This window comes from Sapajus apella, unplaced genomic scaffold (assembly GCF_009761245.1).
Source record: "Sapajus apella isolate SASKATOON/1434 unplaced genomic scaffold, GSC_monkey_1.0 scaffold103, whole genome shotgun sequence".
Classification (NCBI taxonomy): domain Eukaryota; kingdom Metazoa; phylum Chordata; class Mammalia; order Primates; family Cebidae; genus Sapajus; species Sapajus apella.
In genome coordinates this window covers 3,479,065-3,551,153 of record NW_022437043.1, presented here as the reverse complement: position 1 = coordinate 3,551,153, position 72,089 = coordinate 3,479,065, and the positions used below count along the sequence as shown (strand labels likewise).

Sequence of the window (72,089 nt, the reverse complement as noted above, 5' to 3'; positions counted from 1 at the left end):
TGAGGTGGCACTTCGTGCTCACTAGAATGGGTATAATTTCTTAAAATGAAAAATAACAAGGGTTGGCAAGGGGATAAACAATTTTAGTTCCTGTACATTGCTTGTGGGAATGTAAAATGGTGCAGTTGCTGTTGAAAATAGTTTTGCAGTTCCTCGAAGTTAAATATGTAGTTACTATATGACCCAGCAGTTCCACTCCTATACTTGTCCAAAATTAAAAACCATGTTCTCATAAAAGTGTGTACACAAATCTTCATGTGAATATCAATATTCATAATAGCGAAAAAGTAAAAACAACCCAAATGCCTGTCAACTGATAAATGGATAAATAAAATGTGGCATATTTATGCAATGGAATATTATTTAGTCATAAAAAGGAATAAAGTTTTATAGATGAACCTTGAAAGCATTTTGTTAAGTGAAAGAAGCCACAAAAGGAAGGCCACATAATGTATCAATGTATCATTCCATTCATATGAAATGTACAGAATAGGCAAATCCACAGAGACAGAAAGTAGGGTAGTTCTTACCAGGAGGTGGAGGATATTGGATATCCCTTAGGGATATTGAAAGGTATCGAATTTCTTTTTAGGATGGAGGAAATGTTCTGGAATTAAATAGTGATGTTAGTTTTACTGTATTATAAATACACTAAATCCCACTGAATTGTACACTTTAAAATGGTTAAAATTGTGAATTTTATGTAATGTAAATTTTATCTCAATGAGAAAATTAAAAATAAAGTATGAGGGCATTTTCTTTTTAGAATTTGTTTTTTAGAAATTTAGTTAACAAATCATTAGAACCTTATGGCACAAGAATTGTGTTAAGCACTGAGAGAAATCAAAAAATGACCAGTGTATACACCTGTTTGCTGGGGTGAGACATCTAGGGTAGTGCTTCTCAAATGTTAATGTGCACCTACATCTGCAATGGAGATCTTGTTAAAATGAAGGCTGTAATTTTTAGGTCCGGGGTCAGGACCGATATTTTGCATTTTTAGGAAGATCACATGTGATACTAATGCACCTGGCCCCTTTACCACTGTTTGTGTAGCAGTGTTCTAGAGGAAAGTGTGACTCAGTAATAACTACTATATTCATGGTAAAATGCCACCTGAGTTATGAGATATTAAAACCTTTGCGGCCAGGTGCAGTGGCTCATACCTGTAATCCCAGCACTTATGGAGGCCGAGGCAGGCAGATCATGAGGTCAGAAGTTCGAGACTGGCCTGGCCAATATGGTGAAACCCCGTCTCTACTAAAAATACAAAAATTAGCCAGGCATGGTGACACGTGCCTGTAGTTCCAGCTACTCAGGAAGCTGAGCCAGAAGAATCACTTGAACCTGGGAGGTGGAGGTTGCAGTGAGCCAAGATCGCACCACTGCACTCCAGCCTGGGTAACAGAGTGAGACACTGTCTCAAAACAAAAAACAAAAAACAAACAAAAAAAACCTTTGCTGGGGTCTACAAGAGGATCGAATAAATAGTCCCTCTTTCTTTCCACACCCTCAAGAGGTTTTGAGTAATTTGAGCAAATATGTAAAAGAATGATTGAGAGGCCAAATTAAGAACTTTATTACTAATAAAGGCTAAATAGGAGGGTATAGCCAACTAATTAGGCAGATTAACTCACTCTCTGTCACAGGCAAAAGTGGGTCAAAACTATGCTACTGAGTTCCAAAGAAGATCTTCTGCTACCCGAAAGTAGGATTGCCCTCAATGAGAAAATTGGCAGAGTGGAGCTGAGGTTGCCCAGTTTATTTTCTCCAAGCTTATCGATTATATTAAACAACTTTTCTCCCATGAAGAGTACATTAGGAAAGATATTCAGGGAGAAGGGAAAAAAGCAATCCTCTCAAAGTGTCCATCGGCCAACTCTTTTGGTAATATAAGGTGAGGAGGGCTTAATTCTGTACGATAAACATCCAAGATACCTTCTTGGAAATGGCATTTTCTCTTTGGCTGAGTTTAAAGGTTTGTGGGAAGAGAAGAGGTTTCCAAGCAGAAAGACATCAGAAACAAAAATTCACAGATTTCTTGTGCATCTGGTCCATTTCTGACCTAGCTAATCGTCAAATGCTAAATTATTGTTCACATCAACTAAGGTTTAGGTGAAAAAATGAGCCAATCCCTAAAGTCAATACTTTCCTCAAAATAGTGCCACAATAATTAGGGGCCAATAACGAGAATGAGTGTGACACCATTAATTAACAAAACAATGAAGTTCATACTGACATTATATAATTCTGCCAAATTCACTCTAAGCCTAAGGTAACAATCCAGAAATAAGAGATAATTTTCAGAAACTAGAGGAAAAACAAAATACAGCACTAACAACTGCTTTGATCTTTGTTTGGTTCTTTGTAAGAATGATGGCCACATACATCGTAAGTAGTACCAAATTCTATTCAAAATGACTGAGAATATTCCTAGTTATCTGGAAATTCACCAGTATAGACTTTGTAACTGAAGAAATTGGATCCCTGGTATTAAACAATGCCTGAAAAAATGTCATGTATTCTTAGCTGGACATAAGCATAAATATGCTTTCCCTATTTGTTCATATTCTGTTGGGTCTTGTGGTACTGCCTCAGCTTAGTTTCTGGCTCCATGATCCCACTGATCTCATGTTAACCCATTCATTTATATATTACTAAATATATGAAAAGGGAAAGAATACAAGAATCAGAAACTTATGCTACATAGGATGCTCAATATATCAATATGCTAATCAGAGATAAAATTGCATTGACCAAGGCACAGGACTTCCAGAATGGTGGAGTGAAGAACTCAGTAAGTCCTCTCCATCAAAGCAGTAATAAAACTGGATAAAATTAACAAAAATAACCATATCAGGACTCTGGAAATTGACTAAAGTCAAACATCAAATTGAGAAGCATTTATTCAAGAAAAACTATTAAATGGTGACAGGAACAGTGTGATTCTGTGGCATTTTAGTCTGGGGCTGCTCCTATTTCTTCTCAGCTCCATGAGGGAGTTATACTCAATTTGTATTAGAGCACAGAAAAAACATGCTGAAGGGCATTTTGGAAAACAACAGTGATCTCAGTGGCAAATAATCAGGAAGGGCTAACACTGCAGCTAGCCTGAGATCATGATACTGGTTGGGACAAGCAATAGAACAGCATAACAGCAAGAAATTTAATGATGAGATCCAGAGAATGAGATAGCCATAGCGGGCCTTGATAAGCTGTCAAATATCCCTGGGGGTCTGGGAGACTGTGTGTGTGTGTACAGTACAGTGCTCATGCTCAGGAGGGACTGGAGAGAGCCTTATTGAGTTACTTATTCCTGGGTAACTGTGATGCTGTGTAAGTACAGAAAGGCAAAAGCTGTAACAGACCTGTAAAATGTCTGAATGTTGAATCCTTTACCCAAGCAGCACACAGATTCATCAGCAAAGGGTAGAAATCTTACTTCCTAATGTGTTTAAGCACACCCTCTCACCAATATTTGGCTGATCCCTAAGCTATGCTGCAGTGCTGACCCAAGAGTGACTCCTAGGAGGTTAGCCTTAAAAATTAAAAACAAAATAAAAATTTTTAAAAACTTCACAGATAAATCAACAGCTACACACTGTGGGAAGAATGTTCTCCACAGAAATCGTCCTTGCAAGAGACTAAACAATTAACAATGATCAACATCTACTCCTGAGTGTAAAGAAACCAGAATTCAGATTTGCTAGAATATACTATTTTTTAAAAAATATGATTTTCAACAAAAAATTATGAGACATGGAAATAAAATCAGAAAAGTGTGACTTTCTTCTCTTAACTAATTTAAAACATAATTCAAAAACAATATTTTAAAACTATTTTTAGGCTTAGAGCAGCTAACAAACTTTGACACATTAAAATTTTAGAGTTTATTTGAGCAAACAGCAATTAATGAATTGGACAGCTTCAAACCAGAAGTGGTTCAAGATTCTGTTGAAAGGGAACAGAGGGAAGGCTTTTATAGGGTGAATGTGGGAGCAGAGCAAAGAAGTTATTTAATTAAATTTTGAATAATTACCTTATTTGGAAAATCTCTATGGGAAAGTTTAAGACAATATAACTAATACCCAATTGGCACCTGTGATTGCTTGAGCTTACGTTTGGTTTTCTTTAAAATCCTTAGTTAGGTTTCAGTTTGCTTATGCAGGAATGGAGGGTATTGAAGCCACCTCCCTCTAATGGCTTCCAATTTAATTATTTTAAAAAAGCATATAAAAGTATAATATATATACCAACAAAAGCACAGGGTAGGAGTAAGTGGATCTTTATTGGAAAAAAAATTTTATATTTTATTTGAATTAACATTAATTGAAGGAAAGAGTGACAAAGTAAGATCTATATGTAACCCTCGGAGCAACCCTTAAGAAAATATCTCAAAAAATATAGTCAAGAATCAACAAAGAAATGAAAATACTATGCTAGAAAATATTGGTTTAACAAAAAAATCAGACATTAAAGGGGGTTAAAGAGGAACCCAAAAACTCATGACACTTGTACAAAACAAATAGCAAAATGGCAGATATAAACAAAATCGTATCAATAATAACATTAAATGTGAGTTGTGTAAGATCTCCAATCAAAAGGCAGAGATTGTCCATTCATAATTTTTTAAAAGTGTAGCTATGTTCTATCTACAAGGGACACACTTTATATTCAAAGATACAAAAAGGCTGGAAGTAAAAAGATGGAAAAAGATATACCATGTGAGGGCAAGATAGCTGACTAGATGCAGACAAGTAGAACAACTCTCATGGAGGGGCTGAGATGACTGGCATACTTTTAACAGATCTTCAGAGAGAAGCCACCAAGAGTGGATGGAGGGAAAACGCAGAAGCTGGGCTGAAGAAGGAGAAAGCTGGGAACCCTGCATGGGCTACCACACACCAGGATTCATTTTTGAACCACAACAGCTCCAGGGGAATGGATGAGTTAAACTGTAAGGAGCAACCCGCTCTCACCATAGGCCTCTGGAACCCCAGCACGAGAGGATCTCTCAACTGCCAGGGACACTTAAGGTAACAGAGAGAGCTGCCTAGAGAAATGGTGGGGCAGGAAGACAGCTGATGTGGAGCACAGAGGGGTTGGTGCAGGAGCATCTGTAGTGGAGCACAGCCAGGGATAGCCATCCCCTTGGGCTCAGCTTGCTCCCATAAGAGACTTTCGCCCTAGAGGAACTGTTAAACCTGATCTCTTGCACATCAGATGGGGTTGGTTCAAACTGAGCACCCCTTGGTCTGCTGGTCTCTCCCAGGGCCCCAGCTTGGCCACACCTGCTTACAGAGCAGTCTTGGGTACCCTGAGAGCCCACAATGTAGCTTCAACATTAATGGACCATACCTGAACAGAGGAGAACTCCAGCAAGGCAGCCCCTACAGCCATGCACCAGCCTGCATGCTCCCTCCCCATATGGCAGCTTCCCCTTAGCCCATGGCAACTCCCCATATCACTTTGCTAGAACGTGTCTACACAAGCAGGTTTTGCTTTACTTGCCCTGCCAGGATGTGGGAGTGCAGCCCACTTTCGACACCTGCCAACTGCCATTGTAGACAGAGCCTTGGCGGTCACAGAGCCAGCGAGCCCTGCCCCCACTGGCACCTTGCCCTTGTGTTAACACTGTGAAGAGAACAAGGGATCCTCCCACATCCTGAGCCATCACTCCTGCTTGTGGGGCACAGAGAAGGCACCCAGACCTGCACTGGGCAGCACCCTTCCCTGAGCCAACACCACCTCCAGTGCAACTGTGCACACAGTTTCCAGCAGGGGTCCCCATTCTCCTCCCAGCTGCCTTGCCTCCACCACTGTGATGAACATTGGCAAGGAGGCAAGCATTCCTGAATCTGCTGGCACTCTGCTGCAGCTGGCGCACCTTAGCCCCCTGCATCGCAATGGACTCCAAACCTTGAGGGGCCAGAGAACAAAGTTGGGACCCAATACAAGTCCCCCAGAGTTAGAGCACACAGTCCAGAAGTTAGGAGCTGAACATTGGCCCCCTAATATCTCCCAGAAACAAAGCCAGTTGGCTGAATCCACCTTATACCATAATCAAACCCTGAGTCATCAAATAAATTGAAAGAAAAAAAATCCATCCAAAGGTCAGTAACCTTAAAAATTGAAGGTGGATTAAGCCCACAAAGATGAGAAAGAATCAGCACAAGAACACTGAAAACTCAAAAAGCCAGAGTGCTTTCTTCCAAATTACTGTGTCACCTCTCCAGCAAGGGTTTGGAACTGGGCTAAGGCTGAGATGGCTAAAATGACAAAAGTAGAATTTAGAATATGGATAGGTATCAAGTTCATTGAGCTACAGGAAGACATTGTAACCCAAGGGAAGGAAGGTAAAAGTCATGTTAAAACATTGCATAAACTGACAGTTAAAACTAATGTCAAAAACTGCACTTACATTTGCATCAAATTAATAGGAATGATTGGTGTCCCTGAAAGAGATGAGAAGAATGGAACCAACTTGGAAAACATTAGAATATCACCCATGAGAACTTCCCCAACTTAGCAAGACAGGCCAACATTCAAATTCAGGAAATTCAGAAAACACCAGTGACATACTTCACAAAAAGATAATCTCCAATACATACAATCATCACATTCTCCAAGGTCGAAATGAAAGAAAAAATGTTAAAGGCAGCCAGAAAGCTCAGGTCACCTACAATGGGAAGCCCATCAGACTAACAGAGGACCTCTCAGCAGAAACTCTACATACCTGAAGAGATTTGGGGCCATTATTCAACATTTTTAAAGAAAAGAAATTCCAACACACAATTTCATATCTGGCCAAACTAAGCTTCATAAGCAAAGGAGAAATAAGATCTTTTTGAGACAAGCAAATGGTGAGGGAATGACGGAATTCGTCACCACCAGACCTGCTTTATAAGAGCTCCTTAAGGAAGCACTAAATGTGGAAAGGAAAGATCATTACCAGCCACTACAAAAACACATTGAAGTACGCAGACCAGTGACACTATAAAGCAATAACATAAACAAGTCTTCGAAATAACCAGCTAGCATCATGATAACAGAATCAAATCTACACATATCAATACTAACCTTAAATGTAAATGGGCTGAATGCCCCAATTAAAAGACAGAGTGGCAAGCAGGAAAAAGAGCTGAGACTCATTGGTATGCTGTCATTTAGAGACTCATCTCATGTGCAAAGACACATATAGGCTAAAAATAAAGGGATGGAAGAAAATTTACCAAGAAAATGGAAAACAGAAAAAAGCAGGGGTTGCAATCCTAGTTTCTGATGAAACAGACTTTAAATCAAAAAAGATTTTAAAAAAAGACAAAGGGCTGGGCACAGTGATTCACTCCTGTAATCCCAGCACTTTGGGAGGCTTAGGCGGGTGGATCACCTGAGGCTGGGAGTTTGAGACCAGACTGACCAACATGGAGAAACCCCGTCTATAGTAAAAATACAAAATTAGCCAGATGTGGTGGTGGGCGCCTGTAATCTCAGTTACTTGGGAGGCTGAGGCAGGAGAATCACTTGATTCGGGAGGCAGAGGTTGTAGTGAGCTGAGATCGTATCATTGCACTCCAGCCTGGGCAACAAGAGTGAAACTCCATCTTAAAAAAAAAAAAAAAAGAAGAAGAAGACAGAGAAAAGCATTACATAATGGTAAAGGATTCAATTCAACAAGAAGAGCTAACTATCCTGTATCCTTATATATATGCACCTAACACAGAGGCACCCAGATTCATAAAGCAAGTTAGTTCTTAGAGGCCTTCAAACAGACTTCGACTCCCACACAATAATATTGGGAGACTTTAACACCCCATTGACAACATTAAAAAGAAAATCGAGATGGAAAATTAACAAAGATATTCAGGACCTGAACTGAGCACTGGATCAAATGGACCTGATGGAAATCTACAGAACTCTCCACCCCAAAACAACAAATATACATTCTTCTCAACACCACATGGCACATACTCTAAAATTAATCACATAAGTGGAAGTAAAACACTTCTTAGCAACTGGAAAAGAACTGAAATAATAAAAAAACAGTCTCTTGGACCAAAGCACAATCAAATTAGAAATCAAGACTAAGAAATTCACTCCAACCCATACGATTACATGGAAATTGAACAACATAGTCCTGAATGAGTTTTGGGTAAATAATGAAATTAAGACAGACATTAAGAAGTTCTTTGTAAGTAATGAAAACCAAGATACAACATTCCAGAATCTCTGGGACACAGCCAAGGCAGTGTTAAGAGGGAAATTGATAGTACTAAATGCTCACATCAAAAAGTTAAGATATCAAGATAACAGCCTAACATCACAACTGAAAGAAATACAGAACCAAGAGCAAGCAAAATCCAAAGTTAGCAGAAGACAAGAAAGAACCAAAATCAGAGCTGAATTGAAGGAAATTGAGACACAAAAAACATTCAAAAGATCAAGGAATCCAGGAGCTGAATTTTTGAAAAGATTGATAAAATAGATAGACAGCTAGCAAGACTAATAAAGAAACAAAGAAAAGATTTTAAAAAACACAATCAGGAATGACAAGGGAGATATTACCACTGACCCCACAGAAATAGAAACAACCATCAGAGAATGTTATTAACACCTCTATGCACATAAACTAGAAAATCTAGAAGCAACAGATAAATTCCTGGACCCATACACCCTCCCAAGACTGAACCAGGAAGAAATTTTTCCTTTCCATATTTAGTGCTTCCTTCAGGAGCTCTTGCAAGGCAGGCCTGGTGATGTCAAATTCTCTCAGCATTTGCCTGTCTGAAAAGGAGTTTATTTCTCCTTCACTTATGAAGCTTAGTTTGGCTGGATGTGAAATTCTGAGTTGGAAATTTTTTCTTAAGAATGTTGAATATTAACCCCCAATCTCTTCTGGCTTGTAGGGTTTCTGCTGTGAGACCTGCTGTTAGTCTGATGGGCTTTCCATTGTAGGTTACCTGGACCTTCTCTGTGGCTGCCCTTATCATTTTTTCCTTCATTTCAACATTGGAGAATCTGATGATCATGTGTCTTGGGGTTTATCTTCTCATGGAGTATCTTAGTGGAGTTCTCTGGATTTTCTGAATTTCAATTTTGAACTGTCCACAAGAAGACATACATGCAGTCAAAAACCATATAAAGAAAAGGTCAACATCACTGGTCATTAGAGAAATGCAAATCAAAACCACAATGAGATACCATCTAACACCAGTCAGAATGGGGATTATTAAAAAGTCAAAAAATAACAGATGCTGGTGAGGTTGCAGAGAAAAAGGAATGCTTGTACACACTGGGGCAGTGTAAATTAATTTAACCATTGTGAAAAACAGTGTGGTGATTCCTCTAAGACCTAAAGACAGAAATACCATTCAACCCAGCAATCCCATTACTGGGTATATACCAAAAGGAATATAAGTCATTCTATGACAAAGAAACATGCACATGTATGTTCATTGCAGCACCATTCACAATAGCAAAGACATGGAATCAACCTAAATGCCCATCTATCATAAACCAGATAACGAAAATGTGGCAGATATGCACCATGGAATACTATGCAGCCATAAAAAAAGAATTAGATCATGTACTTTTCAGAGACACGGATAGAGCTGGAAGCCATTATCCTTAGCAAACTAATGCAGGAACAGAAAACCAAATGCTGCATGTCCCCACTTATAAGTGGGAGATAAATGATGAGAACACATGGACACATAGAGGGGAACAACACTCACAGGGGCTGATTGGAGGGTAGAGGGTGGGAGGAGGGAGAAGATCAGGAAAAATACCTAATAAGTACTAGGCTTAATACCTACGTGACAAAATAATCTGCACATCAAACCTCCATGACACAAGTTTAACTATGTAACAAAACTGCACATGTACCCCAACTTAAAATAAAAGTTAAAAAAAGATATACCATGCAAAGAGCAACCAGAAAAGCATTGAAGTCAGTATATTAATATCAGACAAAATAAGAAAAAATTTATGACTAGAGAAAAATAAGCATATTTTATAATGATAAAAGAATCAATTCATCAGAAAGATATAGCAATGATAAATATATACACCTAAAAAGGTGTGAAAAAATACACAAAACAAAAACAGAATTGAAGAGTGAAATAAACAACTCAACAATAATAGTTAAAGATTTCAATATCTCACTTTCAATGATGGGTAGGACAAGAGGTCAGCAATTCGGGAAGGATACAGACTTGAACAATGCTGCAAATCAACTTGACATAACTGGCATCTTTAGAGCACTTTACCCAGAAAGAGTAGAGAATACATTCCTCTAAAGTATATGTAGAACATTCTCCAGGATAAATCATACACTAGGCCATAAAACAATCCAAATAAATTTAAAAGGATTAAAGTCATGCTAAGAATGTTCTTTGACCACAAAAGAATTAAATTAGAAATCAACAAAAAGTACTTGAGAAGTAAAATATGTTTGAAAATTAGAAAACAGTCTTCTAAAGAATACTTGGATTGAAAAATAAATTACAAGGAAAATTTGAAATATATTCAACTAAATGAAAATTAAAACATTTTGAAATTTATGGAGGATCAGAGAAACATGGCATAAGCACATTTTACCCTAGTCTTCACTCTTACCACTCCTAAATGCCCTTGATAAAATAAATGAAATGGACCGCGGGAGACTCTGAATGGTGGAGAAAAGAAGGCAAACTATCTAGAGACCTCAGGATTCAAGGAATGATTCATTGGTGAATTTTCTGAATTATTACTGTTGTTGTTGTTGTTGTTATTTTACCTCCTGTATGTCCCAGAATGGGCACAGGAAATCTAAATCTGGGAACAACAATGGGCACAGCCAAAGAAAAAAAAGGTAAAAGGACAGGCCTGACCTGGGCAGAGGACAGACTTGCACGACAGCACGTTTCCGATAATAGTAGATAATAGATAATACCCACCTCCACACCCCGTGCCAGCACGAGGATTGTGTGAGCGGAGATTTGACTACCGTCCAGCCTGATAATAGTGAGCTAGCTCTGCATACTGATTGGTAGGCAACTACAGACACTGTGAGAGAACAGAGTTTGTTTGACCACCCTACTCCAACAAGGTGGCTCCATGTCTTGCCTGGCAGGTGACTGCAGATGCTCTCCTTGAGAAGTGAGCCTTTTTATCACCATGCTATGAAAATAAGATGGCTCTGCATCTCAGCTGGTGGGAATCTGTGGAGGCTGTGCCTGAGAGCTGAGCCTGTCTACCATTCCGCCCAGTAATAAGACTACTCTGCCTGCCCACTGGAGGGATCTATGGACACTGCATGTAAGAACTAACCCTTTCTACCAGTGCTGACAATCAGACGGCTCCTGATGCTGGCCTGTGGGTGTCTAAGGAGGCTTAGCATGAGATGGAGACTATCTACCACCCCACTATGCAACAAGGTGGCTCTGTTTCCTGGATGGCAGGCATCAACAGCAGCTGTACATGAGAGTTAAGCCTTTTACTATACTGGCCCTGGTAATGACATTTCTCTGCTTCTTGGCTAGCAGGGATCTAGGATGCTGTGTATGAGAATAGAGCCTGACTAACACACCACACCAACAATGAGGTGTGGATGAGGGGCTCTGCCTCCCCATCACCCATGAGTGTCTGCAGATGTGATTTGTGGGAGCAGGGCCAGTCTACCATCCAGCCATAGCAGTGATGAAGGGTTTCTGCCTCCAAAGGCAGCAGACATCCCCAGAGGCTGTTTGTATGAAGAGGGCTCTCACTACCATTTCAGCCTGGCAAAAGTATATAATAAGATATGAATATGAATCTAAGTCTCATAATACTCAAAATGGTCAGGATATAATTGGAAACCACTCATTACACCAAGAACCAGGAAATCTCCATTTGAATGAGCAAAGATAATGAACAGATGCAAAAACCAAGATGGCACAGCTATTGGAATTATCTAACAAGGATTTTAAAAGTAACTATCATAAATGTGCTTAAATAAGCACTTAGAAACACATTTGAAATAAATAAAATAGAAAACCTCAGAAAATAAAATATATTGTAAAAAATGGACCCCTTACAACAGAAAAATACATTTGCCAAAATAAGAAAAAATTCACTAGGGGGAACTGTACTAGTCAGAGTTCTCTAGAGGGACAAAATTAATAGGATATATATATATATCCTTTTAATTCTGTATTATACACATACACATACATACATATATACAAATATACCTATATATAGGTGTGTATAATGCATATATATGTACATACATATGTATTTGTATAAATACGTATACATGTATATACACATATATGCATAAATAAATATGTGTATATATATACATATATATGTATACACACACATACACACATCTATGAAGGAGATTTTGTTAAGTAGTATTAACTCACACCATCACAAGGTCCCACAATAGGCTGTCTGCAAACTGAGGAGCAAGGAAGTCAGTCGAAGTCCCAAAGCTGAAGAACTTGGAGTCCGATGTTTAAGGGCAGGAAGCACTCAGCATGAGAGAAAGATGTAGGCTGGGAGGCTAAGCCAGTCTAGCCTTTTCACATTTTTCTGCCTGCTTTATATCCTGCTCACACTGGCAGCTGATTAGATGGTGCCCACGAGATGAAGGGTGGGTCTGCCTTCCTCAGCCCACTGACTCAGATGTTAATCTCCTTTGGCAACACCCTCACAGACATGCCCAGGACCAATACTTTGCATCCTTCAATCCAATCAAGTTGATACTCATCACAGGGACTCAATAGCAGATGGAGAAGATACAGGAAATACTCAGTAAACATAAACAAAAATGATCAAATATGAATGACAAAGAGAAAATAGATTAGAAAAAAGATAAAAAGAGACTCAGGAACCTAGGAAACAATAACATCTATGCCATTGGACACCCATGAGGAGAAGGGAAAGAAATTAAGGCTGAAAAATATTTTTTAAAATAATAGCTGAAAATTTCCCAAATCAGAGAAAGACATAAACATATAGATTCAATAAGATGAGTGACAGTTTAACGTATTAAATAGAAATGCTTCAAGGAAAACAGGTCCAGGGAAAATTCAGCATAGAAGATAAAAGACTTTCAGGTTTAATTTTTTTTTTTTTCTAATTTAGAGACGGGGTTTCTCTACGTTGGTCAGGCTGGTCTCGAACTCCCGACCTCAGGTGATCCACCTGCCTCGGCCTCCCAAAGTGCTGGGATTGCAGGTGTAAGCCACCACACCCGGCCAAGACTTTCAGGTTTATAACATGGCAGAGTGAATCCTGGGACACAGTTAACTAGGTGATGCTTGTCAATGACTGCTATCAGGAATTTAAAACAAGAAAAGTCTGAGAAATTCTCAGTCTAGAAATGTTTAAGGAGATATGATGACTAATTATAATATAGTATCCTGAATTGAATCCTGGAACATTAGGTAAAAACTTTCAAAATCTGAAAAAAGATGGACTTTAGTTAATAGTAATGTACTCATTAGTTGTGATGAATGTATCACAGTACAATGTCAGGTGTTAACAGTAGAGGAAGCTAGATGCAAGGTGTACACATCCTCTTTGTACTATCTTTGCAACTCTTCTGTAAATCTAAACCTATTTTAAAATAAAAAGCTTATTTAAAAAATAAAGTGGGTGAATCTCAAACAATATAAAGCCAAAGAAATCCATGCCAAGATCCTCATAATCAAACTTCTGAAAACCAAGAACAAAGAAAGATTTTTTAAAGCAGTCAGAAGGAAACAATTCATCACCTATAATACAGCCACAACAATTTTACTGGATTTCTCTTCAGTAAAGGTCAGAGGAAAGTGACACACAGCATTTTCCAAGTGCTGAAACAGAAGAACAGTCAACCTGGACTTATTTTTTAATTGAGATAAAATTCACCATTCTAAGTCATTTAAAAGTTAGTAATTCAGTGGCTTTTACTACCATCACAACACTGTGCACTCTCCCCACTCTGTAATTCCACAATATTTTCATCACGCCATAATGAATCTCTGTACTCATTAAGAAGTCACATCCCATTCTTCCTCCTCTCCAGCCCTGGAAACCACAAATATGCTTTCTGTCTCTATTAATTTGTGTATTCTGGACATTTCATATAAATGGAATTATACAGTGTGTGGCCTTTTGTGTCTGGCTTCTTTCACTTAGTGTAATGTTTCTGAGGATCGTCCATGTAGCATGTATTGATACTTTACTCCTTTATCGCGTTAAAACTCACTTCTTTTATGGCTGAATAGCATTTCATTGCATGGATATGTCACATTTTGTTTATTCATTCATCAGTTGATACACACTTAAGTTGTTTCCATCTTTTGGCTATTGTGAATAGTGCTTCTATGAATATTCATGTACAGGTTTTTGCCTAGAATCTGTTTTCAATTATCTTGGGTATATACTTAGGAGTGAAATTGCTGGGATTTAGGCAACTCCCAGTAGACAGAAAGTGTTATCTCATTGTGGATCTTACACTTTGGTTTCTTACACTATAGATTATAATATATGGACTAACTTTTTTGTTTTTAAGAAGACAGGGTCTCACTCTGTTGCCCAGGTTTGAATGCAGTGGCAAGATCATAGCTCACTAAAACCTCAAACTCCTGGGCTGAAGCCATCCTCCTGCCTCAGCCTCCCAAGTAGCTATAGGACTACAGGTGCATGCTACCATGCCTGGTTGAGTTTTTAATTTTTTGTAGAGATGAGGTCTCACTATGTTGCCCAGGTTGAATGGTCTAAATTTTTGAGAAACAAAAGTAATGTGCATTGTAGGGTGTGCTTTTTTGTGTATGAGCATACATAAATCTGTCACTGTGTGTTCATGTGTGTGCCTATACATAACTACATGTGTGTGCATGGGTGTGGATGAATGTATGTTCAAGTGAATGTATGTGGATGCGTACATGTACACATGCCTGTGTGTGCCGGTGAGATTCTGTCTGTGCCTGTGTATGTTGTGTCTGTGTTGTGTTTTGTTTCCCTGAGGGTATCACTTTATATTGGCAGTTCTACATTGAGTTGGAAAATTGCTGCAAGACTGACTGAAGGATAGCATTATCTTTTTTTTTAATATATATTTTTTATTGTACTTTAGGTTCTGGGGTACATGTGCAGATCATAGCATGATCTTTTTAAAAAATTCTGTACTAGATTTAAATTCAACAGACTTTAAATGTAATTATATTTTCAGCTACATGTGTATTAGCATAAGCCATAGAATTTTCTTCAAGTGGCTCCCTCATTTACAAGACTGAATAAGGGGACTTACCTGAATACCTTTCAACTGGTATAGCTCCAAATGTCTTATAGATTGTCCTGTTAAAATATTAGAGATATTAGAGTGAAATCTATGAAGTTTTTCCTGACAATTATAATTCATGCTGCCTTAACACATAGGACTACCTGTGAAAAAGAATGCCTCTGCAATTATTCATTTGTTTCAAGATCAAAATAACTGGTTAAAAAAAAAAAAGAATGCAACATCTTTTAACCTTTTTATTTTTAAAGCAAAGACCTAGGTTTCCAAGGCCACTCTAACTTCAGTATCTAAAAATGTTCAATCTATTTCTGTGATGCATGAGGCACTTACAGAAGGGACATCTGTTACCCTTTGTTTATTTTTGTTATTTACATTCAGTAAGATAATCTCTTTTTTAGTGTATAGTTCTTTGAGTTATGACAAATGCATAGAGTTGTGTAAATATCATCTCAATCAAAATACAGAGCAGTCTGCTCAACCCGGAAGATTACCTCATCCTACCTCTTTATAGACACCCTAGGTAACCAGTTATGTGTTTTCTTTCCTTTTGGTTTTATCTTTTCCATAATGTCATAGAATGAAATTGTAACATAGGTAACCTTTCGAATTGACTTCTTTCACTTAGAAAAATGCGTTTGAGATTCACCCAGCTTGTTGCATGCATCTATAGTTAGCTTGTTTTTATGGCCAAGATTTCAGTTTATGGGCATACCACAGTTTGCTTATCCATTCACCTATTTAAGGACATTTGGGCTGTTTCTAGTTTGAGGTTATGATGAATAACTGCTATATACATCCATGTACAGACTTTTTGTGGGAACATGTTCTTTTTGTGGGAACACGTTTTCATTTCTCTAAATACTTAGAAGTGGGATTACTGTGTCATATGGTAAGTGTATTTTTAAAAATTAATAGATTTTATGTTTTAGAGTTTTTTAGGTTTACAGAAATATTGAGCATAAAGTACAGAGTTCCCGTATATCCCAACGCCTCTCTTTCCCCCCTCAAATTTTACCCTATTATTAATATCTTGCAAAGATGTGGTACATTTGTTACAATCGAAGAATCGATATTGATATATTATTAATATATATATTAATATATTAATACTAAAGTCCACAGTTTAAGGTTCACTCCTAGTGTTGTACGGTTTTATGGGTTTTAGCAAATGCATGGTGTCATGTATCCACCATCACAATATCACACATAATAGTTATACTGATCTTAATAGTGCCTGTGCTCCACTTGCTCATCCATTCCCCAACCCTGACCTCTGGCAGCCACTGATATTTTTTACTATCCCTATAGTTTTGCCTTTTCCTTAATGTCATATAGTTAGGCCCATATACTATGTAGCTTTTCCAGACTGACTTTTTTCACTTAGTAATATGCATGTAAGATTCCTTTGTGTCTTTAGTGGCTTGACAGTTCATTTCTTTCTGTCATCGAATCATATTCCACTATACAGATAAGCTACAGTTTGTTTCTGCATTCACTTATTGAAAGGCATATTGGCTGCTTCTAATTTTTTTTAATTACAGTTTAAGTTCTGGGATACCTGTACAGAATGAGCAGGTTTGTTATAGAGGTATACATGTGCCATGGTGGTTTGCTGCACCTATCGACCTGTCATCTACATCAGGTATTTCTCCTAATGTTATCCCTCCCCAGCCCTCCATCCCCCAACAGACTCTGGCGTGTGATGTTCTTCTCCCTGTGTCCATGTGTTCTCATTGTTCAACTCCTACTTATGAGTGAGAACATGCAGTGTCTGGTTTTCTGTTCTTGTGTTAGTTTGCTGAGAATGATGGTTTCCAGCTTCATCTACGTCCCTGCAAAGGACATGAACTCATCCTTTTTTATGGCTGCATAGTATTCCATGGTGTATATGTGCTACGTTTTCTTTATCCAGTCTATCATTGATGGGCATTTGGGTTGGTTCCAAGTCTTTGTTATTATAAACAGTGCTTCAATAAACATATGTGTGCATGTGTTTTTATAGAAGAATGATTTATAATCCTTTGGGTATACACCCAGTGATGGGATCACTGGGTCAAATGCTATTTCTGGCTCTAGATCCTTGAGGAATTGCCACACTGTCTTCCACAATGGTTGAACTAATTTACACTCACACCCACAGTGTAAAAACGTTCCTATTTCTCCACATCTTCTCCAGTGTCTGCTGTTTCCTGACTTTTTAACGATCACCATTTTAATTGGCATGAGATGGTGTCTCATTGTGGTTTTGATTTGCATTTCTCTACTGACCAGTCATGATGAGCTTTTTTTCATCTCTTTGTTGGCTGCATAAATGTCTTCTTTGGAGAAGTGTCTGTTCATATCCTCACCCACTTTTTGATGGGGTTGTTCTTTTCTTGTAAATTTGTTGAAGTTCTTTGTAGATTCTAGATATTAGCCCTTTGTCAGATGGATAGATTGCAAAAATTTTCTTCCATTCTGTAGGTTGTTAGTTCACTCTGATGATAGTTTCTTTTGCTGTGCAGAAGCTCTTTAGTTTTAGAAGGTCCCTCTGCTGCAGGTCTGCTAAAGTTTGCTGGAGGTCCACTCCAGACCCTATTTGCCTGGGTGTCAGGAGCGGAGCTGCAGAACAGCAAAGATTGCTGCCTACTCCTTCCTCTGGAAGCTTCATCCTAGAGGGGCACCCACCAGATGCCAGCTGGAGCTCTCCTGAATGAGATGTCTGTCAACCCCTGCTCAGAGGTGTCTCCCAGTCAGGAGGCATGGGGGTCAGGGACCCACGTGAGGAGCTCTAACATGTGCTAGGAGATCCACTGCTCTTTTCAGAGCTGGCAGGCAGAGATGTTTAAGTCTGCTGAAGCTGCACCCACAACCACAGCTTCCCCTAGGTGCTCTGTCCCAGGGAGATGGGAGTTTTATCTATAAATCCCTGACTCGGGCTGCTGCCTCTTTTTCAGAGATGCCCTGTCCAGAGAGGAGGAATCTAGAGAGGCTATCTGGCTACAGTGGCTTTGCAGAGCTGCAGTGGGCTCCACCCAGTTTGAACTTCCTGGCAGCTTTCTTTACACTGCGAGGGGAAAACTGCCTATTGAAGACTCAGTAATGGCAGACACCCCTCTCCCCACCACACTCAAGCATCCCAGGTCAATTTCAGACTGCTGTGCTGGCAGCAAGAATTTCAAGCTAGTAGATCTTGGCTTGCTGGGCTCTCTGGGGGGTGGGATCTGCTGAGCTAGACTACTTGGCTCCCTGGCTTCAGTCCCCCTTCCAGGGGAGTGAACAATTCTGTCTCACTGGCATTCCAGGTGCCACTGGAGTATGAAAAAAAACTCCTGCAGCTAGCTCCATATCTGCCCAAGTGGCTGCCCAGTTTTGTGCTTGAAACCCAAGGTCCTGGTGGTGTAGACTCTGGAAGGAATCTCCTGGTCTGCCGGTTGCAAAGACCATGAGAAAAGTGTAGTATCTGGGCCCAGTTGCACCATTCCTTACAGCACAGTCCCTCATGGCTTCCCTGGACTAGGGGAGGGAGTCCCCTGACCCCCTGCACTTCCTGGTGAGGCAACGCCCCACCCTGCTTCAGTTCGCCATCCATGGGCTGCACTCACTCTCTAACCAGTCCCAGTGAGATGAGCTGGGTACCTCAGTTGGAAATGCAGAAATCACTCACCTTCTGTGTTGATATCTCTGAGAGCTGCAGACCGGAGCTGTTCCTATTCAGCCTTCTTGCCAGCCACCGGTTGCTTCTAATTTTGATGACTATGAATAAAGATGCTGTAAACATTAATGTACAGGTTTTTATGTGGGCATTTGCTTTCAGCTCATTTGCGTAAATGGCTAGGAGCACAATTGTTGGTGAGACTATTTAGCTTTGTTATAAACTTCCAAACCATATTCCAAAGGGGCTGTTCAATTTTGCACACATAACAGTTTCACTGCTCTAAATATCCCCTGCACTCCACATACTCACCCCTTCCCCATCCCCCAAACCTGTAGCAACCACTCATCTTTTCCGTCTCCAGAGTTTTGCCATTTCCAGATGTTACACAGTTGGAATGACAGAGTATGTAGCCTTTTCAGATTGGCTTCTTTCACTTAGTAATGTGCATTTGAGGTTCCATGTCTTTTCATGCCTTGAGAGCTCATTTACTTTTAGTGCTAAATAAAATTTGCTTATCCACTTACCTACTGAAGAATATCTTGGTTGCTTCCAAGTTCTGGCAATTCTGAATACAGCTGCTATGAACATTCATGAACAGGTTTTTGTGTGGCCCACATTTTTAACTCATTTAGGTAACTACTTAGAAGCATGATTGTTGCATTGTTTGGTAAGGGTATGTTTAGTTTTGTAAGAAACTGTTACACTGTCTTCCAAAGTGGCTGCACCACTTTGCATGCCCACCAGCAACGAATGAGAGTTCCTGTTGCTCCACATCCTCACCAGCACTTGGTGTTGTCAGCGTTTGGGGTTTTCACTATTTCAATAGGCACATAGTGGTATGTCATTGCTGTCTTAATTTGGAATTTTCTAGTGACATATGATGTTGAGCACCTTTTTATGTGATTCCCTTGCCAGATGCATACCTTCTTTGGTGAGGTGTCTGCTATATACTGTATGATTTTAAATACATGACATTCTGGAAAAGGCAAAACTATATAAAGGCAGTAAAAAAATCAGTGGTTGCCAGGGTTTGGGGAAAGGGAGCAATAAATAGGCAAAATACAGAGGATATTTAGGACAATGAAAGTATTCTGTATATACAATGCTATGCTATGCTGTGCTATACCATACTATATGACACCTATACTATACTATATAATAATGGTGGATACATTTCATTATACATTTGTCAAAATATATGGCATATACAAAACCAAGAGTGAACCCTAATGCAAACTATGGGCTTTGGGTGGTAATGATGTATCAATGTAGGTTCATCAATTGTAACTGGCAGGGGATGTTGAGAGTTGGGGAGGCGTGCAAGTATAGAGGAGAGGAAGTGTATGGGAACTCTGTACTTTCTGCTCAATTTTGCTGTGAACTTAAAACTGCTCTAAAAAATAAAATCTATTTGTAAAGAAATTGTTCCTCCCCTTAATCCATTGATTCCTCCCCCTTATCCATTATGTTAACAAATTGAGGAAGGAAAAGTCACATAATGTTATGAATTGATAATCATATAAAGTATTTGACAAATTTAAATCACCGTAAGATACCATTATATGCCAATTAGAATGGCTAAATAAAAATATTTTTAATACAAAATGGTGATGAGCATGTGGGGCAAGTGAATCTTTGATACATTGCTGTTGGCATAGCACTCTGACAGTTTCTTATAAAACTAAACATACACTTATCATTTCACCCAGCAATTTCACTCTTGACCATTTATCAAGAAAAATGAAAACGTATGCTCACAAAAAATCTTGTACACGAATAGCAGATTTATTTGTAATAGACAAACACTGGAAACAACCCAGTTGTCGTTAAAAGAAATTCACGGTTAGACAAACAGTGGTACAGCCATATACGTCCTGGAATACTACTCATCAATAGAAAGGAACAAACTATTGATATATGCAACAAATTGAATGAATCTCCAAGGAACTATACTGAGTCAAAGAAACCAGACCCAAAGGCTACATACTGTGTGATTCTATTTGTATGTTATTCTGAAATAGAGAAACTTATAAAGATGGATAATTCATCAGTGGTTGCCAGGAGTTGGGGGTGTAGGGGGGAGGAGATGTGACTATAAAGGAGTTGCAGGAGGGAGTTGTTATAATTTGATATAACATTTTATTCCTAGTTCCACTCCTCCTCATCCATCACCTTCTCCTCCACCCTTCCTATGTGTTCCTTAAAGAATAGCTATTCATCCAGCCTTCTCTAGACTTTCACCCCACCTCCACCCCTGGTTTGATTCAAAGTATCAGTTCTTCCACGAGCTTATCTCTGGTTTGTGGCAGGTAGCAGCAGTGTGACATGCGTGTGTGATGCAAGTGGTGACCACTCGTTTCCATTCTATGTTGTGTTGACAATTATTTTGCAATTGTATCTTTGTTCCCTACTTTTGCATTAATATTAACTTTTGATTTGGGATCTAGCCTATTTTCTTCATTTGTTTTTAGTACTTGTTTTTATTATAGTGTGAACCGGGCCTACTCTTGGAAAAGGAGTTAATCTCGCTATGCAAATGGATTCCTTTCCTCCTCCACCGAAATAGCTTAATTTGATTCTGAGACCACTGGGTAAACAGACACGTGGAAAGGAGATTATTCGCTTGGATGTAAATCTGAAGTAAACTTGCAGTAATCACGGCTTCAAAGACTACAAGACAAGGAACAAGATTTTTAGTGGTATCATAGTGCTCTCTTTGATTTTGCTGATGCCAGATGACAACACACCTTTCTTAGAAAAATGACACTTATTTCCGTTCATATGATTTTCAAAAGGAATATATCCATAAAGACATGGGGATTGAATTAAATAAATAATTTTATTTATTCCATTATAAATGTGCAGCTATTTAGAAAATTTCTGAAATGTGTGTTTCCTTTTCTTGAAAAATCTGAGTGTTTCTCTCCAACTATATACTTTCAGTACAATTTTTATCACTTGACTAACCACAATAAATGGTTTAATACAGGCTCACTGGGCTTCGTTATATTTTCACTAAACCTTGAATTTAGCACTTAAATCATATAAAAGGAAAGGTGAGTACGACCCATCCTGACTATCCACAGCATGTCAGGTACCGTGGAGAAGGTCACATGTGGGCTAGCAGCTAATTCAAGGACTTTTTCTTTAAGGAGATAGACTAGTAAATAGGTGCATGATTTCTTGGTTGGAAAACACACATTTCTTACTTGTCTCCCAAGCTTGACTCCCAGGCCTGTTTGCCTCTCACTCCACCCTCACTTCTTCTAGTCAAAGTGTTACCAGTTGTATTCAGGGTAAGGAGAACTTAGTCTCGACCTATATACAACTTGAGGTGGTAAAAATATATCTAAGTTAGATGATAAGAAAGAGGGGCAAATATTCAGAGAAAGAGGTACACTGTCAACAAATTCCAGTCAATCAATAAAATCTCACATCTGGTGAATGCACAGAGAATTTATGATAATGTTCTAAGGCACCTCTAAAATGGACTCAAGAAGGTGAAGAGGATCCCCAAAGAATATGCTGAAGGAGTAATCAGGCCTAAGGCAGAAACTATAGACAATTTTTACTGTCGAGTTATCTTCTAACATGAAATGTAAAATGGGATGGATGCAGTGGCTCATGTTTGTAATCCCAACACATTGGGAGGCTGAGGCAGGAGGATGACTTGAGCCCAGGAGTTCAAGACCAGCCTGGGCAACAGAGTGAGACCCCATCTCTACAAAAAATAAAAAATAAAATATAAATGGCCCAATGTGGAGGCATATACCTGAATCTTAGCTATTTGGGAGGCTGAGGTAGGAGGATTGCTTGAGCCCAAGATTTCAAGGCTGCAATGAGCTGAGGTCATACCACTGCACTCCAGCCTGGGTGACAGAGTGAGACCCTGTCTCTTAAAAATATATATATGTTAAAATGATCACAGTGTTCCTATATGGAGTCAGACGTTGCCCTCATTATTAATGAGAATCAGTATGGGAAGCAAACAAATATCATGTTGGAATTTTAACTCCAAAATCTTGCCAGAGAACCTGTAGGCTTTGACATTACAGAGGTAGGTAGAGATCTTGGGGAAGAATAGAGGCCCATATATTCACTCACATTTCGCATATGAAGAAAAGGCACAGAGTCATTGACAAAGGTTCAAGTAAAGACTTGTAATACATTTTCTTTTTTTAAAAGTTATAACGGGAGATTCTCATAGGACCCAAGGGAGTGGTAATCTTTTCCAGTGGGCATAAGGCAAAGGAAATATTTTCTTAGGAGGGGAAAGAGAATCTGTAAACCCCATTCTTTTTTCTTTTCCCCACAATCTATGATACCAATGTCTACAAATTTTGAAACTGGAAAGAGAGCCTCAAGTTCAATATAATTAAATCATTAAATGTCCCTGGCATCTGTGATCGCATGGTAACTGCTAAAAAGTGATGGCGTCCCAAACCTTTTTATAGATTATTTTTTTCTCATTATTTTCAGCTCAAACTCTACAAATATCACAAAAACCTGCAATTACAGTAGTGCCATAAAAATATAAAGTTGACAAAGTCTTCTGTTAGAACAGATGGGCCTCTAGAGTTCCAACCAATGCAGATTAAAAGCTATTATAAAGTATAAAATCAGGCCATTGTGAATTTCAGTCAGGCTTTTAACAAAAAAGCTCTGTTTCATGTGGTCTTGTTGATCTGTAGGGCCTGCAACTCTGCATTGCATGGAGATTAAACTTTATCTGGTCGATGCTTCAGTATTTACATGGTTTAGTACTGAAAGGAGGAAATATATGTAATGCTCAAATAGAGGATATCTCTTCGTAGGTTTCCAGGGTATATGATGTAGTAGATTGTTATCTTGTTTGGCAACCCTAAATCTGAATCCCCTTTCTAAGTCTGGTAGATCAACAAATTGTGAATTTTGGTGGGAGGCAGAGCTAGCTCTCTCTGCAGGAACCGAAAATTCCAGATACTTTTTAGGCTCCCTTGAAGTTTTGATACAGGCATGTGACCTGTTAAATCCAGGGTAAATGATGAAAAGAATTACAATCACACAGACCTCCAATTAACATTCCTTAGTGATTCCTTGCTTTGAAAATCCTTGCTGATCTAAACACATAGCAGTGATGCATAAGATATAAAAAGTAAAGATAAGAAAGATGTAGTTGAGATCAAATACAAGATACATATATTTGTGAACCAGAGATGGACTGAGGCTTGCTGAACTCAAAACCCAAGAATAGGCAATTGTAGCCAGAAATTTAGCTCCTGTATGGCCGTGGAGACTAGAGTGATTTACACAAGACACGGAAAACAGAGGCAGATTTCCAGTGTAAAGCCATGGTTAAAGGAAACCAGATCCCAACTCATCCCCTCTGAAAGGAACCTAAAGAAATTACCCCAAATGTATGTTGGCTGGGAGAACTAGAGTGAAGAACCTAGAACTAGAATGAAGCTGCAGTTCCAGGAAGGTAAATGAACACACAATGTTAAAACCTGGGGTTGAACTAAGCCGCCTGCTGGCTTTTACTGGATCTGTCATGTCCTCAAGATCACTATGAGACAAAGCCTCCCAAAAGTTATTATTAGACCTAGCTTTGAATGGAAAACACAGAGGAACAAGAATAAGCAACTACAAAACTGCCCAAAAAAAGGGGAGAGCACAGATGGGAGTAAAAGAAAGAAAGAAAACTGAGGTTACAAACAAAAATTCCAAAATGCAAGAATAAATATAAGACTATGAAAAAATCAATAAAGCAAACAATTGAAACAGAAATTCGCTGCACAAAAAATTATTTTTATGTAATAGTCTGATTAAGAATTTTGAAAATAAGTATATTGAAAATGTTCAAAGACATAAATGAAAGCATAACTTTGACTAAAAGAGTAAAGAAATAAAAACAGAGAGATATTTTCAAAGAACTGGTATATCTGACAAAAATTAGCTGGCACAGTAGCAGGCACCTGTAGTCCCAGCTACTCAGCAGGCTGAGATTGGAGGATTGTTTGAGCCCAGGAGGTGGAGGTTGCAGTGAGCCATAATCACACCACTGCACTTCAGCCTAAGTGACAGAGTGAGACTCTGTCTCAAAAAAATGGTATATTTGAAAACAAACCCTTTAGAATGTTGGAAATTGGATCTCTTGTCAGAAAAATTAAAATTTAATAAACACTAAACCAATAGAGCAAATTAGTGAATTATGAAATAGTCCTGAGGAATGAAGGATGGAAGAGGGAAATAAAAATAGAGAGAAATATCAAAGAGAAGACTGAGATGCTTCCACATTCGTAGAAAAGGATTTTAAGGGGGTGACAACAGAGGAAATGGCAAGATACAATAATTTGAAGATACAATAAGTGAGAATTTTCTTTTAATTAAGCCTAATTTGCTGGGCCTGGTGGCTCATGCCTATAATTCCAGCTACTTGGGAAGCTAAGGCAGGAGTATCTCTTGAGGCCAGGAGTTTGAGAACAGCCTGGGGAATATAGTGAGACCCCCATCTCTAAAATAAATAAATAAATAAATAAATAAATAAGCTGGGTGTGATGGTGCATGCTTATAGTTTCAGCTACTCAGGAGCTTGAGGCAGAATTGCTCGAGGCCAGGAGTTTGAGGCCCATGGGGCTGTGATTGCACCATAGTACTCCGGCCTGGGTAACAAAATGACATCTTGTCTCTTAAAAAATTAATAAAATAAGATTGCTTTGGCTATTAGGGTTCTTTTTGGTTCCATATGAATGATAGAATAGTTTTTTTCTAAAATAATGTTGGTAGTTTGGTAGGAATAGTGTTGAACCCGTAAGTTGCTTTGGGTAGTATGGCCATTTTAATGATATTGATTCTACCATTCCATGAGCGTGAAATATTTTTCCATTTGTTTGTCATGTGATTTCTTTCAGCAGTGTTTTGTAGTTCTTCTCACAGAGCTCTTTCACCTCCTTGGTTTAATGTATTTCTATGGTATTTTTTGTGTGTGTGGCTGTTTTAGGCAGGATTGTGTTCTTGATTTGGCTCTCAGCATGAACGTTATTGGTGTATAGAGATGCTACTAATTTTGGTAAATTGATTTTGTATCCTGAAACTTTATTGAAGTCGCTTATCAGTTCTAGGAACTTTTTGGTGGTATCTTTAGGGTTTTCTAGGTATAGAGTCATATCACCAGTGAAGAGAGAGATCTTGACTTCTTCTTTTCCTGTTCATATGCCTTTCATTTCTTTCTCTTGCCTGATTGCCCTGGCAAGAACTTCTAGAACTATGTTGAATAGGTGTGGTGTGAATGGGCATTCTTGCTAAGCAGTCAACAAACATATGAAAAAATGCTTCATATCATTAATTATCAGAGGAATGTAAATCAAAATCACAATGAGATGCCATCTCATACAAGTTAGAATGGATATAATTTACAAGGCAGAAAACAACATGCTGGTGAGACTGCAGAGAAAAGGGAACACTTACATACTATTGATGGCAATGTAAATCAGTTCAGCCACTGTGGAAAGCAATTTGGAGAGTCCTCAAACAACTAAAAATAGGACTACCATTCGACATTCAACCCAACAACTGCATTATTGGATATATACCCAACGGAAAATAAATCATTGTACCAAAAAGACACATGCACTTCTATGTTCATTGTAGCATTACTCACAATAGCAAAGACATGGCATCAATCTAGGTCATCAATGGTGGACCAGATAAAGAAAATGTTGTACATATACACCATGGAATACTATACAGCCATGAAAAGAACAAAATCATGTTTTTTGCAGCAATATGAATGCAACTGGAAGCCAGTGTCCTAAGCTAATCAACACAGAAAGGGAACCAAATACTGCATACTCACACTTGTAAGTACGAGCTAAACATTGGGTACACATGGACATAAGAATGAGAGCAATAGACATGGGAGACTACTGGAGTGGGGGTGGGGAGCAAGGGTTGAAAAGCTGCCTATTGGGTACTATGCTTACTACCTGGGAGATGGGATCATTTGTACCCCAAACCTCAGCATCATGCAATATACTCATACAACAAACCTGCATATGTACCTCTGGAATCTAAATAAAAGTTGAAATTTTAAAAAATAATAATAATTAAATTAAAAGGAGCAAAAGCTTGAACATGCAGAATAAAAAGGACTCTTACCACCTAACATAATAAATTAAAACAAATACATAGCTAGGCATTTCACAGTAAAGTTGTAGAATTTCAGAGATGAAGAGATTATAGTAATTGTTACAAAAGATATTATAGACATATTAATAACAATTTAAGAGAAGACTTGTCACCAGTAGCACTTAATGACAAAGAGAAAGGAGTAACATTTTCAGAGGGAATAAAAATCTCAATTTATCACTTTTACACAGCTCAACATCAGTAATGTTTGGTAGGAAAGGATAGAGAAATTTAAGAGAAAAAAAGACTAAGGGGTTCTTCATTTAAGCAAACACCAGTTAGGCGGTCGAACGGGAGATACAAGTTTTTTGCCACAGAAAAAAATAAAATAAAATACCTAGAAATAAACTTAACAAGAAATATTCAAAATAGATATGAGCGAAACTCTACAACATTTCAAAAGACCAAAATAGACTTAGCATATTCTTGCATTAAAGAATCAACATAACAAGGTATCAGATCTCCTTAAGTTTATTTATAAACCTTAACAGGTACTTTTCTGGAGCTTAACAAGTTGATTATAAGCTCATTTAGAATCACAAATAAGTAAAAATAACCAAGAAACCCTGAAAATGAAAAGTAGTGGTGAAGGGTCTAACAATGCCAGACATTAAAACATACTACATGTCTTTGAAAATTACAACATTTTGATACTGGTTCATAGACACACCGATGAGAAAGAGGAGAAAATCCAGGCCGGGCACAGTGGCTCATGCCTCTAATGCCAGCACTTTGGGAGCCCAAGACGGGCGGATCACCTGAGGTCAGGAGTTTGAGACCAGTCTGGCCAGCATGGCGAAGCCCTGTTTTTATTAAAAATACCAAAATTAGCCAGGCATGGTAGTGGGTGCTTGTAGTCCCAGCTACTCAGGAGGCTGAGGCAGGAGAATTGCTTGAACCTAAGAGGCGGAGGTTGCAGTGAGCTGAAATCACGCCATTGCACTCCAGCCTGGGAGACAGAATAAGACTCTGTCTCAAAACAAAAACAAAAACAAAATGAATAGAAAATAGACCCTATTTTATGCGAAAGTTAATTATACACTAAAAGTAGCACTTCAAGTCAGTAGGGGGAGATGAACTTTTATTTAGTTGGTATGGGAAAACTATATAAGCTCATTGAAAAAGATAAAACTCCTCACACCATATACTAGATAAATTTTAAATGGATCAGAGATTCAAATACAGAAAATAAGCATATAAGTACCAGAGGAAAACATGGGTGAATTCTTCTACAAGCTGAGAGTTGGGAAAACGTTCCTTACTATGTTTTAAAATCGAGAAGTAATAAGGGAAAAAAGACAGATATATTTGATTACCTTTAAAAAATGAATGAAGTAAAAAGAGAAATAATAAACTGGGAAAGAATATAGGACTTCTTAAAATAGGCAGGAAAAAGACCATCAGTCCTAGAGAAAACTTGGATAGAGATATGAACAGACAGTTCACAGAAAAAAATGCAAATGGACCTTAACCTTATGATGGTTAGCTCAAGATGAATGAAATGCAAACCGTGCAGAAAGACCATTTCACACTTACCAGATTGGCTGAGGCTACGAGGCAACATTGCTGGTGGGAGCAGAAAATGCAAAGTCCCTATAAAAGGAAATTTGGCAAAATTCTGCAAAATTACATACTAAATTATCCTATGATCCAGGAATCTCACTTCTAAGTATCTAATTCAAAGATACATTGCAAAAATGCAAAGAGAGAGATATATATGTGTGTATAAATATATACACATAGTCATTCATTGAAACATTATTTATAATGATAGGAAAGCAGGAAACAGATCTAAATGTCTATCAGTAGGGAACTGGTGAAATAAATTGTGGTATTAAAAAGTGAAGTGCTATGCAGGTATGAAAACAGATAAAAAAATATCTCTGTGTAATACTACAAAGTAATCTTAGGGTATGTTGTTTAGGGAAGAAAATCAAAAAGGAGAAAACAGTACTGATGCCATTTTTAACTAGGAAAGGGGAAATATAAATTATAAATGCATGTATAATTATGCCCATATGTCATTGTAAATGAAATTATAAACCATAACATTAAATAATGGTTACTTATGGGGAGAGGAAGTAGCATCAAAGAGACAGAAATAGAAGCTAGATTTCAATGAATATACCTCATTTTGTGTATTTGACTTTGAAACTATGTAAATATTTCGTGCATTTATAAGGAAAAATTAAACTTATGTAAAGCAACTCCTAAAATTGAAATTAAGACATAAATGAACTTATGTGTATACAGTTGGTGTCATAGCCACATAGAGAAAACTTATATCCATTGACTTTAAAACACAGAAATTTGACTATACATCCTTAATGGGGACGAAACCTACAGACAAAACAACAACAACAAAAAGCAGTCCTGAGAAACAGATGTAAAACTAAGTAATTACATTGTCAGTGGTAGTGTTGATAACATTATTCTGTGACTGTTGTGTGTTTATTGTTGAATAAAGCAAATGAGTAATTTTTTGGTGTCGTAAGGATTTTTGACTTGGGAGAAAGAAAATAAAGATGCAAATTCAATGAGGTTAGGTAAAATCGGTGACTCTTATTTAGAATTGGAAGTATCAGTATGAACTCATGATGCATTTTCTTTTAAAAAGACCTATTTGGGAGGCTGAGGCAGGCAGATTACAGCATCAGGAGATCAAGACCATCCTTGCCAACATGGTGAAACCCCGTCTATATCAAAAATGCAAAAATTAGCTGAGTGAGGTGGTGGTGCCTGTAATTCCAGCTACTTGGGAGGCTGAGGCAGGAGAATTGCTTGAACCTGGGAGGTGGAGATTGCAGTGAGTTGAGATTGTGCCACTGCACTCCAGGCTGGTGACAAAGCAAGACTCCATCTCAAAACACAACAAAAATGAAAACAAACAAACAAACAAAAGACATATTGGTTAGCTTTGTTCACTAAAAAGATCTAGAAACAAAAATGAACCAGAAGTAATAAACACTCCTAGAGCCCACATCGTGGTCTCTAATTTCCCATTAGAAGGAACAGAGTTCCTGGACATCAAATGTATTAGATGAGCTTAAATATCAGGTGATATAATAAAAGCAAGATGTTTTATCAATGGGTAATAGAATCGTGTCTTTAGAAGTCAGAAATCTGTATGAATAGGTTCCAACTGATCAAAGGTAGGTCTGTCTGAACAACATGAAGGATAAAAACATGTAATGGATTTAAATCCGTGAGTTCATAAGGATATTTTTTAAAATACTCTTTGATCTTCTTGGAGGATGCGACAGAACCAATTTACTATTCAGAATTAACAAATAAGGGGGGTATGCCAATGCACTCCAGGAAAAAAAACACATAAATAAGGGGAGAAAAATCAACTATTAATTATGCCTTTCTTATATGAATTGTACCTCAGGGTAAACAAATAGTTGATAAGTACAAGTTTTTATCTATAGAAGAGTCTCAACTCATAAATGAAAAAGAAATAATAAAAATAAAAATCACCATTGTATAATACCTATCTAATTAATGGGTGTAGGTAATGGCCATTAGTGGCTATCAATGAGATAAAAAGAGAACCAAACATTATATATATGCTTTCTAATGGAAACACACTACATCACCTATAATAAATATGTGAGTAAATCTGTTTAATTGTTAATTTAAAATAATTATAACAACTTTTTGTATTTAAAATGGGCATAAAATTAAAACATTAAATGACATCAAGAGAAAGTACGTCCATTGGATAGTAAAACTAAGCTAAGGACCAAAGCTGGGATAAAGACATAGGTATTGAATAACGAAACTTTCTTTGAAAATACAGCCTCCAAATCAATAAATGGAAAATTTCATCTATCCAACAGAAGGCATAAGAAAAGGAACAAAGAATAATTGCACAACTAAGTTCAAATACATTAGTAATCAAAATAAATAACATATTACACTCTTTATGAAAAGAGTGGGCTATTTAAAAATTCAAATGTGTAACACACATATAAAAAAATAAAGCCACCAGAAATGTTGACAAAAAAGGAATGAAAAATGTCATGCAGGGTGGAACAAGATGGAACAATAGAAGTCCCCACCAATTTTCCCCGCTGCAAGGACGCCAATTTAATAGCTATCTAAACACAAGAAAACCTTTGTAAGAACCAAAAATCAGGCAGCACTCACAGTACCTTGTTTTAACTCCATATTGCTGAAAGAGGCACTGAAGAGGTAGAATAAACACTTTTGAATTGCTGATGCCACCCCTCTCCCATCCCCCGGCGGTGAAGGCTGGGGACAGAAAGACTTTCTGTGCCATGGGGGGAGGGAAAGGCAGCAATCCTTGGGCATTGAACTCTGAGCTGCCTTCGTTAAAGCAGAAAGCAAAATGAGACCAAACTCAACTGACGCCCAACCACCAAGGATGCATTTAAACCTACCCTAGCCGAAGGGGAATAGGCAATCCCAGCAGTGGGAACTTGAGTTTCTGCAAGCCTTGCCACCGTGGCAAGCCTTGCTACCATGGGCTAAAATGGTCTGGGACTCCAAATAAACTACAAAACCAGTCCAGGCCACAAGGACTGCAGCACTAGGTGAGTCGTAGGGCTGAACTGGTCCCAGAGACAGTGAACTGGGTTGGGGGCGAGGGGGGAACCTCACCTATTGAATCACCATCTGGGGCAGCTAAGTGATTGCTGGTATCACTCCTTCCCTAAGCCAAGGGTGCACAGCTTGTGTCTCCAAAAGACATCCCGCCCTATCATGGTAGTATCAGCTCCTAAGGAAGCCTCAGGGAGGCCTCCTCCTTCTACAGTCATAGCCGAAGGGAAAGTGGAAGCAGGCAAAAAAAAAAAAAAAAAAAAGATCCCTTCCTTTTACTTGAGGAAAGGACAGGGGAGAGTGGGGAGGACTTTGTCTTGCTTCTTGGATACCACCTTAGACACAGCAGGATAGGGCATTGATCAGAGTCATGAGGCCCCCATTACAGGCCCTACCACCTGGACATTTCTAGATACACCCTGTGCCAGAAGTGAACCCACTGCTTTGAAAGGAAGGACCCAGTCCTAACAGGATTTAATCACCTGCTAATAGAAGAGCCCTTGGACCCTGACCAGCAGTGATACCCAGGTACTATGGGTACTATGTTGAGGGCCTCCAGTGAGATGCTGAGACTTGCCAGCCTTAGGCAAGACTCAGCACATTTCCAGTTGTGGTGACTATGGGGTGAGACTCCTTCTGCTTGAGAAGGGAGCTTTGTCTTGCACCTAAGGTACCAGTTTGGTAACAGATGGGTAGAATACCAAGCAGGTTCTTGGGGTCCCTGATTCCAGGACGTGGCTCTTGGATGGCATTTCTGGTCCTGCTCAGGCCAAAGGGAGCCCACTTCTCTGAAAGGTGAGTCCCAGGTCAGGCAGCATCCACCATAAGCTGACTAAAGAGCTCTTGGACCTTGAGGGAACATGAGAGGTAATCTGGAAAAACTCCCTATGGGCCTGAGGTGGCAGTGGCCACAGGCTGAGTTTCCTTTGCCTTTGGAAAGGGGAGGGAGGAGTGGGAAGGGCTGAATCTTGTGATTGGAGTTTCAGCTCAGCAGCAGTACACTAGAAGATCAGGTGGACTTCCAAGGTTTTTGACTCTAGTCCCTGGCTCCCAGATGGCAATGCTGGGCCCTCCTGAGGCGTTGAGGGAGCTTGCTTTCCTGAAGGGAAGGACATAGGCCTGGCTGGATTTGCCACCTGCTGATTTAGAACACCAGGACCTTGAGCAAACATAGGCAGTAGCCGGACAGTGGTTACAGCACGCCTTGGGTGAGGCCCAGTGCTGTGCTGGCTTCAGGTCTGACCCCAAGCAGTACTGGGGTAGTAGCCATAGGGGTGCTTGTACCAATCCACTCCCAGCTTCAGGTGACTCAGAGCAGAGAGAGAAACTCCGTTTATTTGGGAGAAAGTAAGGGCAAATAACAAGACTTTCTGTCTGGTAATCCATAGATTCTTGCAGATCTTGTGCAAGACTGTAAAGGTGGCACTTCTATGAGTCTGATGAACCACAGCACTACTGAACTTGGGGTGCCCCCTAAAGCAAATGTAACTTAGATCACAACACCCAAATCCTTTCAAATATCCAGAAAGCCTTCCCAAGAATGACAGGTACAAACAGGCCCAGACTGTGAAGACTAAAATCAATACTCAACTCTTCAATACCCAGACATAGATGAACATCTACAAGTATCAAGATGATCCAGGAAAACATAACCTTATGAAATGAACAAAATAAAACATCAGGAACCAATCCTAGAGAAAGCGCGATATGTGACTGTTCAGACAGAGAATACAAAATACCTGTTTTTGAAACACTAAAAGAAATTCAAGAAAATGCAGAGAAGTAATTCAGAACTATCAAATATATTTAACAAAGAAATTGAAATAATTTAAAAGAACCAAGCAGATATTCTGGAGTTGAAAAATGCAACTGGCATACTGAAAAATGCATCAGAATCTTAAATAAATTTATAAGAAAAGAACAAATGACACAATTAAAAAGTGGGCAAAGGACATGAACAGACTCTTTTCAAAGAAGACATATATATATCCAACATTCATATGAAAAATTGCTCAATATCACTGATCATTAGAGAAATGCAAATCTAAACAATGAGATATCATCTCATACCAGTCAGAATGATTATTATTAAAAAGTCAAAAATAACAGATGCTGGCAAGCTTATGGAGTAAAAAGAACACTTATACACTGTTGGTGGAGTGTAAATAAGTTCAACCATTTCAGAAGACAGTGTGGCGATTCCTCAAAGACCTAAAGACAGAATTACCATTTGACTCAGCAATCCCATTACTGGGTATATATGGAAAGGAATATAAACCATTCTATTACAAAGACGTGTGCACATGAATATTCAATGCAGCACTATTCACAATAGCAAACACATGACATGGAATCCACCTAAATGCCCATGAATGATAGACTGGATAAAAAAAAATGTGGTACATAAACACCATGGAATACTATGCAGCCATAAAAAAGTATGAGATTATATCTTTGCAGGGACATGGATGGAACTGGAGGCCATTATCCTTAGCAAACCAATGCAGGAACAGGAAACCAAATACCACATGTTCTCACGTATAAGTGGGAGATAAATGATGAGAACACATAGAGGAAAACAACATGCACTAGGGCCTATTGGAGGGTGGAGGATGGGAGGATGAAGAGTATCGGGAACAATAACTAATGGATACTAGACTTAATACCTGGGTTATGAATTAATCTGTACAACAAATCCTCATGACACAAGTTTACCTATGTAACAAACCTGGACATGTACCCCTGAACTAAAAATCAAAACTAAATTTTATTTTTTAAAAAGAGAGAGAGTAAAAAGATGTTTACCAGAGGCTGGAAAGGGTTGTGGGTTGTCGAGCAGGAAGTGGGGATAGTTAATGGGTACAGATACATTTAAAATGAATAAATAAGGCCTAATATTTGATAACACAACAGTGTCTATAGTTAATAATAATTTAATAATAATTTTATTATTAAGTTAATAATAATTTTCAAATGTACATTTGAAAATAACTAAAAGAGTATAATTGGATTGTAAAACAAAGGATAAATGCTTGCTGGGATGGATACCCCATCTTCCATGATGTGATTTTTATGTGTTACATACTTTATCAAGGCATCTCATATGCCCCATAAATATACACACCTGTTATGTATTCACAAAAATTAAAAATAAAAAAACCCATGCAAATACTAATAATAAAAAGTTGTCAGATTAAAATTGGAAGCCAAAAGCATTAACTGTAATAAAGACAGATAACTGGCAATCATATAATGAAATGAAAATTCTACCAGAAAGATATTTGTTTTCAACTTATATGTAACTGACAATGTTTGCCTCAAGGGATATACAACAAAAATCCACAATCATAATGGGAGATTTAAAAACATCTCTACTATAAATTGATAGATCAAGAAGATAAAAAATTATTGAGGGTGTAGAATCTGTGATATTACAAAATATGTATTTGGTCTTTGTCCCCATTTCCTTACATATAGCTACCAAAACCCTTGGGTTGTCTAAACTGATGAGAATCTTTTGTGTATTAATGAGATGACTGGTGGCCGGGGCCCCTAAATATCTTCAGGAAGGAGGATAGTCACTGGAAATACCAACATATTATTAGAGGGTTGTAATATTTAGCCCCACCTCCCAACCTTTGGGGAGAGAAGAGGAGCTGAAGATTGAGGTGATCACCAATGGCCAATGATTTATTCAATCATACTTACACAATGAAGCTGGTTCAGAGACCTTCTAGATATCTGAACACATGGAGGTCCCTGGAGTGTGGCATGCTCAGAAAGAGGGTGAAAACTCTGTTCCCCTTCCCACATGGTTGCCTGTGCATCTCTTCCATCTGGCTGTTTATCTGTATCCTTTTTAATATCCTTTATAATAAACTGGTAAACATAAGTAAAGTATTTCCCTGAGTTCTGTGCAACTCTCTAGCAAATTAATAGGATCCAAGGAGAGAGTCATGGGAACCCCAATTTACTGCTGATAGGTCAAAACTACAGATCACAACCTAGGGCTTGTGTCTATCATCTGAAGTGGGGAATAGTCTTGTGGGACTGAGCCCTCAACCTACGAAATCTGACCATAGTTTCAGAATTGAATTGGAGGACACACAGCTGGTGCCCCTTTGAGAATCTGGTGTCTGTGTGCTATGTGTTGAGTGTGAAAGACAAGAGCAGAAAGGAAAAACAGGATTTTTTCTTTTCCAAGAAGGAATTTTGTTCTTCAAAGGAACAACAAAATTAATTAGCATTTAATAAATATGACATATACATTATTTCCAAATATAGATGGAATATTTATAAAAACTAGTCACTTAATAGGACTTAAAGTTTTTGAAAGGTGTAAAAGATCTGGTATCATACTGACCATGTTCTTCCTTGATCACAATAAAATTGAATTAGAAATCAAGCACCAGAAAAAGGTGGTTAAAAACACAATGTTCGGGCCGGGCGCGGTGGCTCAAGCCTGTAATCCCAGCACTTTGGGAGGCCGAGGCGGGTGGATCATGAGGTCAAGAGATCGAGACCATCCTGGTCAACATGGTGAAACCCCGTCTCTACTAAAAAAAATACAAAAATTCAGCTGGGCATGGTGGCGTGTGCCTGTAATCCCAGCTACTCAGGAGGCTGAGGCAGGAGAATTGCCTGAACCCAGGAGGCGGAGGTTGCGGTGAGCCGAGATCGCGCCATTGCACTCCAGCCTGGGTAACAAGAGCGAAACTCCATCTCAAAAAAAAAAAACAAACAAACAAAAAAAAAACACAATGTTCGTAAACTTTAAAATGTTCTTGGAACTAACTCATGGTTAATAAGAAACAACGAAAATTGCAAAATAGAAATTTAGACCTGAATGACAATAAAAATACTACATTTCAAAACTTGCAATATGCAGCTACAGCAGTGTGTAGAGAGAAATGTATAGTCTAAAATGTACTTATTTTAAAATAAAAAAGGTTGAAAATAAAGACTTTTATTGAAAATTTAAAAGTTGTGTTCTCTTCCAGAAACTAGAAAAAGAATAACAGATGTCCAGTTAGTATGGAAGAAATAGAGACTTTATGGGGTTACAAAACTTGAAAAATATATCTTCCTTGAAACAGGAACAGGAAACTACAAAAAATCACAATCAGGAAATAAGAAGAACAAAGAAATAAAAACATGGAAATTTTTCAATAAAATGGAGTGTAATTTTGAAAAATATCTCCCAGAAAATAGTAAAAAAACAGATTTATGAAAATGGGAGATAAAAGATAAGCAACATGTTGAGGTCTCACATCTAAATAATAGGAATTCATAAGGAAAGACAAAGAGATACAGAGAACAAAGAAAATAGTGAAGAAGTCATGGATGAAATGACTTAAGAATGTTTCCCAGGCCGGGCGCGGTGGCTCACGCCTGTAATCCCAGCACTTTGGGAGGCCGAGGCGTGTGGATCACGAAGTCAAGAGATCGAGACCATCCTGGTCAACATGGTGAAACCCCGTCTCTACTAAAACTACAAAAAATCAGCTGGGCCTGGTGGCACGTGCCTGTAATCCCAGCTACTCAGGAGGCTGAGGCAGGAGAATTGCCTGAACCCAGGAGGCAGAGGTTGCGGTGAGCCGAGATCGCGCCATTTGCACTCCAGCCTGGGTAACAAGAGCGAAACTCCGTCTCAAAAAAAAAAAAAAAAGAACGTTTCCCATATCTGAAAGACCTGTTTCACAACTAAATGGATCAACCAATTGAAGGGCTCAAACCTAGGCATGTCTTCATAAAATTTTAGAGCACTGGAGATCCTGCAGCTTCCAAAGAGGAGAAAAGGAAAAGGTTTAACAGGAATGTGAAAGAGTCAGAATAGCGTTGGAGTTCTAACCAGCAACAATGAAAGCCAAAAACCAACAGAGCAGCATCATTCTTAGAAAATAATTACAACCAAGGATTTAATAACCAGCTAAACTATCAAAGAAGTGTGAGAGTAGCATAAAGACAATTTTTTCTAATGTGCAAGATCTCAACCATTTTTGCCTCCCAGAAAGTGAGGGAGTAAACTAAGAAAGAGAAAAACATGGGAATCAAGTAATGGGGGCTGATATAAGAAAGAGGGAAGGAAATTCCACCATCGCTGGTGATGTGAAATCTCAGAAAGACAACTGCAGCTCAGGGAGAGAGCAATCATTAGTTTCCAGAAGATATTTCTTCAAGAAGATGGAAAAAAAAATAGATTCCAATATTATATTAATCTATTATGAAGCTATTTACACAATGGAGCATAATTTTAGGGGGAAGCATTTGCAAACAAAACTAAAAGAAAACAAAAGATCATGCAGGAAAAAATATTCCAAGATAAATAGCATTTATGTAGTCCCAATAATGACTCAATTATGGTTAAATGATTATGATTTAAGCAAAGAAACCATATAACTGTTCTGGAAGGACAGGACACAGGGAATATAGGGCATAAGGGAATATAGTGGGGATTGAGTAATAGTGAGAGATAATTAAACCCAGATACCAATAATCTGTATTGGGAAATCAATGGATAATGTTTAAAACTTTACAAGCAAGAAGTAGCAATATAAGCCGTGTTTTTAAGACACGTGAATCATAAGAAATAGCTAAAAGAATGAACCTGGTTGGCTCTGGGGAGCAGGAATGGGGACGGTGTGGCAGGAGAGTGTTATTTGTTATGAAACGATCTATTCGCACAACTCTGTGACTTTTCCAAATATATGCATACACACATACACACACACACACAAACTTTTATAAAGACAAATACTAAATAAAAATAAAAGAACTAACATTGTAAATAAGTTGGGATAAAGGGGGCAAGAGCTGTAAAATAAAGTGGAAAACGACATAGGGTCAACAAAAATACAAACTGTTACAAAATCTATCAATTGAACATATGTCTAGTAATACTGAACAAAAAAGGAAATCACATGGAAAGCACACAAGTAAACAATGAGATATAACATTGCAAATAAGGAGTTTTCTAAAATTAAAAGATAAAGAGAATATAAGTAATACATTTAGAAATTCAGGTGAAATAATTTCTTTTTTAAATTGCACAATATTGAGTGGAACATATCAATTATTAAGTTGCATATGTCATGCTATTTTCTAATGTTTCTTAATGTACACTGCTTTTTTTTAACTATTATAATTTTTCTTTTCTTTTTTTTAATTTTATTTTAAGTTCTGGGATACATGTGCAGAACGTACAGGCTTGTTACATAGGTATACATGCACCATGGTGGTTTGCTGCACCTATCAACGCGTCATCTAGGTTTTAATCCCTGCATGCATTAGGTATTTGTCCTAATGCTGTCCCTCCCCTTGCCTCCCACCCCCTTACAGACCCCAGTGTATGATGTTCCCCTCCTTGTGTCCATTATGTGTATTAGCTGTTAGTTTTTGTAGATATTCTTTATCAAGTTGAGGAAGATCCTCTCCATTCCTAGTTTATTGACAGTGCCTAATCATGAATGGATGTTGGACTTTGTTAAATGCTTTTCTGCATCTATTTATGTGATCATGTGTTTTTCCTTCTTTAGTTTGTTGATTTAATGCATTAAATTAATTGATTTTTCAATGTTGAACCAAACTCTCATACCTGGAATAAATCTCACTTAGTCATGGTGTATAATTCTTATTGTACATTGTTAGACTTGATTTGCTAACATTTTCTTGAGGACTTTTGCAGCTATGTTCAAGAGATATGTTAGTCTGTGGTTTTCTTTTCTTATAAAGTCTTTGTCTTTTGGTATTAAGGTAATGCTGGCCTCACAGAATGAATTAGGAAAAATTCTTTTTACTTCTGTCTGCTGAAAGAGATTATATAGAATTGATATTATTTCTTTTTTAATGTTTGGTAAAATGTAGTTGTGAACTCATCTGGGCCCAATGATTTCCATTTTGAAAGATAATTAAGTATTTATTCAATTTATTTGATAGACAATAGGCATATTCATATTGCATATTTCTTCTTGTGTAAGTTTTGACAGATTGTTTCTTTCAAAGAATTGTTCTATTTCATCTTAGTTATCAAATTTGTGGCCATAGAATTGTTCAAAGTATTCTTTTATTATCCTTTTGATGTGCATTGGAGCTATAGTGATATCCCCTCTTTCATTTCTAATATTAGAAACTTGTATCTTCTCTTTTTTTCTTAGTTAACCTCGCTAGAGACTTATCAATTTTATTGATATTTTTAAATAAAACACTTTTAGTTTCATTGATTTTTAAAATTGGTTTTCTATTTTCAGTTTTATTGATGTATTCTCGAATTCTTATTATTTCTTTTCTTCTACTTACTTTAAAGTTAATTTGCTCTTCTTTTCTTTAGTTTCCTAAGGCAAAGATTATTGATTTTCCATTATTGATTTTAAATTTTTCTTCTTTTCTTCTATATGCATTCAATGCTATAAATTTCTCTCTGTGCACTGCTTTCTCTATGTTCCACAGCTTTTGGATAAGGTGTGTTTTCATTTTTATTTATTTCAAAATATTTTAAAATTTCTCTTGAGAATTCTTCTTTGATCCATGTGTTATTTAGAAGTGTGTTGTTTAATCTCTAAGTATTTGGGGATATTCTAGCTATCTTTCTGTTATTAATTTCTGGTTTAATTCTATTGTGGTCTGAGAGCAGACATTATATGATGTGTATTTTTAAAATCTGTGTTTTACGACTTAGAATGTGGTCCATTTTGGTGAATGCTCTATATGAATTTGAAAATGATGTATATTCTGCTCTTGTTGGATGAAGTATTATATAAGTATCAATTAGATTCAGTAGGTTGATGTTGTTGTTAAGTTCACTTTTGACCTTACTAATTTTCTGTCTGCTGAATCTGCCCATTTCTGATAGGAGTATATTGATATCTCCAAATATAATAGTAGATTCCTGTGTTTCTCCTTGTAGTTCTATTAATTATTTTCTTATGTATTTTGGTGCTCTGTTGTTAGGTGCATACACATTACAGATTGTTATTAGTTTTAGAGAACTGATCCCTTTATCATTATGTAATACCTCTCTTTATCCCTGATAACTTTCCTCACTGTGAAATATTCTGTGTCTGAAATTAATGTAGCTAATTTTACTTTCTTTTTATTAGTGTTAGCATGGTGTATCTTTATCCATTTGTTTACTTTTAACCTATATGTGTCTTTAGATTTAAGGTGGGTTTCTTATAGACAATGTATAGTTAATTTGGGATTTTTTAATCTTCTCTGACAATCTGACTTTTAATTAATGCATTTAAGTAGTTGATGTTCAAAGTGTTTACTGATATAGTTAGATTGACATCTCTCATACTTGCTACTGATTCTATTTGCTGCCCTTGCTCTTTCTTTTTTATTTTTGACTTCCATAATTTTGCAGCCTTTTTAGGTTTTGAGCATTTTACATGATTCAATTTTCTCTCCTTTTAAAACATTTAAGTTGTACTTCCTTGTCTACTTTTTTTAGTGATTGCCTTAGATTTTACAGCATTCATTTACAACTAATCCAGTTCCACTTTTGAATAACACCAAATTACTTCATGGTTATGCAAGTATTTTATAACAAAATAATCCTTATTCTTCCTTCCCATCCCTTGTATCATTGCTGTCATTCACTTCACTTATACATAAGCATATATATATAATACACTGTTGCTGTTATTTCAAACTATCCATTAAGATTAGATTAATCAAGATAAGATTAAGACAAATAAAAGGTTTTCTTTTACCTCAACCTGCTTCTTCTCCGATATTCTTCCTTTTTAATATAGATCTGAGTTTCTGACCTATATCATTTTCCTTCTCTCTAACTTCTTTTAATATTTCTTTCAAGGAATGTCTACTGGTGACATTTCCCTCAATATTTGTTAGTCTAAGAAAGTAATTATTTATCTTTCACTTTTGAAGGATAATTTCTCAGGGTTTAGGATTCTAGGTTGGCAGAGTTTTTTCATCTCAATAATGTAAATGTTGCACTCCACTCTTGTCTTACTTGCACGTTTTCTGAGGAGAAATCAGATGTAATTATGATTTTTGCTCCTCTATAGGTTAGATTTTTTTTCTCTAGTTGCTTTTAGAATTTTTTATCTTTTTTTTTTTTTGGCTGAAGGAAAATTTGTATTGTTTTAATTATTTTTATGTACAGAAAACTCAACAGTGTACATTTAACCCAGTTTAGTGGCAAATTCTTTAGCCTTTGCCTTTTCAAGCTCGGTGATGCAAGCCACAGACTTGGGACCCAGGACGTTGCCTCCCCAGTGACAGCGGATCTCATCATACCTGTCATTGTAATCGGTCCTGATAGCTTCCCCCAGCTTAGCCAAAGCACCTTTGTCTTCTGACTTAACTTGTGTAAAGGCAACAGTGGTGCAGGTCTTCCTGTGGGCTAGATGCCCCAGTCTTGCCTTCCCCTTGATAATGCAGTAAGCTGAGCTTTCTTGTTCTCCACCAAGACAGGTGGTCTCTTAGTGGGGACGTCCCCTTTGCCATCAGCTTTCTTCTCTGCCCAGGCCAACAGCCTCTGCTTCTTCTCTTGCTTTGTCTCTGGTCTGTACTTGTGGGCCAGCTTAAGTAGCTGAGTAGCTGTTTGGCAGTCCAGGGCCTGGGTGAACTGGTTAATTGCAGGAGGCACTTTCAGCTGCTTATAAAGGATGGCTCTGTGCTGCTGCAACCTGATATAGCGGGGCCATTTCACAAAGCAGGTGAGGTCTCTTTTGGGCTGGATGTCCTGTCTAATGCCAAAATTCTTAGGCCTTTTCTCAAACAGGGGACTCACCCCTTTCTTGGCCTCCTGCTTCTTCATGACCATGGGGGCCAGAGCCACCTTCTTCCCCTTGGACTTCTTTCCTTTCCGCATCTTGGGTGGCAGGAGGAGAGCTTCTTTATTTTCTGTAGTTTGAATATGATATGCCCATGTGTAGCTTGCAGGGGGCACTTACCCCATTTTGTATTCTCTGAGCTTCCTGGGTCTGTGGTTTGGTGTGACATTAAGTTGGAGAAATTTCATTATTGTTTCAAAAAATTTCTTCTGCTTCTTTCTCTCTTTCTTTTTCTGCTGATATTCCTATTATGCCCATATTACACCTCCTGCGGTTGTCCCACAGTTTTTGGATATTCTGTTCTGCTTTTTTCAGTCTTTATTCTCCTTGCTTTTCAGTTTGGGAGGCTTCTATTGAGATATCCTCAAGTTCAGAGATTCTTTCCTGAGCCATATCAAACCTATTAATAGGCCCATCAAAGACATTTTTTCTTCATTTTTGCTATAGTGTTTTTTATTTATATAGCATTTATTTTCGTCTCTTCCTTAGAATGTTCACGTCTTTGTTTATGTTGTCCATCTATCCTTGCATGCTGTCTACTTTATTCATTAGTACCCTTACTATATTAATCATAGTTGTTTCAAATTTCTGGTCTGATAATTTCAATTTCTCTGCCATATCTGAACATCTTTTTTTAAATTTAAAATTATACTGGAGGTCCTTGGCAGTGCAAGAAGATATGAAAAATAAAAGTAGTGAAAAGACTGGAGGGGAAGCATCAAACTTTCCTTATCTGTACCTGACAGGTTGTCTGCAGATAAAATTAAAGAGAAGCAGCAAACTCCTTAAATTAGTAAAAATGTTTAGCAAGGCTGTTAAATACAAAATCAACATATGAAAATTAATATCATTCTTACACAACAATAATAGCCAGTCAGAAAATGGAAGAAGATGGGCAAAAAGAATCTGACAAACAGCAGTCAGATCACAAGGTACCTAGCATTAATCCCTTCAAAATACAGAAAAGAATATTGAAGTGAAAAGTATATTAAAATACAATATAGAAACATACATTGAAGTATATAATATAGAAGGCATAAATACATAGTGAGATATAGGTACCATTGTTCATGGACTAGTAGATTCACTATAATAACAATAACAGTTTTTCCTGAACTAATCACTTTAGTGTAATTTCAATAAAAATACTAATAGTGGTATTTTCTAGGACTTGATAAGCTTATCCTAAAGTATATTTGAAAGGTCAAAGGGCTAATAATAGCCAAGAAAAGATTGAAGAACAGTGTGAATGAATTTGCCTTATCAGAATCCAATTTACTATAAAGCTAATTACTATTAATGTAGCATAATATTGGCAGATAAATAGACAAGTAGGGTAATGGAACATAATGGATGGCTCAGTACCAGACCTATATATGTGAAATATAACATCCGTAACAGATAAATCAATGGGGAAAGAATTCAGTAAATGGTGCCATTAACACCATTCTTAGGTCTTTGTCTCCTTCTACTTATAAATACTTTTCTTAAAAATATAATTAACTTCTTTGAGTTTGACCAGTGATTTCCAAATCTGTTCCTCCACCCCAGCTCTCACCCTTGAGCTCTAGGCCTATCTATTCAATTGCTTGTTAGAGATATCCTTATGGATTTTAAAACATGCAAACTAAACCTATTGTCTTATTCTGCAGATCTCTTACTAAAGTATTTGCTAACTCAGTGAAACCACCCTTTCTTTAATCTGTTAAACAAGCCAGAGTTCCCTGGAGGCCATCCTAGACCAATATTTCCCAACTGAGTTCTAGGCAAACTTAGAACTACAAATTATACCTAGTTCACACATTATATATTATGTCCAAGGATAATGGATTCCATTTGCTGGACTGGATTTTAAAATCTAATTGAGAAACCAATAGTAGGTTTGAAATTATTATGAAATAAAATATGAGTATTAGCCTCATGGGTAGGCTTATTTCCAGGTCTTGGTCCTTGTAACTGAGCCCTGTGCATCTGTGTAATGAGTTCTGATAAGGGCTCACCATCAGAAACTTGTGTTATTATCTGTTTGATTAAAAAACATGTCAATATCATGTGTGCTCTATTTTTCTGTAACTGGCTAGAAATATGATTCATCTAGTCTCTGGCAGGATATTAATATACACTATGCAAAAATAAATGTTAATTGATAAAATAAAATTTTGAACTACTGGATTAAACAAAAATAAACAGATTTCTTCTGTCAAATTAGTTATCAGAGCTCTTATTATTCCAGTGTTCACCTAAGAAAGTGACACTGTGTTTCTCAAAACCTTGTGATGTCAGAACCCAATTTGTAAATAAAATATCTTGCTGGACTAACTTTTTAGGACTTTAGGATATGTTTTGCTTTTTCCACCTCCCTCACCCCTGAATAATCACTAATTTTTTTGAATTTATTGTTTAAATATTATGGGACTTCTCCATTTAATGGCCGCTGGCTTTGAACCTTCAGTCGCACTCCCTTTATCTCAACCCTTTCTCCACACGGTTGCCAGTGACCCTACTTACAAAACTGTGTTAGTCCCACGCTTAAAGCCCTTCAATAGACCATCATTTCAGTATAAAGCTCGAAATTCCATAGTTTAACAAAACCACTTAATTATTAGCTCCAGTGTTCCTGCTCCTTCTCAGTGCTTTCCACCCCAGTGATAGTAAATCATCTGATGGGGTCCAAGATACACTACTCCAAAATGTGTCATCTTGTCATTTGAGAAAACAGCAGAAGCAAGAAGATCACTTTCACATTACTCTTTCCCTTCTACCCTAAAGCATAAAACCCTCATTTTAGAGGCACTTTCCTGGATTAGGCAGGGTTCTCCAGAGAAACAAGTCAATAAACAGTATATATAGAGAAAGAGAGAGCTAGACAGATAAGAAGGAGATTTATTATGGGGAGTCGTTCACATAATTATGGAGGTTGTAAAGCCTCACAGTATGCTGTCTGCAAGCTGGAGAAACAGGGAGCCTGGTGGTGTCATTCAGTCTGAATGCAAAGACCTGAGAACCAGGAGGTCCAACAGTGTAATTCTCAGCCCAAGACTGAAGACTTGAGAAACTGGGGGCCTGCTTGTGTAAATCCCAGAGTCCACACACCTGACAACCTGAATTTCTGATGACTGAGGACAGAAGAAGATGAATGTTCCAGCTCCAGAAGAGAGAGAAAGTTTATACCTTCCTCTGCCTTTTTGTTCTATCTGGGATCTCAACAGCTCAGATGATGCCCACTCACATTGGTGGGGGCAGATCTTCTTTACTTGATCTATTGATTCAGATGCTAATCTCTTGTAGAAACAGCCTCATAGATCTACACATAAATAATGTGTTACCAACTATCTGGGTATCCCTTAACACAGTCAAGTTGATACCTAAAACTAACTATCACAGCTCCTTATACCCAGCGGAAAGGAATATTCTTGTCTCTGAAGACATAGGGACTCAGAAAAGAATCTGAATGAACAGATCTTGCTAAGTTTCTTCTGGTTTATTACCGTTAGATCATACCCTTTTGTCCTCTAATCATATTTATCCACGACTATTTACTTCTTCATCAAACCTTGTATAAAAATGCACGAGTTCAACTGTTACTTTATGTCATTTCTTTATTAAGGCTCCCATATCACATAAAACTTATATGAAATAAACTTGTATGCTTTTCTCTTGTTAATCTCTTTTGGTATAAGGCCCACAGCCATGAACCTAGGATGGGTAGAGAATAAGATATTTTTCCTCTCCTACACATCTATAGCTTACTATGTATTACCCAGCATTCATTTTCTCTGTACTATACTCTGCCTGCAAGTTCACACATTATATATTATGTTGAAGGAGAATGGATTCCATTTGCTGGACTGGATTTTAAATCTAATTGAGAAACCAGTAATAGGTTTGAAATTATTAGCAAATGAAATAGAGTATTAGCCTCATGGGTAGGCTTATTTCCAGGTCTTGGTCCTTGTAACTGAGCCCTGTGCATCTGTGTAATGAGTTCTGATAAGGGCTCGTCACCAGAAACTTGTGTTATTCCCTGTTTAATTAAAAAACACATCAATATCATGTGTGCTCTATTTTTCTGTAACAGGCTAGAAATGTGATTCATCTAGTCTTTGGCAAAATAGCTCTTTATCTTTATGGCTCTCTCCTTATTATAGTGAAGTCATTTGACACTAAAAATCCTAATAACTTTAATTGCATTAAAATTAAGAATTTTGTCCATCGAAAGATACCAGTAAGGAAGTATAAAGACAAGCCGCAGAATGATAAGACGTTTGCAAAATATATAACTTACAAAGGACTTGTATCCAGAATACACAAATAACAGAAAATCAACATAAAAAAGACAAAACTCAATAGGAAAATGAGCCAAGATTCAAACTACCACTTAACAAAAGAAGAAAATCAAATGGCCAATAAATAAGAAAAAGTGTTCAACACTGTTAGTAATCAGGAAAACACAGATTAAAATCCCAATGAGATATTGTGAAGCCATCCTTATAAACTTCATAAAATTAATCAAGGAAAAAGAGAGAGGGAGATAAATAAACCAAGCTTGCAGCATGTTTAGCATTAATCATGAGGTCAGCTTGCTCTCTGACCTGCTTCCTCATAGTTGTTTGGTGCCTATTGTCCTAGAATCCCATGGACCCTACGGTTCCCCTTTACTGTTCCATAGATAACAACCTGAATGTTATGAAATGTTAAGTTTTCCCTTTGAGGTATTTATTCAGGTCCTGCCTATTGATGAAACTACTGGCTCAGCTGATCCGAAGGACCTCACTGATGCCAGCTGATCTGAAAGACCCCACTGACACCAGCTAGTTCGAAGGATCCCACAAGGAACTGACTCAGCAAAGAATGCAGTTTCCAAATCCTGATGATTTCATCCATCTTGCTCCAACCAATCAATGACCTCAATTTTCCAGGCCCTCCTGCTCCATGATCCTCTTAGAACTCCAGCCCAGATTTCCTCAGGGAGATGGATTTGAGGGTCTCCTGCCATCTCCTCACTCAGCACCCTGCTATTATTAAACGTTCTGCTGCGAACTCTGTTGTCTCAGTGTAATGAGTCTGTTACTGTGCAATGGGCATATAAGCCTATTGGTCTTACAATAATTGTGTTTAAAATTTAGCGATCAGAATACCTAAAGCTAAAAAAGGCTGACAATGCCAAGCTTCAGTGAGACTATGGAGCAAAAATAACTCTTAGACATTGCTTGTGAAACTATAAGTTGGTACAACCACTTTGGAAAACTGTTTGGCAATATTTGCTAAAGCTGAACATATAAACTGATGACCTAACCATAGTATATATGGGTATAAATCCATCAGGAATGCATATTTAAGTACACCAAGACATGTACAAGAATGTTCATAAAAGCCCAAAATTGGAAACAAAGCAAATGTTGGCCAGTAGTAGAATGAATAAATGAAGTGTGAAATAGTCATGATAGTATAGCATTCCAAAAGTAACTATGGAATACTATACAGCAATGAAAACAAACAACATACAACAAATTAGATCAATTTCACAAACATAATGCTGACTGAAAAAAATCAGACACCAAAGAATGCAAAGAATTCCATTAAATATATTTCAGAGAGAGATCAAACTCATATTTAATATTTTGGCATATGTATATATGCAGTAAAAATACAAGGAAAAGCAATGAATGATGACCATAAAAATCAAACCTTTTAAGGGAGGAAGGAGTCTGTGATTGGGAGAGCATATGGAGTTATGGAAAGGAGACTCATGGAGTATAGGAAATGTTCTATTTCTTAGCCTGGATGTTGATGACACTGGTACTCATTGAAAAATAATTTTTTAAAGTGTACATTCTCATTATATGTTCTTTTAAAATTTGCATTTTATTTCTTAGTAAACAAGCCTCAAGGCCAGGCATGGTGGCTAATACCTGTAATTCCAGCATATTAGGAGGCTGAGATGGGAAGATTACTTGAGCTCAGGAGTTTGAGACCAGCCTAGGCAACATAGTGAGACCTAATTTCTACAAAAACATTAAAAAATTAGCTGGGTGTGGTGGTGCATGCCTGTAGTCCCAGATACTTGGGACACCAAGGCAGGAAGATCACTTGAGTCCAGGAGATCAAGGCTGCAGTGAGCCATGATCATGCCACTGTACTCCAGCTTGGGTGATGGAGCAGGACCCTGTCTCAAAAAAAAAAGTTTCAAAATACTAATACCTAGGCTCTACCCCAATTCAATTGTAGCAGAATATCTGGGTTAGGGTAAGGTATTTTGAAAAAACCTCTTATGTGACTCTAATAAGCAGCCGGGGTTGAGAACTGCTGATCTAGAGGGTGATTAAATTTTCTCAAACACTGATGTTTCATCGTTTGATGAAAAACTTAACTCATGATTAAGGTATCTGGTGAGTTCCAAATATGGGAATTCCATAATATTAATACAAATTCTTGTCATACTTATTAGTGATGTCTTCACATGTTTGTGTCTTGCTTCCTCCCACACACACCTTGAGGGCAGGGGCTAGTCTCATACCTGTATGCACCACGCCTTGTAGCACAGTACTTACTGGTGAACTAATTTAACATTTCTCTAGAACATCCCCAAAAGCTGCACACCAAACATATGAATCAACTTAGAGAGCTGAGCACTATGGGAAATACTGAGCAAGTGAGCAGAAAGAGGAGTGAAATGGGAGAAGCAGTGATATGGCTTGGCTCTGTGTCCCCACTGAAATCTCATGTTGAATTGTTATCTCCACATGTCAGGGGAGGGGCCTGGTGGGAGGTAATTGGATCTTGGGGGCGGATTTCCCCCTTGCTGTTCATAAGATAGTGAATGAGTTCTTATGAAATCTGATGGTTTAAAAGTGTATGGCACATCTCCCTTTGCTCTCTCTCCTGCTTTGCCATGGTAAGACGTGCTTGCTTCCCCTTCACCTTCTGCCATGATTGTAAGTTTCCTGAGGCCTCACAGCCATGCTCCCTGTTAAGCCTGCAGAATTGTGATTTCATTAAACCTCTTTTCTTGATAAATTACCCAGTCTCAGGTAATTCTTTATAGCAGTGTGAGAACAGACTAATATAAGCATTTCAGGAAGTTGCCCCCTCCTTTGCCAGTTCCTTCCTCTCTTTTGAAGAGCCATTTAGCAAAGAAACCCCACCCCTGGGAGGACAGTCTCTACTAGCTCCTTCTGTGAGACAGGGTTTTATGCTCCTAGATTTCTTCTTGCCTTTTCTGAAAGCCAATTAAAGCAAAAATACGCCAGAGAAACAGACAAATTCGAAAGGCTCATAGAGATATGATTTCAGGAGAATGGCTTTAAGCTTCCAGCCAAGTTAGGTAGAATCCTATCCAAAAGCTCTTCACTGAAGCCTTTAGGGGCAAAACTGTCTACTAACTACAGGTATCTGCATGAGGGATGCTTTGAAGAGACTCCTTTCCCGTATCCCAAAGTATTTTGTGGCTCAGAACAAAGCTGGCCAAAATTCAAAGTGGCATCTTAACTGGGGCCTCCTTCTAGGTGGAATTCTTCCTATTCTGAGGAGCCTAATCATCTAATGGGAGCTATGGTGTTAATGACCAATAGGGTTATATAACTTATTCTTTCAAGATGAATGCCATTGACATTTGAACAGCTGCCTTCAATATGGTACAACCAGAGGAGTGACTAGATTTGGAAAGTTCAGCCACTAGGATAGTCTGGCAAATCCATAAAATCTTTTGTGGGGAGGCGTCTGGACCCCTCAAACCACACTATTTAACTCTGGGTGCTCACAGGCTGATTCCACACTAAGAAAGCAACTGGGGACACAGCCAGCTCTTTATCTGGGATCTTGTGTATAAATGACGTATCTCTTAACTCCTATCACATAACCAGTCCAACTCTTCACTTCCAACTAGCCTGGACATTTAACAGGCTGGGTCATCCCATTTCTTCCCATGCCTTTGTCCCTGCCTAGAACAGCCCATCTTTCTTCTCCCCTGTACCCTGACCTTATCCAAATTATCTTCTTCATAGTCAAATTCATGCCCTCTTCTTTCATGAACTCTTATAGATCTTTATCAATTTCCTTCTTTAAATTCCAGTTTTCACTGTCTATTTTATCCATTAACTTAAAAAATGTTTTCTGAGCATTCTAGAGACTATACAGAAAAACTGTGTCTCAATGGAAAACATGCATTGTCTAGAGGAGTCAGAAAACCTTTTCTGCAAAATAACAAGATCATAAATACTTTAGGCTTTGAAGGCCATAGTGTCTCTGTCGCAACTACTCCACTCAAGCATTATAGGGTGAAAGCAGCCATACAGAATATATAACTGAGCAATACAGAATATATAACTTGTGTCTTTGTTCAAATATATAACTGAGCCATACAGAATATATAACTTGCGTCTGTGTTCAAATAAAACTTTACAAAAACAGGCATGGGGCTAGATTTCATCTGAGAGCCTTAGTTTGCTGACCCTCTGGTCTAGCTGACACTCCTCCAGGTTATCTGATTCTGATTTTATGGGAGCTTTCTTACAACTCCCTAAATTATAGATAACTGAGAGCAATGCAAAATAATTCTTATTTATAGATATGCAAATTCTGTCCTCTTGTAGGGGTTTAATTGACTCCTCTCTCTCTTACTGTGGTAGAAGTCAGTTTAGTCTCCATTTGTTCATTTCAATATTCCTGAAATATATATATTTATATGTCTCCTATGTCATTATATATATATGTGTGTGTGTGTGTGTGTCTGGTCTTTGTAATCTCCTTTGAATTGATTATAACATCTGCCTTGTTCCTCATTATAAGGTCAATCAAATCTTAAAAATGTACTCACTTTTATATCTTTATGAGAGTTAACAGTTTACCATTTTTTGAAAATTATCTTCAATAGGCCAGATAGCATTCTGGAACAGAAATGGAGGTTGTACCAAATGAAATAAGGCATAGTTTCTGTCTTGTTAATTCACTTTGAACCCCATCAGAATAGTAACTTCCTTAAGGGCAGAACCACCTTGTATCTCATGCAATGAGGACTTGGTTGTTAATTCTTATTGGGTTAATTTACTTCTATATAACTTTTTCCCTTTTCTGTTCTAAACCAAATAGTTGCTTTGTTGCAATGAGAAGGTAAAAGGATTTCATTTTAGAATGCAGTTAGCAAAGCTTTGGGGAGCTCAGTAAAACAGTTCCTCCAATGAAGGGCTTAACATTACTGGAACCATGAACATTTTTGGCCATAGAGGAAATGAATATCATATTCTTGCCAGCTCAAATGTACAAAATTAAACTCTGTGGTTTTATCTATTTTTTAGGTTTTCCAGAAAGAACAAAAGGCTGACTAAACCTTCCTTTCATCTTTGCCAACAAAATTCTTTACACTTATATAGTATATTTCTATTTCATTTGAGGTGCTTTAAATGGCTGGAAAATGCTTAACCTTATAACCACCTTGGGATTTGTATGGGAATCATTTATCCCCATTTTGAGGAAAACGAAACTGAGGCATATGCCTCACAAAATTTTCCCAGAGTAGCACAGAAGGCTATAGAAAAGGAATAGAGAACTCTTGAATCCCAGACCAGTCCCCAGAACTCAGGCTGGCACACACTCTAAGATAACCGTAAGCAACATCCATTGCTTATAGCTATCGGAAAATGCTAAGCTTTTTGCCAGTGGACATGGAAAAAGCATGACCTAAAAATTCTCATAAAACTCCAAATTTTTATAAAATCCTTGGGAATTTATATGAATTTTTTTATTAATTAGTGTTCTGATTATCAGCACTTTGCTATGGCTACCATTTGCTCTGAAAATGTCACAGCCCCCCACAGCACCACTAATAATAGTGTTCTGGCTGGAGATGAGGATCTAAGCTGAGTTTTAATCTGATTTCATTATGTTAAATATAAATTGTTATGTCCACACAAATGTGTATATGTGAAGTTCATGTCAGCATTACACATAATAGCCAAAATGTAGAATAACCAAAATGTCCATAGACTAATGAATGGATAAACAGGACCGCATATTGCATGACTCCATTTGTATGGAATGAAATTTGACGATGCTATGAAATGTTCAGAAATCTATGACAGAAAACAGATTGTTGGTTGCCTAGGGCTGGGCGTGGGAATGGAAAGTGATGGCTAATGGGCATTGGTTTCTTTTTGGGGTGATGGAAATGTTCTAAAATTGGATTTTGATGGCGGTTGCAAAAGTCTGTAAATATACTAACAATCATTTACCTGGAACACTTAAAGTGGATGAATTTTATGGTATGTGAGCTATACTTCAATAAAGTTTATAATAAATAAATACATTGCTGTATGACTCCCCCATATATACCTCTACCCTGGACGGCTCCACAAGAATACCGTAGAAACAAACTGCCTTTGAAAGGACACCAGGAATCATTTTATATAATTTTAAGTTTGACTTCCAGGACAATAATATAGGTGTCATGAGATTCAAAACTCCAATATTGTGATCTGAGGGTAATTTCACCACAGGTGTGCAGCTTAACAGGGTGTTAATTGGGAAGCCCATGAACACCTCCTCCACAGGTAGTCCAGAAAGCTGTGCCAACATTGCTGCTGAATAGAATAATTCAAGAGCCAAACTCATGATCAAAAATAAAGAGAAATTTAACTTGCTTTTACACTGCAGCCATTACCACACAAAATGACTGAATTCCCATTTTAATTGGAGCTGAAGGCTTCTTGACTTCACCACTAATCAGAACCACTTCAGGTTTTGAAAATATTTCTGTACTGTGGAAGGAAAAAATAAAAGAGCCAAATTAAAGGCTGAGGTTTTCTAGCAGAAGTAACTTCCCTAAATTCAGCAGGTTGGTTTATTTAGAATGAGTACTAAAAGGTCTTGCTGGTTCCCTGGGGGATTGCACTCCTAAGATTTCGACAGATAATAACAGAAGCAGAGCTAGCTGATAATGTAGTTTGCTTCTCTGATAATATCCTTTGCTTCTTCCGATCTCTCAGCCCCCAGCTAATAGGGTAGGTGATGGTTACCTACTCTTCAGGAAGGTAGCTAAAACTCTGTGGAGCCAAGACCACTCTTGACCAGAAACTAACATTTTATTTAAGGCCACAGGGTTTGAATCCTTTATCTTTAACTTGCCCTGGACATCCATTCCCTTCCTCTTCCAGGAAGACTCCAAGAAACAAGCAATCCATTACTCTTCAAGGACAAAAGCCACTGATTCCACAATAAGATAATTTTTAAAAGCCTCCATGTCTTTTTCTAGGTAGAAGAGAAAAAGCCATGTTTTATATTTTTAAAAAATAGCTAGAAATAAAAAGCTTCTGAGTCATTTTATTAACTAAAATAGCTTTCCAAGAGCCCTTGTCCAATCCAAAAGGTAATAGACAGCAATCTTGTTCTTTTTAAAACCTCTTAATACTTAAGTGCATCACACGCCTAAGGAAAAAAGAAATTTTCTTTTTTTATATCCAACAATATGTGTAGGAAAAAAGAAATCTAAAACAAAACACAAAACTAAAAAGGCATGGCTAGACTTCAAAAAAGTACCAAACTTGCTCTATGGAAAAGGCAGTGTTTTCCCAAAAACGTTTCCAATCACTATATCCCAACATACCATTGCATAAAAGCACTGAGTCTTAAATCCCTACAACCAGCCAACCTCTTTGAAAACACAGAAAAATTGTCCTGTTCTTGTCCTAATGCCAAGTACAATTTGACATATTGAAACGTGCTAAAACAGTAACTTAGCATTTGCCATGAATGATTTGAACCAAATCATTTAATGAGATCCATAAAAAGAAAATATCACTTCAGGCACAAAAAATGAAATACTGTTCTAAGTTATTTGATGTCCAGATTGGAGTAAACTCTTTGGTGTGCAACTTCTTCTGCTTTATCTTGGTACTATTTTGCATAGAAGATAGGGAATTTGACCTAGGCCATTGCAGAAGCAGCAGAAATCTAGAGCAATTTTTCCAGTGTGTTTCACAGGACAAAGTTAAACATGTTTCTTTAATAAAGAACTTCTCAGAACCTTTAATATGACTATGTCATTGTGAATCTCTAAGGTGATTATATATTGCAGCATGTCCTTCTTTAACAATGGTCTCCTTTTTTACAGAAAATATTACACAGTAACATAGGGGGGGCTATACTTTAAGAAAAAGAGTGGAATAATTTTAAGGGACTTGAGTTTCAAGTTGGCCAACAGGGATTGTAAAGATGAGCCATTTGACTTTTCAGTCCCTTCTATTCCATCCTTTTCAAAGTTTTGTCTCCTTTCTGTGAATTTCCAAGGATTAAAAAAAATAAATAAACGAAAAGATATAAAAGTATTTTGAAAAGTTAAAAATGTAACCCAAATGTGGCATCATTTCAATATCTGTTACCCCATGCTGCTAACACCCACCACCATTATTCCTTCTTAAAAGTTTCAAGAATTCAAAATGAGATCAAAGTAACGCAGTTTAAAAGTAAAACTCAATATGATTTAAATACCAGATAAGTATCTCTTTTTCTTTAAGAGACAGGGTCTTGCTTTATCAGTCAGGCTGGAGTGCAGTGGTGGGATTACAGCTCACTGTTACCTCCACCTCCTAGGCTTAAGCGAGCCTCCCACCTCAGCCTCCCAAGTACGTTCCATCATGCCCATGTTAATAATTTAAAAGTTAGAGCCCAAAAAGAAAATCAAGAGATACTGAAGTTCATCTCTTGGTTCAGTGTGTAAGCATTTATATTTTGACATTAATTTTATTTATTTATTTATTTATTTTTTGAGACAGGATCTCACTCTGTCACCCAGGCTGGAGTGCAGTGGCCTGATCGCAGCTCACTACAACCTCCACCTCCTGGGCTCAAGTGATTCTCCCACCTCAGCCTTCCGAGTAGCTGGGACTACAGGCGTGTACCACCATGCCTGGCTGATTTTTGCATTTTTTTTGTACAGAAGGGTTTTCATCATGTTGCCTGGACTGGTCTCAAACTTCTGGGTTCAAGCAATCCACCCACTTTGGCCTGCCAAATCGCTGGGATTACACGTGTGACCACTGCACCTGGTGACATTACTTTTATTGGTTCATTAGGTAAATACATATTTAGGAGCCATTGAGACATGGATTGCTGGCCTAGACTGAGACCAAGAACTTTTTGCCTATTGGTGTAAATACTTTGTTTCAAGGTTCTTAAAACAATATGTCAGGTCCGTTAAAGTCTGCTGTGTTGATACAGTGGTTATACTTGCCCACTCTATGAGAAAATTGAAAAATATGACCCTTTTTTAATTTAAGAAAACATTACGAGACAGAAACCATGTGATAGTAGAGAATGCTCTTCTCAACCAAGGATATTTATCCTTTACTTACTTTTTATTTTGCATCTAAACAGCCTGAACTGAACACTCTTCCACGTCTTGACATGGGAGGGGCTTGGCAGGGAAAAGATGAGATGGAGATAGGCTTGAAAGGCCTGAATTCTGAGACTGAATTTCTGATCCTCTGTTTCAGATACTAGAAGACAGATCGTCTGCTATGCTTCTCCTTTTTCTTTTCCCCCATCTTTCATTTGCCCATTTCCTTCTTTGTTCTGGTTTTTTCCCTTGCCTTTTCTTCATCTCCTTCTGAACACATTCCAAGTTATTTCTTTTCTTTTTTAAGTCAAAATTCCATGCAGTGTAGCAGAGCCCAAACAAGACACCAGACCTTACGCTTCTCTTAACTCCTACACCTTTAACTATGCATATTCCTGAAAAGCCCTGACTCCTTCACTCCAAGCCTGCATAGCCCAGTTATTCAGGGCAGAGTGCGGGAGATTACATATATTCTTGTTGCATTTCATCTGCTCTGACTGAACCCGGTCATCTCAACCTTTCAAGATCATTTGCAATTCTTTTTCTGTTGCACATGATAACATGCACCTAGCTGGTCATTTAAAAATTTTATAAGTGTGACTAAATAACCTTGCACAAGGTAGGAAAAGGGCAGAGTTGAGTGGTCTATGGGTGTGGCCTAGCCTGTGAGCTATAAATCGGTGGACTGTGAAGACCTTAACATGAGGGCAAAGAAGAAGAAGAAAGGGAGGCATGGTTTTCCACAGAGGAGAACCCTAAGGATTAGGTCAGTGGGATTCCCAACCACCCCCATAACTTTGAAGTTTCTTTATAATGTTAGAATAATTGTGTGTGGAAATGTTGACGAAAGGACAGGTGATAACCATGAGTCTCCATCTATTGATGTTTGTGAGCCCTCACCTGTGAATGAAGGCAGTTGACTTTCTATCAACAAGTGGTTTGAGCAGTGTTTCATTCACGGCTCAAACTTTTAGTCATCTATCATTCAGCTAATCTCAGAACAATTTAGTGGTCATCTGTCAGAGAGAATGATAGCTTCAAATAACCTAAGCAACAAGTTTAATCTAGGCAACCTACTGGCCTGGTTAGAGACGAAACAGTAATTAATAATAATTAGAGATGAAACAGTAATAGTTGAAGATCAGGGGTCTTGGTAAAGTCAGAAGGATCTGGTTGTTGAAAGACTCTGAGATGGAAAGACACTTTTTAGTCAACAAAGTATCTGCCCTGATTTAAAATATAAATTTTGGAATACCCTGAGCAAGGAGGTAGACAGGTGCATTTTCTGCATAAAAGCCTATTATGTATATTCCTCTTTCCCGATCAATGTGATTAAATCTTTCATTTTTTTAATTTCTGAAACCACAGAAACCAGAAGCATGAGAAATGAAAACAATTTCAATAAAAATTACCCAATTATTTTTATTATGCTAATGTCTCTTCATTTGGTGAGAGCGGGGGTACAGGGAAGCATTGCCATAAATTTTTGGTAGTAGAAAAAGTGTTTTAAAAATGTGTTCCATGTAAACAGTAAGTATAGAATTTCTGTGGTTAGCTCGGTTTCTCAGACTATTTTCTTCATACCATAATCCATTTGATTGTGATATCTCAATCTATTTTTTAAAATCAATTTTTAGAAAAACAAGCTCATTCCTCATACCCTATACTTTATATTAGCTTATACGTCAAGCACCATGTGTCACAGCAGGCATTCCATAGAACAGACCTTTCTACAGATGGGAGAGTGGGAGAAGCCCCTATAAGTTTTCATCTTTCTTTAAAAAAAAAACCCACAACCCTGGAACATGGGTGGGCTTTTAAGGTTGTTTTGTTGGGGTTTTTTGGACACCATCTAACTTATTGCAGGTTGTCAGCAAATGTTTTTGAAATGGTTTGTTATCGTGTTATATAAAGGCTCACCTCACTTAGTAATAATAATTTCAAGCTAATTAAAAAGCCGAAGCATAGATGCTGACAATGTACTGTGATGAGATAATCAGCTTTTGTTAGCACTGTTAATTTAGAAAATGTGGTTCTTAGAAACACATTTCTAAACTGACAGTTTATAAAATCAGAGAATGAGAGAAATGGCTACTCAGTTCTAGGATTATAGCAGAAAAGAACGCCAAGGAAAATTGGCCAGAATGAAATGTTCATTTCAAGTTGCCAGCATATGAGAAGCTAAGGACCATGTCCTAGTCATGCACCCTTCATAGCACCTAGCACAAGCTGTACACGAGTTTGCCTTTCGTGGATTTTTTGGAATTGCCAAATTTTTATAAATCAAATAATAGAAGTCATAGACTTTGGGGGTTGGAGAATTTTTATAATATAATGGAAAGAGAAAATACTTTGAAATGAGAAAGATACACCTTCAAATCTCCACTCTACCACTTTGTCATTATGACTTTAGGCAAGTTACTTATACATTTTGAGTTTTTGTCTCTTCATGTGTAAAATGAGGACATTATAATTATGAGAATCAGGTGAGCTAATATATGTAAGTAGCTTTGAACATGTTCTGGCCAATTCTTGCTAGTTGTTTATTATTTCAGTATTATTATTTTTCAGCAAAGACAGGAAAAGCATTTGATAGTTTGGAGATAAAAATGATAGTGGCTAATGTTTATTGAGTATTTGTCATATGCTTGGCATTATGCTAGGTATTATTATTTGTCATATGCTAGGTATTACTATGTTTCAGCAAAGGCAGGACAACAATTTGATAGTTTGGAGATAATAAAAATGATAGTGGCTAATGTTTATTGAGTATTTGTCATATGCCAGGCATTATGCTAAGTGGTTGATGAGCCTTGTTTCATCTATTTACTTGTTTATAAATAGATACTCATCACATTAATTGACCCATCAGGTACTTACTCAGACTTCATAGGTCAGGCAACTAAGACTAATGGAAGGCAAAACAATTGCCCATAACCACTCAGCTGCTGAGTGGCAATCATCCAAGCTATGTCAGAATAGAAGGCCTTCATCTGAGTCCCAGTATATAATACAATGGAATATTATCCAGACTTAAAAATGAAGGAAATTCTGCCTTTTGTGACAACACGGATGAACCTGGAGGATATTATGCTAAGCAAAATAAGCCAATCACAGAAGGACAAATACTCATAATTCCACTATATACGAGGTATCTATAATAGTGAAACTCGTAAAAGCAGAGTGAAACTCATACAGTCGTGGTTGCCAGGTCCTGGAGTTTCAGGAAATGGAGAGTTGTTCAATGCCCATAAAGTTTCAATTATGCTCAGTGAATAAGTCTAGAGACCTGCCATACAACTCAGTGCCTATAGTTAAAAATAATGGTAATGTGCCCTTCAACATTTATTAAGAGAGTAGATCTCATGTTAAGTGTTCTTACCACACACAAAGCAAACAACAAAAACAATCAAACAAAAACCCAAAAGGCATAAGGAAACTTTGAGAGATGTTGAATATGTCTATTACTTTGATCATGGTGATGGTATCACAGGCGTTTGCACATGACCAAGTTCATAAAATTGTACACATTAAGTATGTACGGTTCTTTTAACGTCAACTGTACCTCAATACAGCTGTTAAAAAATGAGTCTCAAGATTGAGGAGAGACATTCTAGATCATCCTGTTGGATAAAGTCAGAGCCAAGATTAGAATTCAGAGTTTCTCTCTGAGTCTCTGTTTTTACAGCTGTGGAACAGAAATAATAATATTGATAAAAAGGAATTGGAGATGAAGTGGGAATAGGACACAGGCTAGAATTTATGGGGACATAGCGGTTGTAAGACAAAGACAAAGCCTCTGGACTTCAGACTTTGGCCTGGAGCTTGCCCCTTAGGCAGGCAGGAGGACTGCAGATTCTTGAGAATGCAGAACTTGATTCTTATTCATTTATTCATGCATGAATTTGTTCATTGACTCATCCATCCACCCAACTGTTATTTTTTAACCACTTACAGTATGATTTCTTCTTGGTCTCTGAGACATAATGGTGAGAAAAACAAAACTAAGAAGCTCATTCTTGATGTTGACGGTATGCTAGCAAGATTTGGGGAACCTCACGGAGGCTAAGACACCTGTGAGCTACTGGACTCCTGGGCCAGAAATAGCAGATTCCTGCCACCCCTGCTGTGTTTTTTGCATTACTGGCTGAATGCAAATCAATACTTTAGAACCACTGTTCAATGCCCTGTTGGTTTCATAATGTTTGGGCTTTCTGAAGACTAATAGAGACAGGTCTGGAAGAGGAAAGCTACTGATAGAATAAAGGGGCAAAAACCTTACTGAGCCAACATCAGAAAGGGATGATATTCAACAGAGCTGATTGCTCCACTGTATTTGATGAGTAGCCCATGTTGAAAATGTTTGCTAGCAATAAATGGCTTCATGCAACAAAGTCAAGCCACTTTGCTGGTAGATGGCTTTGCTTTTACAGTTCTTTGAGCATACGGACTCAGTTTAAAACTGTTGCATTTACTTTATAACAGAAAATTGTAATTTTCTAGTTACCACTTCACAGCTTGATTTATTCACCCCTTGAAAATTTCGTGACATTCCATAAACTTAATTTACATTTATTGCATGAGAAACAATCTCACACATACTATGTTTTTATTACCAAGACTTATTTTCTGATAGCGGCCAATGTGGTTCTCTCTTAAAAGGAAGTATTAGAATGTCTTCTTTTAAAAATAGTCTGTCTATATTCCATTACTAATATCCTGAGAAAGGATAAAATAGATACTATTAAAACTCAACAGTAACTACAGCTTTGATTCAGACCTTGGACATACATTGTTCAATATGGCAGCCATTAGTCACATGTGGCTATTGAGCACTGGTAGGTGGCTATTCAAATTGAGATGTACAGTCAGTATAAAATACACAGCAGATTTCAAAGACTTAGTATGAAAAAATATAAAATATTTCATCAATATTTTAAATATTACTGACATGTTGAAATGTTAATAATTAGGATATATTGAGTTAAATAAGTATATTTTTATGTGAAATTTACTTATTATTTCATTATATTTTATTTTATTTGAGACTGAGTTTCACTCTGTTGCCAAGGCTGGAGTGCAGTGGCATGATGTCAGCTCACTGAAGCCTCCACCTCCTGAGTTCCAGCAATTCTCCTGACTCAGCCTCTCGAGTAGCTGGGACTATAGGCCCCCACCACCATGCCTGACTAATTTTTGTATTTTTAGTAGAGACGAGGTTTCACCATGTTGGCCAGGCTGGTCTTGAACTCCCGACCTCAAGTGATCCACCTGCCTGAGCCTCCCAAAGTGCTGGGATTACAGGTGTGAGCCATCGCACACAGCCTGAAATTTACTTTTTTTTCTTCTTTTTAACATTTTAAAATATAACTACTAGAAAATTTGAATTAATAACCTTCCAAAAAATAATTCTTCAGGTTTGGATGGTTTTACCAGTGAATGCTATAAAACACTGAAGGAAGAAATAATACTGATTCTCGATAATCTATTCCAAAAAATAGAAGAGGTAACGCTTCCTAACACATGCTCTGAGGTCAATATTACGCTAACACAAAAACCAAATAAAGGCATTACAAGAAAAGAAAATTACAGACCAATATCTCTCATGAACATACACACAAATACCCTTAATACAATATTAAAAATGAAATTCAACAATTTATATGAAGAATTATATACCACAATCAAGAGCTACTTAGAACAGATATGCAAGACTGGGTGAACATTCAAAAATCAATCAATGTAATCTACCACATCAACAGTCTAAAGAAGAAAAGCCATAGAATTATATCAATTAATGTAGAGAAAGCATTTGGCAAAAACCAATACTGATTTTAATCGGTATCCAATACCAAAAACTCTCAGCAAACTAGGGGTGAAAGGAAACTTACATTAAAGAACAAAAAATATACAGCTGAATTATACTCAATAATGAAAAACTGGGTGATTTCCCCTAAAATCAGGAACAAAGCAATCATGTCCTCTCTCATCACTCCTCTTTAACATAGTTTTAACTAATGCAATAAGATGAGAAAAGGAAATAAAATATATACAGACTAGAAAAGAAAAAGTAAAACTCTCTCTGCTCACAGATGACATGATTGTCTATGCAGAAAATCCCAAAGAATCAACAATAATCTCCTAGAACTAATAAGTGAATGTAGCAAGTTTGCAATACAAAAGTCAATTGCTCTCCTATATACCAGCAATGAACAAATGGAATTTGAAATGTAAAAAACTATATACCATTTATAATAGCACCTAGAGGGCCAGGCATTGTAATCCAAGCCCTTTGGGAAGCCGAGGAGGGTGGATCACCTGAGGTCAGGAGTTTAAGACCAGACTGACCAACATAGTGAAATCCTGTCTTTATTAAAAATACAAAATTAGCCAGGCATGGTGGCACATGCCTGTAATCCCAGCTACTCAGGAGGCTGAGGCAGGAGAATCACTTGAACCTGGGAGGTGGAGGTTGCAGTGAGCCAAGATCGTGCCATTGCACTCCAGCCTGGGCAACAAGAGTGAAACTCCATCTAGAAAAAAAAAAAGCACCTAGAATTTAAAATACTTAGAGATAAATACAAAATAAGCACAAGATTTGTATGCAGAAAGCTAAAAAATGCTAATGAAGAAAATCAAGGAAGATCTAAATAAATGGAAAAATAGCCCATGTTCATGGATTGGAATACTTATTATTCAGATGTTAATTCTTTCCAACTTCATCTATAGATTCAATGTAATCCCAGTGAAAACCCTGGCAAGCTGTTTTGTAAATATCAACAAACTAATTCTAAAGGTTGTATGGAAAAGCAAAAGACCAAGAATAGTCAGCACAATATGTAAAAGAAGAATAAAATTGTAGCACTCATATTACTCTACATAAGGCTTACTATAAGTCTGCAGTGATCAAGACAGCATCATATTGGCAAAAGAATAGACACATAGATGAAAGGAACAGAACACAGAGTCCAGAAATAGTCCCACACAAATATAATCAACTCATCTTTGACAAAGGAGCAAAGGCAATTCAATGGGAAAAGAATAGACTTCAACAAATAGTGCTGAAAAAATTGAACATCCACAGGCAAAAAAATTAACCTAGGCACAGACCTTACATAAAAAGTAACTCAAAATGGATTATAGACCTAAATGTAATACACAAAGTTACAAAACTTTTTATATAAAGGAGAAAAATCACGTAACTTGGGATTTTGTGATGAGTTTCTAATATAACAATAAAGAAAAATTGTTAAGTTGTATTTTATTAAAATTAAAATTTTATGCTCTGCAAATGGCAAATAAAAAAATAAAAAGATAAACCCAAGACTGAGAGATTTTGCAAAGCACATATCTGATAAAGGCTACCTATCCAAAATATACAAAGAACTCTTTTTTTTTTTTTTTTTTTTCTTGAGACGGAGTTTCGCTCTTGTTACCCAGGCTGGAGTGCAATGGCGCAATCTGGGCTCACCGCAACCTCCGCCTCCTGGGTTCAGGCAATTCTCCTGCCTCAGCCTCCTGAGTAGCTGGGATTACAGGCACACGCCACCATGCCCAGCTGAATTTTTGTATTTTTTTAGTAGAGACAGGGTTTCATCATGTTGACCAGGATGGTCTCGATCTCTTGACCTCGTGATCCACCCGCCTCGGCCTCCCAAAGTGCTGGGATTACAGGCGTGAGCCACCGCGCCCGGCCACAAAGAACTCTTAAAACTCAGTACAGTAATAAGAAAAGGAAGAAACCAATTAAAAACAGGAAAAGATATGAATGAACACTTCATCAAAAGGAATTATACAGCTGGCAAATACATAAAAAGATGCTCAACATCATTTATCATTAGGGAATTGCAAAGTAAAATAATGAGATACAACTACACGCCTATCAGAAAGGTTAAAATTTTTTTCCGTAAGTTACTGGGGTACATGTGGTATTTGATTACATGAGAAAGTTCTTCAGTGGTTATTTGTGAGATTTTGGTGCACCCGTCACCTGAGCAGTATACACTACACCATATTTGTAGTCTTTTAACCCTCACCTGGCTCCCATTCTTCCTCGTAAGTCCCCGAAGTCCCTTATATAATTCTTATGCCTTTGCTTCCTCGTGGCTTAGTACCCACATATCAGTGAGAACAAATGAGGTTTGGTTTTCGATTGCTGAGTTACTTCACTTAGAATAATAGTCCCCAATCTCATCCAGGTCACTGCAAATCCTGTTAATTCATTCCTTTTTATGGCTGCATAGCATTCCATCATATATATATATATATATATATATATATATATATATATATACACACACACACACGCACACACACACCATAGTTTCTTTATCTTAGCCACTCCTTGACTAATGGGCATTTAGGTTGGTTCCATGATTTTGCAGTTGTGAATTGTGCTGCTATAAATGTGTGTGCAAGTATCTTTTTGGAGTAATGACTTCTTTTCCTCTGGATAGATACCCAGTAATGGGATTGCTGGATCAAATGGTAGTTCTACTTTTAGTTCTTTAAGGAATCTCCATGCTGTTTTCCATAGTAACTGTATTAGTTTACATTCCCACCACAGTGTAGAAGTGTTCCCTGTTCACTGTATCCATGCCAACATCTAACATTTCTTGATTTTTTTATTATGGCCATTCTTGCAGGAGTAAGATGGTACCAAATTGCAGTTTTGATTTGCATTTCCCTGGTCATTAATGATGTTGAGCATTTGTCATATGTTTGTTGGCCATTTGTATATCTTCTTTTGAGAATTGTCTATTCATGTCAAATTTTTGATGGGATTGTTTCTTTCTTACTGATTTGTTTGAGTTCATTGTAGATTCTGAATATTGGTCCTGTGTCAGATATATAGATTGTGAAGATTTTCTCCCACTCTGTGGGATGTCAGTTTACTCTCCTGACTATTCTTTTTGACATGCAAAAGCTCTTTAATTTAATTAAGTCAAAGCTATTTATTTTAGTTTTTATTGCATTTGCTTTTCGGTTCTTCGTCATGAAATCCTTGCCTAAGCCAATGTCTAGAAGGGTTTTTCCAGTGTTATCTTCTAGAATTTTTATAGTTTCATGTCTTAGGTTTAAGTCCTTAGTCCATCTTGCATTGATTTTTGTATAAGTTGAGAGATGAGGATACAGTTTCTTTCCCCTACATGTGGCTAGCCAATTATTCCAGCACCATTTGTTGAAAAGGGTGTCTTTTTCCCACTTTATGTTTTTGTTTGCTTTGTTGAAGATCAGTTGACTGTAAATATTTGGGTTGATTTCTGGGTTTTCTGTCATTGGTCTATTGCCTATTTTTATACCAGTAACACATACTTTTTGGTGACTATGGCCTTATAGTATAGTTTGAAATCAGGTAGTGTGATGCCTCCATATTTGTTTTTTTGCTTAGTCATGCTTTGGCTTTGGTAGGCTCTTTTTTGTTTCCATATGAAATTTAGAATTGTTTTTTCTAATTCTGTGAAGAATCATGGTGGTATTTTGATGGGGATTGCACTGAATTTGTAGATTGCTTTTGGCAGTAAGGTCATTTTCACAATATTGATTCTACCCATCCATGAGCATGGGATATTTCCATTTGTTTGTGTCTATGATTTGTTTCAGCAGCATTTTGTCATTTTCTTTGTAGAGGTCTTTCAACTCCTTGATTAGGTTTATTCCTAAGTATTCTATTTTTATTTTTTTGCAGCTATTGTAAAAGGGGTTGATCTGTTGATATGATTCTCCACTTGGTCACTATTGTTGTATAGAAGAGCTACTGATTTGTGTACATTAATCTTGTATCCGGAAACTTTGTTGAATGCTTTTGTCAGTTCTAGGAGCTTTCTGGAGGAGTCCTTAGGATTTTCAAGGTAAATAATCATACTGTCAGTAAACAATGACAGTTTGACTTCCTCTTTACCGATTTGGATGCCTCTTTTCTGATTTTTCTGGTTAGGACTTGCAGCACTATGTTGAAGAGGAATGGTGAGAGTGGGCAGCCTTGTCTTATTCAAGTTCTCAGAGGAAACCTTTTCAACTTTTCCCCATTCAGTATTATGTTGGCTGTGGGTTTGTAATAAATGGGTTTTATTACATTAAGGTATGTCCCTTGTATACCAATTTTACTGAGAGTTTAATAATAAAGGGATGTTGGATTTTGTCAAATGCCTTTTTGGCAGCTTTCGAGATGATCATGTGATCCTTGTTTTTAATTCTGTTTATTTGGTGTATCACATTTATTGACTTGTGTATGTTAAACCATCCCTGCATCCCTGGTATGAAACCCACTTGATCATGGTGGATTATCTTTTTGATATGTTGTTGGATTCAGTTAGATAGCATTTTGTTAAGGATTTTAGCATCTATTTTCATCAAGGATATCGGTCTGTAGTTTAATTTTTTGGTTACGTCCTTTCCTGGTTTTGATATTAGAGTGATGCTGGCTTCATAGAATAAATTAGGGAGGGTTCCTTCTTTCTCTGCCTTGTGGAATACTGTCAAAAGGATGGGTACCAATTATTCTATGAATGTCTGGTAGAATTCTGCTATGAATCTGTCTGGTCCAGGACTTTTTTTTTTTTGGTAATTTTTAATTACCATTTCAATCTCACTGCTTGTTATTGGTCTTTTCAGGGTATCTATTTTTTCATGATTTAAGCTAGGAGAGTTGTATTTTTCCAAGAATTATCCATCTCTTCTAGGTTTTCTAGTTTACGTGTGTAAAGGTGTTAATAGTAGCCTTGAATGATGTTTTGTATTTCCATGGTATCAGTTGTAATATCTCCTGTTTCATTTCTTAGTGAGGTTATTTTCTCTCCTTTTTTTTTTCTTTTTTGAGATGGAGTTTCACTTTTGTTGCCCAAGCTGGAGTGCAATGGCACAATCTTGGCTCACTGCAACCACTGCCTCCCAAATTCAAGTGATTCTCCTGCCTCAGCCTCCGAAGTAGCTTGGACTACAGGCGCACACCATCATACCTGGCTAATTTTTAGTAGAAAGGGGGTTTCACCATGTTAGCTAGGCTGGTCTCAAACGTCTGACCTCAGGTGATCCTCCTGCCTCAGCCTCCCAAAGTGCTGGGATTACTGGTGTGAGCCATTGCATCCAGCCTGCTCTCTTCTTTTCTTGGTTAATCTTGCTAATAGCCTATCAATTTTATCTTTTCAAAGAACCAGCTTTTTGTTTCATTTATCTTTTGTATTTTTTGTTTGTTTATTTCAATTTCATTTAGTTCTGCTCAGATCTTGGTTATCTCCTTTTTTCTGCTGGGTTTGGCTTTGGTTTGTTCTTGTTTCTCTAATTTCTTGTGGTGTGACCTTAGATGGTCAGTTTGTGCTCTTTCAGTCTTTTTGATGTAGGCATTTAGGGCTATGAACTTTCCTCTTAGCACTGCCTTTGCTGTATCCCAGAGGTTTTGGTAGGTTGTGTCATTATTGTCGTTCAGTTTGAAGAATTTTTTAATTTCCATCTTGATTTTGGTTTTGGCACAATGCTCATTCAGAAGCAGGTTATTTAATTTCCATGTATTTACATGGTTTTGAAGGTTTCTCTTGGAGTTGATTTCCAGTTTCATTCCACTGTGGCCTGAGAGAGTGCTAGGTATAATCAATTTTCTTAAATTTATTGAGGCTTGTTTTATGGCTTATCACATGATTTATCTTGGAAAAAATTCCATGCACTGTTGAATAGAATGCGTATTCTACAGTGTTGGATGATATGTTCCGTATATATCTATTAAGTCCATTTGTTCCAAGGTATAGTTTAAATCCATTGTTTCTTTGTTGACTTTCTGTCTTGATGACCTGTTCAGTGCTGTCAGTGAAGTACTGAAGCCCAGACCACTCTGGAGCCTCAAACTACTGGGCTCAAGCAATCCTTCCTCCTCAACCTCTCGAGTAGCTGGGGCTACAGGTTTGCACCACTAACCATGACTATTTTTATTTTACAGACAAGATCTCACTATGTTGCCCAGGCTGTTCCTGGGCCCAAGCCCTCCTTCCACCTCAGCCTTCCAAAGCACTGAGATTACTCTGCGCCTAGCCCCAGATCATGATTTTTCATACCATTCTCCAATGAAAGGAACCAGAAGATCCTTGGAGAAATGGCAGATTTTAGGACAGGGGCAGGAAATGCACAAGATAAACCTGAAGCATCTTGGAGGGCCACAAAGGTAAGGAAGTGCTAACAAACAAACCATGATCAGCAGCTACTTGACTGAAAGAGCTATTAATGGCCAAAGGTGGAGCAGCTTGAGCAATGAAATAATGCTGAATTATAACAAAGTACAAAATAAGTATCTATAAGTCCACACTGATATAAATAAATGATTGAATAAAGAGAATAGACGCATTTTCTGTACTGAAGAATTCCAAATAGTTTATGTAGATACTCCCCTCCAAGAAGTGGAGGTTACACTTATAAGTGGGAGCTGAGTGATGAGAACACAGGGACACATGGGGGGAACAACACACCAGGGACTGTTGGAGGGTGGTGGGGGGAGGGAGAACTTCAGGAAGAATATCTAATGGATGCTGGGCTTAATATCTAGGTAATGGGTTGGTCTGTGCAGCAAACCACCATGGCACACATTTACCTATGTAACAAAATTGCACATCCTGGACATATACCCCTGAACTTAAAATAAAAGTTGAAGAATAAATAAATAAATAAATAATTCTTTAACTCTTGAGTATGGGTTAAACCTAGTAACTTACTGTCAAAGCATATAGTAGAAAGAGGGAGGCAAAAACAAGGAGCTTTACATTGGAGAAACTTGACAAACACTACCTCAGCCAGACGATCAAGGTCATCAAAGCGATAAGTCTTATTGATAGTATGGAGTCTTGACATGATATAATGAAAAGAGAAGGGCACTTTATACTGTGGTTTTCCTCCCCAAATCCCACAACACCAAACTAATCATGACAAAAACATGAACCAATCCCGACTGATGTATATTGTACAAAATGCCTGACCAGTATTCTTCAAAATGTCCAAGTCATCAAAAACAAGGCAAGTGTGAAAAACTGTCACAGCCAAGAGGATCCAAAGGAGACATGATGTGGTGGACGGATACAGGAACAGGTAAAGGACATTAGGGATAAACTCAGACAATCCAAATAGAGCATGACTTTAATTAATAATCATGCATCAATACTGGTTCATTAATTGTGAGAAATGTGCCATACTAATGTAAGATATTAATAATAGGAGATGCTGGGTATGGGATGTATGGGAATTTTCTGTACTGTCTTGCAACAAATTTGTAAATCTAAAACTATCCTAAAATAAAAAGTTTATTTTAAAAAATGTGTATTGATCCCACCCATTTCCATAGCAGCTATTTCTAGGAAGGAAGGACGGAAGGGAGAGAGGGTGGGAGGAAAGTGTTAGAACAGGACTTCATTATCTTGAGTAAGTACTAATTGCTATAATGCCAAGCATCTTAGACATACTTAGCTATGGATTATGGATTAAAATTACACTGCTTTCTTTTTCTAGCAAGCTTGGTGTTACTAATAAGGTTCACACAGTTTGTGTTGTTCTCTTAGGAAGTAAAAGAAAGAGAGTCCACTAACTAGCTGGATTTTTTCAGCCATAGTGCTCAGAGGAGGCAACTGTGGGGAGAGCAGTAGGGATTTCAGGAGACTTTTACAATTTATGGCTCAATGAGATGCAAAAAAAAAATCATTGTTAATAGCTTCTGTTGGGAGTTCAGCAACCCCGAAAAGAAAAGGAGTATTGACTTGTTGGTCTATGGAGACCACTTGCTTACCTCATAATTGTTTTTGAAGGAGCCAGTAAGTGCCCTATGAATCCAACTTGGCATTTGCACAGTGATATCTTGGGTGAGCTATGTTAAATAGGATGTGAAAATGGTCAAACCCCTATGCAGTTTTTTAAAAGTTACAAATGATGAATAAATGAAAAGAAAGGAAAATCTGAGTCAAAGAAAAGTGTGAAGAGTTTATCTGGGCAGAGTTTAAGTCAAAATAAGGTTCACATGAGACTAGGTCTTCAAAACTCAATTTAGCTCCGTACCTCCCACTAACCTCCCTCTCTACCTTTTCCCTTCCTAAATCCACCACCAGCGTCACGAAATTTCTAAACTTAACAGGAAGCTGGAAGCTTCCTTAATTTGGAGCAAAGTAATGAAGTAATTGTTTATTATGTGGTCCTGGAACCTTCTTCTTTCACTGCTCTGCTACTGGATCATCCTCTTGGCCTCCGTAAATGCCCTTGAACCTGCCTTAGAAGGTGCACATTACAATTAAAGCAGGGTTATTGGCAGAATAATAATAGCAAATACATACAGCACTTACTGTGTGCCAGGCTCTCTTCTGAGCATTTTCCATAGATTACATTATTGTAATCATCTTCATAACTCTAGTAGATATTTGTAGTCTTCTTTATCACCAGTATATACAAGGAAACTGAGGCACAAAGGCCATCTTTGAGATTTTTAAGACTTCTCACCTGTGCCACAAATAGTTAACCGACCCCCAGTAAGTCTCGGGTTTATCGTTAAGGAAGGTAATTTGGTTTGTTATGGGTGTTTGCCTCTTTCTCCATTGTTTCTCTTTCTACAGCTGGCGTTTCTGGACTGCAAAGCCTGTGTACATCCGTCTACTGAAACCCATTCCCTTTCCATGTGAAGACTGGTGAGGTCCTTTAAGGTATCAACGGCGCGGGGATTTCTTCACAGCGGCACATGCCTACATCCTCCCCGCGCACAAAGCCACTTGCTGTTCAGTCTTTTTCTGCTCTACACCGCTTGCTTCAGCCCTCCTTGCAGGCCCGCCCCACCTTCGCCATCTGTCGGTCTCTTTCCCTGGGTTGGTTGGGGGGCGTCATCATCACGTTCAGCACCATTGCTGCAGGACTCCAGGTCTTGGGAATCGGCTTTGTTTAACACACTAGGTTCCCCTCTCCCTGTCCGGTGTTCCAGAGGGAGGCAGTCTGCAGTCTTTTTTATGAACTTAATCTTGTTTCTTTCTGGTCTCGGTGACCTTGATATTTGGCCTCAGCAACCAGTTCCGAACTGTGCTGAAGTATCATTTTAAATTGCCTTTATTCGTTTTTTACTCTTCTTGCTATTTCTTTAGGAATTCTGCTCTGTAGTTTTGTTTAGACTCAATAACGCATTTGAATAACATAGACCCAAATGGAGCCAGAATTACAGAAATTAAAAATTAAAATGTGTCACTAAAGCACCCTTTTCGTCCCATTACACATTTTAAGCATATTTTAACGAAGTATTTATTTAAAAAATATGTTCTGACCAGCACGTATTGTATGCAGAAACGTTACTGCTCTTGGGAGAAGTTACACAGGAGGCGTGAAGATGCATTTCACAGTATCAAGAGAGGCCTGTGATTCATATCAAAGTAAAATAAATCATAAATGCATAGATGACTCAGTACCAATTAATAGTATGTAAAATGTTCTGAAAAACAGGAAATATTGGTCTGGGGTGTGTGAGAAGCAAAATCACCCTAGCCTGAAATTATTTCAGTGAAGAACAGGGTTTTTTTTTTTTTTTTTCATTCTACATAAAAGATTAAACATTTACTTTAAAATGCTGTTTGCAATCAGCTAATTAATCAAGAGTTGTAAATGTCCTATTTTGATAGCAGAAAGCGGTTTTGAATAAAGATGGAAGAAATGAAGGCTTGCGTATGTTGAACCAGCCTTGCATCCCGGGGATGAAGCCTACTTGATCATGGTGGATAAGCTTTTTGATGTGCTGTTGCAATCGGCTTGTCAGTATTTTATTGAAGATTTTTGCATCTATGTTCATCATGGATATTGGCCTGAAGTTTTCTTTTCTTGTTGAGTCTCTGCCGGGTTTTGGAATCAGGATGATGTTGGTCTCATAAAATGATTTGGGAAGAATTCCCTCTTTTTGTATTGTTTGGAATAGTTTCAGAAGGAATGGTACCAGCTCCTCTTTGTATGTCTGGTAGAATTCGGCTGTGAACCCATCTGGACCTGGGCTTTTTTTGGGTGGTAAGCTCTTAATTGCTGCCTCAACTTCAGACCTTGTTATGGGTCTGTTCAGGGTTTCAGCTTCTTCCTGGTTTAGGCTTGGCAGGAGGCAAGTGTCCAGGAATTTATCCATTTCTTCCAGGTTTATTAGTTTGTGTGCATAGAGTTGTTTGTAATAATCTCTGATGATGGTTTGAATTTCTGTGGAATCTGTGGTGATATCCCCTTTGTCGTTTTTTATTGCATCAATTTGGTTATTCTCTCTTTTCTTTTTTATTAATCTGGCTAGTGGTCTGTCTATTTTGTTGATCTTTTCAAAAAACCAGCTCCTGGATTTATTGATTACATGAGGCCAACAAACATATGAAA

At 37.6% G+C, this 72,089-nt stretch overlaps 1 long non-coding RNA gene and 1 pseudogene across 2 annotated transcripts; both read right to left on the bottom strand.

Annotated features, from left to right (window-relative positions):
* Positions 1-16,779: 16,779 nt before the first annotated feature.
* On the bottom strand, positions 16,780-38,925 carry LOC116536708. Its single transcript, XR_004262767.1, has 2 exons — positions 38,874-38,925; positions 16,780-16,874 (listed from the first exon to the last, which is right to left on the bottom strand). It is a non-coding gene; the product is annotated as an uncharacterized LOC116536708 (long non-coding RNA).
* Positions 38,926-41,710: 2,785 nt separating this feature from the next.
* Positions 41,711-42,481, bottom strand: LOC116536707 (annotated as a pseudogene). The gene has a single exon (XR_004262765.1). The product of XR_004262765.1 is annotated as a 60S ribosomal protein L7a pseudogene (transcript).
* Between the last annotated feature and the right edge of the window lie 29,608 nt (positions 42,482-72,089).